General features: G+C 49.9%; 3 protein-coding genes across 4 annotated transcripts; 1 reads left to right on the top strand and 2 right to left on the bottom strand.

Annotated features, from left to right (window-relative positions):
* Positions 1 to 824: 824 nt before the first annotated feature.
* On the top strand, positions 825 to 8,073 carry KCTD17 (potassium channel tetramerization domain containing 17; the record flags this gene model as incomplete). 2 transcript variants are annotated; one of them, XM_082003503.1, is made up of 7 exons in its annotated part: positions 825 to 1,037; positions 1,637 to 1,745; positions 3,503 to 3,594; positions 4,545 to 4,640; positions 5,025 to 5,150; positions 6,352 to 6,415; positions 7,424 to 8,073. In XM_082003503.1, the coding sequence occupies 7 exons, from the start codon at positions 825 to 827 to the stop codon at positions 7,672 to 7,674; spliced, it is 951 nt and encodes a 316-aa protein (XP_081859629.1). The 2 variants fall into 2 exon arrangements, with proteins under 2 accessions (XP_081859629.1, XP_081859630.1); XM_082003504.1 differs by lacking the exons at positions 6,352 to 6,415; positions 7,424 to 8,073 and adding an exon at positions 5,878 to 5,967.
* Positions 8,074 to 9,524: 1,451 nt separating this feature from the next.
* TMPRSS6 (transmembrane serine protease 6) lies at positions 9,525 to 27,129 on the bottom strand (the record flags this gene model as incomplete). The annotated part of the gene is made up of 17 exons (XM_082014324.1): positions 9,525 to 9,683; positions 10,399 to 10,535; positions 11,825 to 12,096; positions 13,688 to 13,856; positions 14,637 to 14,753; positions 15,061 to 15,174; positions 17,142 to 17,240; positions 18,177 to 18,322; positions 19,388 to 19,497; positions 19,932 to 20,044; positions 20,620 to 20,756; positions 21,107 to 21,311; positions 22,275 to 22,316; positions 25,002 to 25,186; positions 26,392 to 26,459; positions 26,654 to 26,796; positions 26,973 to 27,129. The coding sequence occupies 17 exons, from the start codon at positions 27,127 to 27,129 to the stop codon at positions 9,525 to 9,527; spliced, it is 2,373 nt and encodes a 790-aa protein (XP_081870450.1).
* Positions 27,130 to 33,170: 6,041 nt separating this feature from the next.
* IL2RB (interleukin 2 receptor subunit beta) lies at positions 33,171 to 44,357 on the bottom strand (the record flags this gene model as incomplete). Its single annotated transcript, XM_082014202.1, has 9 exons — positions 33,171 to 33,998; positions 35,382 to 35,466; positions 37,252 to 37,348; positions 39,098 to 39,269; positions 39,685 to 39,833; positions 40,844 to 40,952; positions 42,130 to 42,235; positions 43,779 to 43,905; positions 44,231 to 44,357. The coding sequence occupies 9 exons, from the start codon at positions 44,355 to 44,357 to the stop codon at positions 33,171 to 33,173; spliced, it is 1,800 nt and encodes a 599-aa protein (XP_081870328.1).
* Between the last annotated feature and the right edge of the window lie 16,611 nt (positions 44,358 to 60,968).

Here is a 60,968-nt window from a genome sequence, read left to right as displayed (position 1 = left end):
TGTGTGTGCTGAGTCAGTAACTCTTCAGAGCTGGAAGAAAAATTATTCCTGTCCCCTGCCAGCACTTCACACAGATCCAGGATACAGTTCCCAGAAGTGTCCCTACGTATGTTAGCAGGAAGGCAACTGTCTGCACATTTTGCAGCACGAACAGCGTGGCAGCTGGTGCAGCGCTGCGCTGTGAGCCTGGGGTAATGGATCTCCTGAAGGGAAAGCTGTGGAGTACAGCGCTGACGGGCTTCATCTGCTGACTGCCAGGGAGGCAGGTTCTTCTTCTTCACGCTGAGGAAGCTTGCAGGCAAGAACTGGGACTGGAAGCAGGCAAACGACCAGCTGCAGGGCTGGGGTCATGCAGTACAGCGCAGCCCTCTTCATTACAGCATCTTCATTGCAGGGACAGCGGGCTAGGAAAACTGCAATTCCCAGCACCCTCTTGTGCATGTCCCTGCAAACTACAGTTCCCAGAACCCTTTAATGAACCAGAGGGGATTTCTATGGAAATAAATGCCGACGATTTTTGCATAACACCCTGCACCTCCGGAGTGCTGGGTGACCCCTGATTAGTGAAAACGGGAACGGGGTGGGGGAAAGCCGGGGAACATCAGGGCTGTGGAGCTGTGGTTTTGCCCACCCCTAATAGCCGCAGCAATATCCTCCAGCACGGAGCATCATTTCTCCCCTCGGGACTCCCAGGAAGGACCCTGGTCCCCGGGAAACAAAGCTGCTGCGGAAGGAGAGGCAGATAAACTACAGATCCCGGCATTCTCCGGCCAGGCAGCACCTGCGGCAGTCCCTGCACGGTGGGGGGTGGCGGATGGATGAGGATGAGGATGAGGATGGAGGGCGGGGAGGAGATGCAGGGCGCCGTGGGACTACGCTGCAGCTGGGACATCCCGCCACCCGCTGGCACCCAGGCCAAGTGGGTGAGGCTCAATGTGGGGGGCACCGTCTTCCTCACCACCAGGCAGACCCTGTGTCGGGAGCAGAAATCTTTCCTGTGTCGCTTGTGCCAGGGCGAGGAGCTGCAGTCGGACCGGGTAAGGCAGCAGGGTTGCCTCCCGCACCGTGCCCCACCGAGCATGGGGAGGGCTGGAGGGATGGAGCCAGACCCCAACGACTGCAGGATTAACTGAGTGAAAAATGCTCGTTCTTTCTCCCTCCTCTCCCGGGAAGGATTTACCCTTGCCAGGTCCCACCTTGCTGTGTTGTAGCCTGGCACTTGTCTTCCCCAGCTGGGGAAAAGAGAGGCCATCTCCCCTCCGCCCCTTCTCTCCCAATTCTCAGTCACCCCACATCCCCTGGGTCTGCCTCCCAGCCATGTCTGCCTGACTCAGCCCTGTCCCCTGTAAGGGGGTCTCTGCTCTCACACCAGGCCTGTATGCACAGTTGCAGAAGGAGACTGAGGCCTGTTCTTTTGGCTTTCTCAGCTGGGTTGGTCCATGCTGAGCATACCAATAGAGAAGTTAAAATCCAAGTTGGGCTGACTTGGCTAGGGACCCTCAGGGGCCCATGGTTTCCAAGGAGTCTTAGAAATAGTGGACATTTTCGTTTAGGTTTGTGTTTTCTTACAGTCTGGAGCATTTGATTACAAGTTTCCCCTGAGGTTTTTCTCCTTGTGGTCTATCTCTGTTTCTAGGATGAGACTGGTGCATACCTAATAGACAGGGATCCCACTTACTTTGGACCCATCCTGAATTTTCTCCGTCATGGGAAGCTGGTCCTGGATAAAGATATGGCTGAAGAAGGTGAGTCTTGGAGCTGAGAAACCTCCCACTTAACATTGCTGCTCTAGCCAGGACACAGTAGGACTTGTTGTTGACCTTATTGTCTCTCATTGTCCTTCTGGATGTTGATGTAAGGGGATTTGAGAAGGCTATCCCTGCAACTCTTGCAAAGCATACCGATGTTTCCTTTGCTAAAGGGGTTTGGAGGAGGTGAGGAATGCATCCTACAGCTGTTGTGGCTTCACGACTGTTTGTTCAGCAGAGATGTCACCAAGACAGGAGTAAGCAAGATCTCCGAGCCTCAGTAAACCATTTTTCACTTGTTCCTGATCCACTTTTAACCAGGCTTTGTGACTGAGTTTTCTGTTAATGACTGAGTGTTTCTAATTGGGAATGAAAACCCAGAAGACCAAACAAAACCAAGTTCATCCCTTCTACTGACTGTAGTAAAGACCATCATTAATTAGTGATATGCTATGTGTGCTACTAGTGCTCTGATGGGTTGTGGACTGCAGCAATTCCAGTGGAGCAAGCCAGGCAAACCAGTCCCTCATTTGAGGTTGACAGGGGGTCCAATACAATAACTCAGTAACATCACAGTGTTACCAGCCAGCAGTCCCCAATGCCTCATCATTTTTTGGATGCTGGAGTTTAACATGGAGCCAATTCCAAAGACAGGCTGTGCTGTCCTGCCCTTGCCAAGCGCAGTTTTCTGCATGTTCATTAGTCGTCTTGCCTCTTTCTCTTACAGATTTTTACCTAATGCAAGGAAAGTTTTCTTCAGAATCATCTTATGAGTCATATTTCCAAAAATATATCTAAGCAATGATACAGAATTGTAATAAACAGAATTCTGAGGTCTTTTCTACTTGAGGTCAGACAGAGTTCATCCACAGGTTTAAACATCAAATCTGAAGCATAAACAGGAGTCCCGTTCATAGATTAACATTGCCTCTTGTTCCTGCTGCAGACACTCAGGCTGGCCAAAACTAACCCATTAGATGATTCACGGCTGAATGAGGGACTCAGAAGAGGTCTGAGTGTGTCAGGTAGTGAAGGATCAATCTGCCCACCTGCATTGTCTGTGTGCTGCCTTGGGGACATCTGAGTGTTGGCTCCTAGCCACCTTTCCCTCACTGACCTTCTGGGAACCCTTTCCCTGAAGGCCTGTTAGCAAACAGGTGAGTCTCAGGAAGAAGTGATGGTTACAGACACCACAGAGAAAAAAACGAAACCACTTCTCTGTTTACCTGTTTTGAAGTGAAGCACAGGGGAAAGAGTCAAAGATCATCTGAAAGTCATATGGGGCTGCCATGTGGGTGCAACTCCAACTGTCCCAGGAGGAAAGCTGGGATTTTCTAGAGTCTTTTGGTGATAAGGTCAGAACAAGTTGTGGTTCTCTGCCTTAAGAGGGTCTGAACAAGGTAATAACTAGTGGTCACTGAGGGAGGCTGGAGCCTACATTTATTCTTCTTGGCCAGTTATCTGGGAAAGGTGTTATCAGTCCTTGGCAGAAGCCTTCCCTGGCAGTGCCTGTTTCTGTAGTAGTAGGCATCATAAAGAAATTGGGGTGAGCATTAGAAATGCAATGCAGAAAGCCAGGGTTCAATTCTCTGTAGTAAGAGTTTCAGGCAACACAAAGCTGTTAAAAAGTGAGGCTGCAGTGTCGTATCTCCCTATGGACTTTGGGAAGCTCAGAATTGATCTTTTGCAAGCCAAAAACCAAAGACAGGCTGTTAAGTTTCTGTCTTTGTGGTCCTTCTGTCTTTCTTTCTCAGGGGTCCTAGAAGAAGCTGAGTTCTATAACATTGGTCCTTTAATCCGAATGATCAAGGATCGACTGGAGGAGAAGGACTTCACAGTAACTCGGGTATGGAGAGAAATGGCAAGGAAAGATAGAGTGGGGTGGGTGAAGGAGGAAATGTGGAAAGGGAGAGGTGTGTCTACAGGGAGAGCAGACTTGGGAGAAGCAGCAAGGAATGGAAAGAATCAACTAATTAGAGTTTATGTGCTGATGTCTACATAGCAAAATCTTGCAGGGGACAGGCTACCACCATTTTAATTACAATAAACAAGTTATAGGCTTGTTTTGCATCCCCAGAAGTAATGCTGGATGTAGCCCCTGAAAGCAAATCAGCTTGTCTAGCTTTTGGAAGAAGGCAGCTGGTTGCTGTGTGCTATGGAATTATGTTTGTGAGGAGAGTGAAGGTGTCGTGGGGAGGAGGACTCTTGTGTGGGGAGTCCTGGGAGTGTAATCACAGCGAAGAGCATGGGGATACCTGTAGGGAAACCTGGAGGGAACAGGTGAAGACACGTCTGTGGAAGAGTTAAATGCAGATAATGAGGCACAAGGAATCAATCCTGTGGCAGAATAACACCGTGTCTTGGCCAATAACCTTTTAAAATCTGTCTTTTGGGAGTGCTGGCTGATATCTCACTTTTCATCATGTCTGCCTCAGGTTGTAAGCCTCCAGCAACACAGTCACTTTGCGCTCACAAAACCCCATTAGCATTTGTGACATTTGCATAAATGACTTTTTAATGACAAATGCAAACTCCCCATTGAAAGAGACCAGTATCTTCTGGGGACAATGCAGGAAGCACTCATCTCAGTCCCTCCTCTCCAGGAGAGGTACCATTGTCCTTGCTCCCCAAGACAGCGTAGTAGAAAGCTGGGTTGTGGTTTCCACTCCCCTTTAACCTGGAACATGAGGAAGAGGACAGGTCTGTCAAGGGGGACTACTACCACTTCATTCTGCAGGAGTGCAACAGCCTTTAGCATAGGACCATTGTCAACATCCTCTGCAATTTTGCTGTCAGGTGCCTCCTAAGCATGTCTACCGTGTGCTACAGTGCCAGGAAGAGGAGCTCACTCAGATGGTTTCCACTATGTCGGATGGATGGCGCTTTGAGCAGGTATGGAGAAGGTAGAGGAGGGTAGAAAGGAGTTGTCTTTTGGGGAAAAGATCATGGATACCATACAGTCCCCAGGCAAGGCACCTCCCTATCTGAGAATATTGGGTCAGTCATTGATGGTGCTATCACACGGGCTGTCTCCTGCCCCTACTCTAGAAGTTTAGAGGATACTGTGTGAGGTTAAGCTGTTTCACATCCTGGCTGATTCCTCTCCTGGTTCTCTGTGCTGCCTCCTCAGCTTAGTTATGAGGCCTGTAGAAAGGCCTCATACTGGGGGTATGGATTGGACTCCATGCTGTATGGTGGGCTTTCTGCCTTGCTCCCCAGGAGGAGTGGATGTCTGCAGTAACATGTGCTTGTGATTCTTGCTCTCCTCTTTTCTAGCTTGTGAACATTGGCTCATCCTACAACTACGGGAATGAGGATCAGACAGAGTTCCTGTGTGTGGTCTCCAAAGAGCTGTACAGCTCCCCCAACGGCCTGAGCTCTGAGCCCAGCCACAAAGCCAAGGTGAGACCGACTTTTTTATGGCCCTGCTCCCGTTGCCTGTGAGATCCTTCGCTCTTGTTTGTTCCCTCTTTCTTTCTTCTCTCCACTGTGACTGTGGGGTGCCTCAGTGGTGAAATACAGGGACTTGTCCTGGTGTTCAGCACCGTGGCATTACACCCATTTCCCAAAAGGAGGAGTGAGTGTGCTGAGAGTGGTGGTATCCGGCTGTGTGTGGGAAATGGCTTTAGCAAGTGACTCTGGCACTTCTCATGCTACTCTAATATCCCCCTCATGCCTCCTCATGACCATGCTGTGTGGGTCACTCTGCCTCCGGGGTGTGATTTCCTTGAAGGTTTTGCAGCGTTTTCTTTCCTTTTGCTGAGTCCCAGCCTCAAAGGTGGGAGGTCACCTGCTCCCCTTTTGAGGGAAGGGCAGAAACGTGTGGCAGTGCATGACACCCTGTAGGCACCGAAGATGCAGGAAGGAGCACTAGCGACTGATGGCAGTTGTTGGGCAGTGGGACCACAGCACTTTTAAGTGGGTTAGGTAGCCGTGATATGATGCTCCAGAGGAAGACAAGTTGCTTTGCTCCCTGACCTACAGCCGTCTTGACCACGGGGAAAGGTCCCTTTTTATTCCAGTGTCATGACCATTGCTTTATTCCCTTGTGTGTCAGAAAGAACTGCCATGGCTCATCTTGCAAGAATCTCCACTCTTTCTTCCCTTTGTCCTGCATGCTGGGCCACAGAGCACAGAGGAGGACCTGGAGGAGGAAGAGCAGGAGGTGGAGGAGGAGGCAGAAGCAGAAGCAGAGGAGAAAGGTGCAGCAAATCCTTGAGGAAAATTATAAAAATAACCCCCCCAAGCATAGACCCGTCCACCTTCCTGGTGAGAGCTCACAGCTAGCAGCAGGGAAGGACTAGGGCAGGTGTGGGCTGTGGGGACAGTCCTCTCCAGGAGCGGGAGTCAGCTCTGGAGATAAAGCTGACAGGGGAGAGCTGTTACCTTGGCTGCTGCTTTGTATTTTAAACTGTTTGGTTTATTTATGGTTATACTTTTATTTGCAGACTGCCCATCTATTCGGGATTGCACTAAACTCTTTTTTCCTCCGGACCCTCCCTCCTGCTCCCCTCTATGTCCATCCCAGCACTGTCACCTACCTCCCACCCTGCCCCTCTCCCCAGCCTCCAGCATCCTCCCCTCCGCTCACTTTGCCCCCCAGGGCTCAGAGTGGTTCCTGCCCGGGGCCCTGTCTCTCTCTGCTCCTCACTTCTCCTCCTCTGCAGGTACGTTACCTGTCTGCACCCTCAGCTCCCGCCAGCCTGAGCTCTGCATGAGTGACTCGCTTCCCTCCTGTGGGTATGGCCCTGGTTTGTAGACCTTGGGGAGGGGGAGGCGGGAGGGGAGGTTGACTCATCCCTAAGGTGGCTTTTCTCATCCTGTGTGTGCCTTTACCTGCCAAGCAGCCCCTACGGCTCCAGACCAGAGGCTCTGGCAGCAGAAAGGAGAGCGCAGCTGGGAGAAAAGAAGAGGGGTGGAAATGAATGCCAAGCAGGCAGGGGTGGCACAGGGAAGGGGGGGAAGTCCGCCACGCGTCCGCCTGACACGCATGCCAGGTCTCTTCTCCAGACTGCCGTCCGCAGCTCCTTTGCCTGCCAGCCCGAGAGCAGTTTGCAGAAGGCAGCCTGTTATTTTCCCCTCCCCGGCTCTCGCTTCCCTGGGCTTTTCCCCCGCCGCCTCTGCCAGGGTGGTAGTGCAGTGGGAGAGTGTGGCGAAGGCAGAGCGGAGGTGGCTGGTCCCCGCTCCAGATGTTCTCACAGCTGTGTGCGAAATGAGCCTCTGTGCTCTGCCTCCTGCTCAGGGAGGGTGCCTGGCCAGCATGCGTGGGGCTGGGTACAGAGAGCTCCAGAAGGAGGATTCCTCTCTCGTGCTGGAAAACTGTGGGGCTCTTGTTAAACTGGAGGTGCTCAGTGCCGCTCTCTGTCCTGGTGGAGGGCACTTGTTAGCTGGCTGACATTTCTCTCTCCCTCTGTTCAAAAGCCTCCTTGTCCATGGCTGTGGGACCTGAGTGTTATACTCCTAAAAGTCAGTGTATGTTAATCATGCAGAATTTTCCTTCTTTTTTCTCTGTTCTCCCACCCCTCGCTCCTCATGACTTTTCTTTTTCTTCTGTTCTCATTTCCTCTGTCATTTCTCTTTTCCGGTTTCTCACTCTCCCCTCCACCCTCAATTGCTTTTTTTTCCCCCCCTGCCATTGATCTATTGATTTTGTTTCTCTCTTCTCTCTCCTCTAGCTGTTACAAGCCAGAGGTCTGAGGATGTGATACCGACACTCTACTCCAGCCTTTTCATTTCTTGTTTATATATTTTTTTGTACTGCAGTGTACGGCAGCCCCTCGCCCCCCAGCGACACCCCCCAGCCCCCTTCACTCTTAACATGCAGCCTTTTTTTTTTTTTTTTTTTTTTACAAACTCACCTCGGAGCCCTGAGCCTCCAGCCCCCGAGGAGGGCAGATGCTCCATGGAGCCCCTGGGCTGCTGTTAGGGGCTGGAGCCCACAGCCCCCTCCCATGCCTAGCAGGCTGGCTTTCCTTAATGTCACAGTGGCCCCTGCTGGGGACATCAGCGATCAGCCGCTGCAGCCTGCGGTCCCTTCCTGAGCACCCTCGGATGCGACTGGGGCCCCAGGGGTGGCAGCTGCAGGAGGACCGGTCCTCGCCGTTTCGCTGTTGCAGGCAGCTGGTCTGGGCTTGTGGCCAGAGGGCAAATGCAGAGCCACTGTCCTTTTCTGGGCCACCTGCACGGCTCGTGGAGTGTCCCTGTGCTGGGTATCACGCTCCTTGGTGTCTGCCTCCCTGTCCCCTGAAGTAGCCCTGTGTCGGCAGGGTGAGGAGGAGACAGGCGTGCTGCCCGGGTACCGGGAACTCGCTGGCACCTGATGTCGTGTCAGCTAGCACCAGGAGATCCCTGCCTCGGGGTGCGGGGTGTTTGCTTCACTGCTGTGTCTGAGGACACCAGGTTGTAAGTCCTGAATAAAATTCACAGTCTGTTCCTCCTTGCCGCCTTTCATTTCGAGTGGCAGAAATTTGGTGCTGGTAGAAGGGGGTGGGAGCTGGAGAAGGGGAGTTTGGATTCATCACCTGGAGCCACCAGATGCTGCTTGTGCTATGCCTGTCTTCTGGGGGCTGGAGGTACTTCCCACGGCATCAGTGCTGCATCCCCACTGCAGGTGGCTGGGCTACAGAGCAGGTTTGCTTATTGGTATCTGCATCCCTAAATCATGACAATAAGCGAGGAGCACCTATCTAGCTAGCGTATTGACCCCACTGCACCTGGGGGACAGCAGGGGTGTGGAAACTTTTGCCAGTGCCAGGATTGGAATTTAGTCAAAAAAAAATGTAAATGCCAAGATAATTTTTAACAGAGTAAGGCAAAGTAGAGCCAAAAAAGCCCTCAAATTAATTTTATTTCTAATTCCAGAATGTAGCCCATTGTATATACACACATACACATATATATGTATACCTTTAGTAAAAAAACCAAACCCATAGCAGTCACTGTTTAAGCAGTGCCCTGAAGCCTTCTCCTTCACCTCCTGGATTATCTGAGTTAGGAGATGGAAGCAGTTAAGACACCCTCATATTAAAGGTATTTAGAAGGGCTGAGGGAAAAGGATGGGAGACTGCTCCAATATTTTTACTGAGGGGCTGGGGCCATTCCCTGAGGAAAGTGCAGCAGTGGAGGCTGGGAGCTGCTCCAGTGGGGAGGCAGGACATGTGCTCGGGGGTGTGATGCTGGACTCGTGCCTGGGAGTCAGTGAGACGCGAAGGGTTGCCTGCCTGAGCCGAACCCCACACTGAACAGCACACGCCAGCTAAGAAAAGAAGCAATTAGGGAGATGGAAGAGGAGGAGTGATGGGAGGGGAAGGGAGAAGAAGGATGAGCAGCAGGAAGGAAGAGGGAGGCAGATTGATTTCACAGTTACTGGAATCTCTAACTACATCAGTCACATTTTCTTTCAGCAAATGTTCCAGCATAAGATTGTGGCTGAATCACATGGTTCATGGAAAGTTCAACTCCCCTTATTCCTCTTCTCAAAAACCATCAACTTGGGACCATTGCTGTGTGTCGTGTGTGTCCCCCCGCCCCCAACTTTTTTGGATGGATGGCCTAAAAACACCTTGGGATGCTCCCTGGGAAGCACTGAGTGGGGAGAGGGTTTGCTGGCTTTTCTCTACGATCCCCACGGCAGGCTGTTTTTACCTTGCTCAAAAGAGCATCCTGGGTCTGACAGCATCCCACACAGAAACTCTTTCTCTGAGAGGCAAGTGAGCAAGATCAGGAATGAGTGCCATATGAGTGTAGGTCTGATGGGAAGAGAGAGATGCACTTTTCTCAGCTCATAGTTTGGTTCATCCAGCCCAGCACTTGAGTGATCCTGGTGTATACTCCATAGTGATTCGGACGTGCGCATCCCATTCCCCAGCTGACCAAACCAGCCAGAAACCACCTGCCACTGGGTTCCTTGCAGGCCAGCGGACCTCCAGAATCACCCTAGAGAGAGGGAAAGAAAAATGAGGTGATAGTCATTCTCCAGCTTCTCCTGCTGGCTGATTATACTGGCTTTGAGTCCCACTCTATGCAGATTCCTGTATCCCCTCAACGCATGCTGGGGACATCTGTAACATTCCTTGCACCTTAGTCAGATGTCAAAAACAGTCTCCAGTGCAAACATCCAACCCATTGTTGCATTCCTTCATCATGCAAATTCCTCCCCCTTAGCCAGGTCCCAAGAAGCTGACAGCTCTATTGTTTCCTTCTGCTCTGTGTGGCATTTCCAAATATGTGGAGAGCAAGGAAACTGGTGGAATTTAACTGGATACCCAGAGGGATGGGAGACAGAGGAATTCCTTGAGATTGATAGTAATGAAGGAACAGACAGGTTACTGTGTGTGACAGATGCTGAAGAGGCTTGAGGGGGTAGGAGACTGATGTAATGTGACTCGAAAATGGGAGGTAAAGTGTGGAGAATGGGCTGAAATGAGAAAAGGAAAAGTTTAAGTGTTTTCGGATCCTGTCTAAAAGCAAAGATGCTGGGAAGATGGGGTCCAGAGAGCTGTTGTTGGCCACTTAGATTAGAGGAAGTGTTGGCGGAGTAAGGCATTTTATGGTCTTTTCACCCTCATTTCAGGCTATGGAGTGCATTTGGGAGTCTTGGGACACACTCCACCTCCAGTAGTCAACCCTGATCCCACAACTCCTCTGTCACCTGGCAGGCATCTTTCTTGCCCTTGTGGTACCCAGCACACAGCATCCTGGGAGAAATCATGTAGTGATAGGCCTCGCTGCAAATGTCCTGCTGGATGAGCTGCACGTCCACCTTCTGAAGAACACTGCTGATGTGCCCTGAGGGGTAGAGCACCAAAAGTAAAGTAGTGGAGGTCAGGAATGGTGGAGCTTCCCACTGTTTACTGTGATCCCCCAGCCCATGCCCATCTCACTGCACGCTGAAAGCTGTCGTCTGAATTTCTATTCTGCTCTTCATGGGCATCACAGTCTCTGACTTTCAGCAGAACACTTCACCTGCATGGAAGGAGTAACATTCCCCCTCAGTCCCTTTCCCTACAGGGATATGTTGTGGGCACTTCACCTTTTGGGATGAGGGGGATTCTGGTTTGGGGAAACCTCTGGGATGTCAGAGTTTTGGGTTTGCTTCTCATTGAAATGGATGTTAAGCTATTCCAGCTAAGTATGCAAACCAGGAGTGTCCAGTCCTGGATAGACCCCTGAGTGTTTCCATTTAGGAAGCAGCTGGAGCAAGTGTGTGAGTGAATGAGTGAGTGAGTGAGTGAGTGAGTGAGTGAGTGAAGGCATTAAGCTGACCTGGGTAAGCACATCTGTATTCCTGTGTCATGCGCTACTAAACAACAGCTTGGACCTGTTTTGCTGGCCCTATGGGGAGAGAGAGAACATGAAGGTTCTCTCATGCAGCTAAACTCTTCCTCGCAAAACAGAATGGACTCATCCATACCACCCCATGGCAACAGGTCTTGGCCCGTGCTGTCCCACAGCAGTGTGTGGGTGCTATATGTGGTCAGAATTGTCAAAAGGAACCAGGGCACATACTAACAATTACACAGTGTGATCCTCAAGGGACACTGCACTGCTCCCATTGAATTTGCTAGTACAGGTGTTGCTGGGGTGACCCAGATCCTAGGGTCTTTGACATGGGGAAAATGTTGCTGCAGGGCCTGCAAACAGGAAACCCAGTCCCAGCCTGATGAAGAGCAGGTTTTTTATCTCAACTCTCTCTGGTCAGGCATCGTCCCTGGGGAACGACCCAACAGGATCCCACATGTCTATGTAAGCATGGGGTTGGGCTTTAGGACTGGGGCTGCTCCATGCTGTGACCATGGCTGAATAGCCACTAGACAGACCCCTAATTACTGAGGGGCTATTCTAGTCTTTGGATAAAGAAATACATGCTGTCCCCATACAGGTTACCAGACTCTCATGCCTGCCTCTCTGAATGAGGTTTCAAGGCACTCAACAGGTAACTTTGGCCAACCTGTGACACAAAATCAAAGGGCGTGAAGGAGGCATAGAGCTCTGGGGTCAACAGAAGCCTGTTCTGCCTACCCCACATCTGAACATATGTTTCTGCCTTGGCTCTGCTACAAAGACCTTGCACCTACCGCCTTCCTTGAGGGCTCCCCAGCCAGTGATCCAGCAATGAAGGCCAGGCTCAAAGAGGTGAGAAGGAGCAGGCAAGCAGATGGGCTGGATCAAGGGCGAGATGATCACAGGATGGTCCAGCTGGAGCAGGGCCACATCATAATCATGGCTGTCTTCCTCGTAGTAAGGGTGGAGGAAGAGACGGATCACCTTGAACGACACCTCTGTGTGGCTGGTGGCATTTTGAAAATATTTGCCCAAGTAAACGGTCCAGATGGAGGGAGAGGCCAGTCTGTAAGATGCAACAGAGATAACTCATCACATGAACAGAGAAGGATGGGCAGAGCCTGGATCCTTCTGTTGCAGTCTTTTGAGGAGTCTCTGATATGGATGATCATCTCCCTCAGAGGGACCTCTTTTTTATTTGGCTACTGATTTCAAGAAACTGGGTGGGACATCTTTTTGATGCCTTGACATGCCTGTACAGTGGAACCAACTTTGGGCATACACACAGAATCTGAGAACAGGACAGCTAAGAGTGAACAGCCAAGGGAGACTCTGTCTCCAGCAGGAGGGTGAGGAGCAGAGGGGAACTCACCCTGGACCAGAGCAGGAGGAAGCAGAAAGAGGACTGATTTTAGACTCAGAGTCCTGTCCACCTTTTGCCTTACACATGCCATTTTCTCCCACAGTGCCCCTCTGGGTGCAAAAAACTCCCTGATTTGGTTTGACCATCTCTCTTGCTCCAAACTCTCCTTCAGGACTCACCTCCAGCCTACTGCCCACACAGGCTGCTGCCCATAGCACGGTACACCCCAGGCTGCTGCTGTTCTTCAGCTCCTCTTTTTTCCATTACTTCTTATCTCTCACACCACTTAAATTCTCTTCCTGACAGGCACACACATATGCCATCTAACAGGGCTGTGCTAGCTCCATCCATCCTGCACTGGGACACTCCAAAATGGCCAAATTCAGCCTGCATGGACCACTTGAAAGGCCTGCTCCCAGTGCTGGTGAGCTTCCTTGCTGGGTTGTAGGAGTCAGATAGGAGCATGGCAGAAGCAGGGTGAGGTGAGAAGTGCAACTGCAAAACAGCCCCAGTCCTACCAAGGCTGGCATCACCATACTGAGGATGACCAGCAGCTCCTCCTCCCCATGCTCACATAGCACCAGGAGGGAAGAGCGGCTGGGGAAGTCCATCAGTAGTAGCTGGGGAGGTGGGGGATGCTTGCCAGCTCACTGGTAGGGGAAAAAAGGAGTTTGGAAGAAATGGAGATTGGGCCTGAGGGTGCACACTCCTTCTCCCACCCAGCCCTGTTGCCCAGCACAGCTGTGGACCTTCCCTCTCCTCACTTCTTCCCAGTTTGAAAGAATGAGTGACCTGCCCTGATCTATATGTTACTGCCACTGCTGTGGTACATACACCGGGTGGAAGGAACCGGGGGAGAGACCGTGCTTCCTCCCAAAAGGGCAGGCCCTGCAGGTGGGGGGCACGGGACCCAAACAGTGTCCTCCGCAGGTAATGCTACCCTGGTCCCATCCCAGCACATGCTGACACCTCCACGGTTCTGAAAGCATGGAGACAAGCCAGAGCCAAAGCAAAGGTGGAGCTGTGAAGTGTCTTCCACCACCATTGCCCTCCCAAAGCTTCTCTGTGAATCCCAGCACTGCCCCTTTTTCCCTGCATGCACACCCAAAAGCTAGTGCGTGTATCCGTACCCCTTTCTCCGGCTTCAAGCCACAGAGGAGGATGGCACAGGTGCCCGATGAGGGGCACATCTGCCCCATGATATTTTCACAAGCTGGGTGATCCTCCCATCATGCATGACATGGAAAGCAATGCAGATTCTTCTCCTGCCCAGCACCCTTCCCTCTCCATTTACCTCTCATCCTGGAAGCAGTGCGCAGCTGAGACCACCCAGCGGTCAGCAACAAGTGTTCCCCCACAAATGTGGCGTCCTCGAACTTGCAGGCTGGCCTGCCATGGCCATTCCCCTTCCACAGAATTCGCACCACCCACGATCCTGCTGAGAGGGGCTTGCAGCCCACAGTCTGAGGAGGAGGAGACACAGCAGGTACTTCAGGGAAGGAAGGGAACATGATAGACTGTGCTTGCCTTTCCTTTCCTTCTTAATTGACTGAAGAGTTTGACCTCTAATCCCTTGCCTTGCCCAGCCAGCAGATGCTTTACGTAGTGTCCAGGACTGGTCTAGCGAGCGCTCCGTCCCAGCGGGTGCCCCCGCTGATGCCTGCACAGCCTTACCCCACCTCCAGCTGCAGCCTGGGGAAGCCTTTTGGGGCACCATGCTCTCTGTGCTGCTTGCTGTCCTGTCGGGGAACCCTCGCAGTCATTCCCTTCCGCTGCCCACCGAGGCTCCAGAAAAAACAAGCAGGGAAATCAAAACACAAGCTCTCTCCCCGACAGTGACCATGCAGTCATGGGCGATTTCCCCAGCTGGAGCCTTCTAGGCTGGCATTACTTCACATGAGCCAGCACAGTGGTCCAACAGGCAACCTGTGGGTAGAACCTGGCCTGCGAGACACGTCTATCTATCTGGCCTGATGCCTCTGCCTGGAGGAGAAGGGGAGCAGCTATCCAAAGAGCAAACGCCTGCTCACCTCTCAGCACGGAGAGCTGGCTCGTTGCTGCTGCCACTGCCACTGCTGGATGGAGCAGTAGCCCTGCTGCCGTGGGGCTGGGCTAGGGAGAAGGTGGTGGAACAAGGGAGGGTGGGTGCTTATGCAGGGCTGGTGGTGGGAAAAAGAGGGCAACTTGCAGCTACGTGGCATCCTGAACCTGCCTAGCTGACGTGCGACTGAGCATTTCCTCACCACAGCGCTTCTCGTCAGACAGGTCCTTGCAGTCCGCAGTGGTGTCGCACAGGGGGTTGGGTTTCTTCACACAGGTCCCATCTTCACAGCGGTAGGTGAAAGGACCACAGGGGACCCCTGCAAAGAGGAAGCGGAGCCGAGGCTGAGGGAGGGCAGCAAGTTTAGATGCAGTCTGAAGTCCTTTTTTGGGGCTGATGAGGCGGGGGAGGCAACAGAGAGCTTGGGGGAACTTCATAAATGGTGGCAGGGAATTTCCTGAGCAAGCTTGGTCAGCTACAAACAAAGCAAACATTGTGAGCAGGTCAGGCATGTTAACTCCCAGCTGGTGCCCTTACCTCACAAGAGGGAAGTACACTACTGACAGCCAGCCTTGGCTCAAGCATAGGGGAAGGTGTTTGCCAGCCCAGCACCATCCCCTCCCTACCTTCACTGCACTGCTCCTCATCGCTCCCGTTGACGCAGTCCAGCTGCTGATTGCAGACTCTGCTGAACTCGATGCAAGTGCTGTCCTCGTGGCACTGGAACTTTGCAGGACACACTGTGTGGGAGGAAAGCACTCGGGAATTAGGCATGCAAGACAAGGTGTCAGGTGTGAGGTCAGGGGCCTAAGTGCACCTGTAGGCTCTGCAACCCCTCCTCCCACCTCTTAAGGTGTGCTTAAGACCAGCTCTGGTATAGTGCAGCTGTGTAGTCTTTGACTGATCTACATTGTAGGTATGCCTGCATGCTGTCTTACACTTTGAGGATGCTGATCTAACTTTCCTTCACTTCTTGGCTTGGCCTCAGACCTGCATCATCACTGTGGACTTGCCTTGAGGTCACTGGACTCTTGTTTGGCCCAAGAGTTACTGTCACCAGGCAGGGTCTGCTCGCCTTGTTCAGGTTCTGTAGGACTGCCTCCTGTCTGGTGAGGTCACTGTTCCTCTTGTCTTGCTGTCACCCTCAGCTCTTGGGTCACCTTCCCCTACAGGCAGCTGCTCCCCTTGTTCTCTGATAAATGAGTCCTGAACAACAATGGATTCCTCAATGTCCATGAGCTCTGATAGCTGCTCAGAATGGAGACGGGCCTAAGGTGCCTACCTATCACAGAGTTTGACTTCTGATTATACATTCTCATAACAGGAACTTGTCCCATGTTTGTCTGTGCAACACCAAACATAATGGGCCAGTACCTCCTGGGCATTTTCTTCCTGCAATGACTGTAATTTCTTCAGTAATTAGCATGAGGCTCCCAGATGGCTAAAGGTGAAGGTCTGAGGCAATGTGAACATTGATTTTAAAGACAGGGACTCTTCCATACAGACATGGAGTGAATAAACAGAGATGCAACAGTGGCAAGAGTGTGAGAAAGGAAGGAAATCACATTTTTTAAATTTTTTTTTTTTAAATATAAAGGGATGGTTGAAAACACTGAGAAACAAACACTTTTTTTGTTCAGCCTTGGTCTGTGTTAACCTGTGGAACTGAATGACACAAGATATCCCTGAGGCCAAGAAGCTAACAGGATTCAAGAAAGGATTAGATACTCATAAGGATGCACATGTATCCGTGTTTGCATGAGGGAAGCAAACAAGCCCTGATGTCAGACAGCTGGATGATGGCGCACAGTCAACAAGACTGCAGACAATAAAAAACCCAACCTTGGCGATCCTGTGAGAGGTCTCACATTTCCAGTACTGAATTAAAACTTCCTTGAGAAAGATTTCTCCTTCCTTTTACTTTATACCTTTCTCTGAATCCTTCCAGCGGTTCAGGAATCTTTCTGTCTGTGAAAAAACACCCGTAGGGAACAACTAATGAAAAATTAGTGGTGTCAGCAATGTGATGAGCCCCTCCCTCACACCAGGGATGGGAAAATAGATGAATTAGGTGTCATGCCTGAGCCTGAATGCTGTTCTTATGAGAATGGGGCTTTGCAGGAGTCCTGGGATGCCAGGGATGGCGTCTGTGTCAGCACTGGCTGCTGTTGGCATGAAGAACTGATGGCTGATGGAGGACTTAGATGTTCCCAAACTGGGGCGCAATATATGAGGGTCTGTACAGATCAAGTATCACCAATGTCCTGGGGGCAAAGGGGAGAGAGCAGGGCAGCTCTGAGAGCAGGGCATGCCTGAGTGGTCTGGCAGCAGAGGGGGCTGTAGGCCAGAGCTGAGGTTGATTGTCGGGGTTGGGTGGGGGGAAAGCAGGATGAGGTGGGGGACAGCCTGTGCAGGGGTCTTCTTTCAGGCTGCCTGGAGCTCTTGGTTCATGGCTACTAGGGGGTTCTCCCAGGAAGACTGTGCTGTGTCCAGGAGCAAGAAACGTTCCTGCTCCTTCCCGAGCAGGCTGAAGCCATATGGCAGTGGGATGAAGCTTTTAAGGATGCAGTGGGTTTAAGCTCCCGGAGGGAAGGTACAAGGCTGTACCTAGGCCAGCTGAATCCTCCCCATCTCTCCCTACCTTTGGAGAAGCAAGGACCTGTGTCCTGCTGAGACCAGGGACTAGCAGGGAGAAGAAATCACTCACCACAATTTCTCTCATCCAGCCCATTGGGGCAATCTTTGATCCCGTCACAGGCTGGGACGCACAAGCCGTTCACTGAACACAGGAACTCCCCAGGACAGGCTGTGAAACCACCAGAGAGTAGTTAGTCCCCAGTGACTGGAAACCTCCTTGAAGTAGAGCACTGTGGCTTGAAAGTGGAGTGTGTGGAGCTGCACACCTTCCTGACCGCATGTGTGCTGCAGCAGCGTGCCAGCAGCACTCGCTCCCCAAAATCTGGCACATCACCTGCTCTGAAGAAGGGCAAATGGAGCCAGGCTATGCACCAGGGGAAGAGGGCTCTCCCCTCGCTTCCCATTGTACCAAAGGGCAAGAGCCAGGACAACCACCCGCCTGGCATGCTACACCTCTGGTTTAGCACTGTTTCATGACTCCTGAACACTGCACGAAAGCTGAAATAGGTCCTCTGGAGTTGTTACTAAAACCTGGTTGGGGCCTTGAAGGGGTTTGGTGTTAGACACATGTTGGCAGGTGCACGTATTCAGGGACTGGTATGTGTTACAGGCACCCTTTACGAGAGAGATGGAGAAACCTTGGAAAGACAGACATGTGTATGTGTATTTGTGTGCAGTTTTATTCGTCTCTCACTTGCACGGCCTTGAAGGTGAGCAGGAAACAACGCTCTCTAAGAGCTCTTATAATCAAAATAAAAGGCGCTTCAAGCCAGAGATGGTGTCTCACTGAACTTCCAAGGCCAGTCCATGATGTGGGCATGGGGATGAGACTGTAGACAACTCTCTGACCTTGGGTTTTGGTGCATGGATGCTCTGGCAACATGAGGCAGGGCCACATGTGAGGAAGCAGCTTTGCACATAAATGCCTCTACTTTTGGGGAGATCAGTGGTGTGTGCATCACTTATTTGTGAGCCTGTGCCTGAAGGGCAGATGGTACATAGGGCTCATGGGATGTGTCTTGTGTTTCTCCTAACACAAGCCAAGTGCACAGGGGCTGCTGGCAGCCACCACCCCACTAAGGAGCAGGGAGGAGCTTGAACTTACAGTCAGATTGGTTGTACAGGCTGTAAGACGCCTGTACGCCAGGGCCAGTTAAGGAGATCTGTGAGGTGAAGGTGATGGTGATGTCAGCAGAGGACGTGACTGGGATCCGCTCAGCGTAGGCTTGCAGGGTCCGCAGGCCACAGAACCTGAGGAGCAGACACAGACGGATGTCCCAGGAAGGGAGGGAGGAGAAGACAACAAAGTGGGGCAAGGCGGCTTTGTGGGGCTGGGGTTGGAAGGGGGCCACACAAACTGGGTGTGAGTGGGCAGCCAGGAAGGCAAAATGCCTTCAATATGGCATGAGAGCCAGAGTCCAGAGTGACCCTAAATATCTTTGGACATTTCCTACTTTCTGGGCAAGCGCTGAAGTCAGGCTACACAAAGCAATTCGGTTCTTACATTTATCTTCCTGAAGAAGCCATGTTGTAGAAACTGTGGCACTGACAGTTTAAGAGAAGAAGGCAGGGAGAGAAAAAGTGGAAATCCTAAGCCGGGGGAACATAGATTCTGAATCAGACCCTTCAGAGGAAAAGAAGTTACCCCACAGGAGCAGTGGACAGGAAGTTAAATGAGATGGGCTGAGGGAAGCTTTGGAGTGGAAGGGCCAATTTTGCAGTAGGTGGGAGGAAGAGCACAAGCCATAGGTCCATCCATGTTGGAGCTTGCTTTGAGGAAATGGGAGCACAGCAGCTCTCAGTTCTTCCTTTGCACCTGGGCAGTGGTGGGCAGCAGCCCCAGCTATGTGCGGATGCTAATTTTGAGAAGCCCTGCAGGCGGAAGTGGCTGTAGTCAAAGCAGGAGGATATGGAGCTAGGTGGAAGATCTGTATGGAGGCGGTTGCAAGGCAATGGCACACACAGATAATATTGCAGAGGTGGTGACAGGCAGATTTGCAAACACAGGAGATGTGGGAGGACACGAAGGTTACACACACAGGAGAAAACTAGGAAGCCTGATGCAAACACCGAGACAGAGAAGGCAGGCTGGTAGCTGGAAGCAAGTCTGTAAGACGCATGCTCACTTGGGGAGCCTGTGAACAAGAGAGGCTGAAAAAGAAGTAGAAAAGCAAGAGGCACCAGCACAAACAGTGGCCACTGAGTGTGGTGATAGACTCTCCTTCCTAAGACCTGGTGGCCTGAAGTGAGCAGGGAACCTGCAGAGGTTTGATCCCAGGTGGAAAGTGAGACAGAAACCAGGACCCCAGCACACACCTTCGGTTCTGAATTATCCACTGGCCTTGGGTACAGGGCAGGTCGTGCTTCTGTCTGCTGAGTGCATAGGCATCGAACCACAGGGTGACCCCATAGTCGAGGGATGGGACCTGCAGGCAAGGAGGTCCAGAGCAGAGTGTAGATGGCTCCTATGAGTGCTGCAGCCCACTCCATATGACAGAAAAGAGCTGTCAATTCACACATTGCATGCCAGAAGGAAGCACCCTTTAAACTGGGGCCATACCACAGCCCAGGGTGGCTCTGCTCCTATCTCAGAGCATGGTAATTCCTAGCAATTTCTAGCAATCTGGTTCTGCCTTGAAGAACTCCTCTGGAGACCAGATTTCAGATTCTCTGAGCCAGCATGCAATATTAGACTCCTTCTGCTTCAGAAAACACGTATTATGTGGGGGCTAGGCAGGCTGCCCCCTCTGCTCACTTCTCACGATGACCTGAGAGCACTGGCTGTACCCTTCGCTAATGTGGGCAGTGCTGCACGGGTTTCAGGGACGGAGTGGACGCTCTTGTGGGAGCTGGCTCTTACCGTCATGTGCCAGGTGCAGTGCGTATTGGGCGAGTAGTAACTGGGGTAGTGTGGGGTGCCGATCTTCCCCTGCAGCTCCAGACCCTCACGCAGAGTTATATTCACTTCGCAGGCTGTAAATACAAACATTCAAGGCCCTGCTACCTGTCAGCTCAACCTCAGCCTGGGGATGCCAGGTACTCACCCCATTGTAGGAGGAGAGAAAAGGGGCTCTAAGGCCTGATGCTAAAGGTGACCAGGGTGTTCCACTATCTCTCTTCAAGGGGCCATTTCTACCTGGCAAGACTTTTAGCCTCCTCCTCTTATCCAGGGAAGGGTAATGGTAATGTATATTTCTGCTTTAGATTCTTATATTGAATTGACATTTATCTGCAAGTGCGTCTGGATGTGATGTCCAGGCCACATCTGGTCTGTCCATGCATGAGAGCTTGGCCTTCTCTTAAAGTATCACAGTCACTCAGGCTCTGCTTGCCATAGCCTGGGGTGTAAAGACTCAAGCCAAATGCTAATGTATGAGTCCAGGTGAGGGAGCCACATCTAACCTGCTTTTTACTGTCCACCTCTACCCTTGCAATCTAGTGAATTCTGCCCCTAATGGGGATGGAGCCCCCCTAGGAGCGCGTGATGTTGTAGGAGATAACCTCTCTCCTTCCTGTATCTGTGGCTGCCCTCCTCCAGCCTTCCTCACCTTTGAGGGGCACTGCCTGCGCTGAGAGGATGAAGGGGTCGTAGTAGCTGTACATGGCTTTCTTCCACACAACGGACATGACAGGGCCAGATGAAAGGACTTCCACAACGGGCTCCTGCCGGCTGCAGCCGTAGATCCTCAGGGGAAAGAGATAAAAGGATGGGAGTGAAGTAGGCAATAAACAAATGAAAGAGAAGAACGAGAATGAAAGACAACGGAGGTCTGTGTTACCCACAGCACGCGCCTGCTGTGAGGCACTAACTGAATTAAATAAGGGGCCAGCAAAGAGAGAGCTGCTGTAAGCCCTCAGGCTGCCAGACTGGCTGTGTGATAGCTCACATCAGTGACTTCAGCTGATCAGCAAGAGGCAGGTGCTGCATCAAAGAGAACTTCCTCTGATGCAGTCTAGCACCTTCCCCTGCTGCGGTGTGTCACGCCATCCTGCCTGGCTTCCCCGCCGCGCTCGCCCTGCTCAGGAGCTACCTACGAGGTGATCAGGTGTTTCTCCAGGGGCCCTGCTGCGTCATACATGGCCAGGCGGTCCCTGCAGTCCGGGAGAGTCCACTCCAGGCGTAGCTTGATCATGTAGCCCTTGAGGCCATGGAGGTGCCAAAGACAACTGGAGGCCAGGTAGTCAGGGCCCTCCAGCCTTAGGACATCATCCTCCTGGACATAGCTGTACCTGTAGCAACCTGAATCCAGGGGAAGGACAGAGGGATTTAAACCTCAGGGTGATATAAATGGAGGCAAACGGGGGCTTAGGAATGGTTGTAAGGGAAATTAAGGTAGGGGATTGTCACTTGGGATATCAGTGTAAGCCCCATTTCAGGCTAAGGCTGACTCATCCCAGCGATCTCAGTTTACTTTCACCTATGTCATGGTGGCACCGGTCCCCTCGTACCATTGCCCCAGTTTCTCTCTATAAGAACTGTCCCCTCTTGCTTGGTTAAGCTAATACTACCTCAGGCTTCAAATATCAGCACAGCGCAGTTACCTTCCACTGGCTTTATTTTCTTTTTCGCCTCTTTCTCCTCACCCCCATATTCTTCCCAGCTTTATATCCCCCTCATCTGATTTCCAGGTTTCAGCAGGCTTCCAGACCAGGAATTTTGAGTAAAACTCAGCTTAAAAGTCAGGTGAGTTTCTAATAGCATATCTAATGCAAGCTGCCAGCCACAGCACTTACAACACTGCCTGAAATACTAAAAGCATCTTCAGCATTGCTAAGACAACAGACGACTCAATGACTGACAGCACATCCAGTGCAAAGCCACGCAGGGAAACCCCCACCCCACTCAGCAGAATTTCATGGGGCCTGGAATTAGCACCGTTGTACCGTTACACCAAGTTATTTGACAGGACTCACCAGGAGAGGGACAAGGCTACAGGTGGCTGCACTGCGCCTGGGAGCTGGTGCCTCTGCACAGTGGTGTGCTATGGGGACAGAGGTGTCAGGACGCTCAGAGCAGTCCAGCACGTAGCTGCGTCATGTAGTTTGGATCTGGCCAAGCAGCGGCACCGGTGCTCCCTTGCTACTGTTCCCATCTCCCCTTTCCCAGGATTTACAACTCCAGGAAGCCAACAAGATTTCTGGCCCCTGTAAAAATCTCTCCCATAAAGTGACAAACTCAAAAGGAAAGGAAAAAATAGCCTACCCAGAGTGGATTTCAGGACTACTATGTCTTTCACACTGGATTCTGTTAGAAAGGAAATATATAAAGGAAGGTAAACAAAAAGATAAAACTGTAGTATCTGAACACTAGCATGGCAGGTGGTGACTCCCCTCCTTCCTATGTAAATGGTTTGCTCACAATTTCGGCATGGGGCATCCTCCAGGTACTTCTCTCTCTGCTCTCAGGGACATGCTTCAGTCGTGCCTTCCCCACCCCATTTCTCTGGGAAATCTCTCTGGCCTCTGCCTGAAATCCAGCAGCCCCAGTTCACGCTTTCCAGCCCACCACAGGCTTCTCTGCCTTTTTTCCTTGCCTTTCATGTGCTATTCCAGGACCTCTTCCCCTTCCCAGGAGGGCTGAGCATTGCTTCAAGCAGCCATCCCCCACCTCTGCCAGCCACACCACAGGGCACAAGCCCACTTCCCAGAGCCTTCACCATCTGCTCACCCCTCCCCTGTTTTCCCGGTTTAAACAACCCTCACTGAAAAGTATGGGAGTTACTGAGGGTGGGGAAGGAGGTGTCTTTTGATGACCACTGGTTCATGAGCTACTCAACATCCTTATAAAGTCCACATCTGGAGAAGGGAGACGAAGAGAAAGCCACCAGCAAGGACTGTAAATCTGTGCAAAACAGAGTCACAGGGTGGACAACACTTTCAGGCGAGCTGGGCTTTGCTCCAGCCTCCCAGCTGAACTGGAAGTGGCCAGAGATCAGGTGCTACTGGGAATAATTGCCAAAATAAAAGGCACCGTGAGGTCAGCTGGGTGTGAGAATTGCTGTTGTGGGGTTGCCTAGGTCAGGGCTCTGGTCTTTTGTAGCTCCTAAGCAGAGTTTGCAATTCTGCGGGGAGAGCTGAGCAGTTTTGTCATGGCAAAAACAGATGTGGAAAAGATGATCCTGCAGGCATAAGGCAGGCTCCTAGAGAAGCTCATGTGCTGTAGGGAAGGATGTATGCTGAGCTGATATTAAGCAGTCTTTCACCTGAAAGTAATAAAACTGAGTTCCTGTAAGGAGAAGGAAGTCCTGAAACTCTTTGGGGGAAAGGGGAGCCTAGTGTCCTGGTGTGAGGGTAGCTGTTAGTAAAAATAAAACGTTGGAGAGGTTCCTGAGCTAGTCAGTCGTTTGCAGCTCTGTGTCTTAAGGCAGGCCAGCAAATGAGTCGGTCAGAAAGCAATGAAGTGCTAAAGACTTGCTATTAGCTAGCTATTTTTTCACTCCAATTTTGCAGAGCGAGTGAAGCCAGAGGTTAATTTTCTGGCTTGAGGTCACCCTGGCCCAGTATAAGAGGTTTCTGGCTTTTGCCTTAGTTGCTGGACTGTGCTTTTGACTGGACAGGGAGGTGGAAAGGGCTAGGGAAAGCAGAAGGAGCTGGAGAAACTACAACCGGTGTGTTAATTCCAAAATAGAAAGAAGCATGGTGTGCTGACGTGAATAAAACAGTGAAACAGATGCAAAGGGAATAAGAGGGAACTGGGAACAGCTAAAAGAATGGCACCATCATTTTTATTTGTTTATGAATTACATTATGAAGTGAGTAATTAAGGGGAAAAAGCTAGATGGACTGACTTGGAAGCAGTTAGCATATTTTCTTATATCTTTCTTAAGACAGTTAATTTAAATTGGCTGACCATAAGGTCTGGTATTCTGGAAACAAATCATAAGTAGAAGTGACTAATGGTAACTGTGGGAGGTGTCTTCATGAGATGCTAAAGTAGCTTTAGAATAAGATCTTAACATGATGGTCTGGATGAGGGAGTGAAAATCATTTTGATGAAATCAAATTTTCTTTGAGGACACACAAAAAAATGACCCCCGCCCAAAACAACTGAAATATAGAGGGAAAAGTTGAAGAAAGTATGGGTGGCATATATTAAAATAAGATTCACCTTAAATGCAAGATAACATGAAGAAAAAAACTTGGAGATGTAACATTTCATGGGGAGAAGAAACTTGGAAATGAGAGTCCCCAGGGGAGAGAAGAAACATCATTTGAGGTTTGGGGCTCTGTAAGAGGGATCAGATCAGGCTGAGAAGTTAAGTCTTGTTATAAAGACCAAATACAAATTCCATTTGACTTGGATGCATTGAATATGGACACATCCCTGGTCCTTTATCTAACCCCTATTTAAGACCAGTTCTCTAGGGTGGCTTTTTAAACAGGCTGTGATCTTCACTGTGGGAAACAATAAATAATCCTTAAAATCATGTCAAGAACTGAAATGGCAACAATGCTTTGTCTCAGAGGAAGACCAGTGGTGACTCAGGTATGTTGCCTTAGTTCTTCTCTCAATCAAGTAGCCTGGAATAATCTCCCAAAGGAAAGTAGGAAACCTAATTGTTTGCTATTTTTGAGCTGATCAAAGTCATGACCTGTATAAAAACTTATTCCACAGAAGCCAAAGCTGATGGAAGAAGGAGAAAAAAACCAAACAACTTACCTAGCTGGTCATGGTCAGCTGTATCTCCAATAATTTTTTAATCCTTCAAATGAAGGATGTTTTTTAAAATCAAACTTCAGTTCTTCTCTATTAGGAAGAAATATATGTAATTGTATCTCCTGGTCCTCATTTTTTTCCCTATCCTCTTCAGGTTTCCCCTATCCCCTTCAGTAGTGACTTCTGGTCTTGTCTCCTAACCTCCCTTCAGCACCTTCCTAATCTTGAGGCATTTCTGACTGCTCAGGCCACAGCTGAGCAGCTGGTACTTACCCAGCAGAACCAGTGAGTCTGGGTTGACCCTATATTCCGTCTGGTAGGACAGGCTGCCCGAGATGTTGAAGCTGGTGGAGAGCTCTTGGTGGAGCATTGTGTTTACCCTTTCAACAGTCACCTCCTTCTGCTGACTCTCAGGGATTTGGAGGGCAAACCAGAAGAAGAAGGTCAGAGCCCCCTCCCTAACAGAGAAATAGCATGTTAAATACCCTCTCTGTTCCTCTCCAGAATCACTGGAGAGGCAAACCCCAGAGATTAACCCCCCACTGTTTTTCCACAAATCAGACATATCTGTGTGAACTTTCCAGCTCACTGCTGTGACCCAGAGGAACCACTCAGAGTAGGGCAAGAGAGCTGCTATGTCCATGGTGCTAGTTAGTGCTCAGTCCTTTTGGGGGAAGAAGAGCATACATGGTCAAATTAATGTGATAATTAATCAAGACTGGTCTAATGAGTAGTCTCATTTCAGGTAGAAATGACCTTTGGTTACTACTGAGCAGAGGTTGAAAAGAAACACTTCAACTTCATTGTCTCACCTCCCAGTGGTGACAAGTGGATGATTTATGACCCAGTACCTTACCACAAGCCATTAATGCTGGGCAGGCTCAAGCTGCAGGAGACTGTGACTGGGAAAGCTCTGTTCAACCAGCTGGCAGAGAAAATTGGCTGAGGGAGGGGGAAGAGATGTTGAAACAAACTTTTGTTCAGTAAAAGGCTAGAGGTAAAATTGCAAGTGAAACTTTTCTTTCCCCAGTTGAAAATGGAGTTACATCAAAATTGGAATTTTCCTTAGCTGAAGGACAAATTTAGGGGTGTAATTTTCCATGGAAAAAACCAGAAGCAAATGTATATGTCAGTTTGCAAGTTATTCCTGCTTTCTTGATCTACTGTGATGACCTGCAAAGCTGTAGTCCCACATCTGTCCCATTCCACTGTTTCCCTACTCCCAGGTGGACCATGCCTCTTGGCTGGAATACCTTTTCCATGATGCATTCTGGCCTCTCCCTTCTAGTGCCTAGAATCAGGCCATAAAATTATTTTCTTGAATTAGAAAAATTCATTTCCAGCTGCTTTGTTTCTCCTGAGAATGCCAAGCCCACACTTTTTTTTTTCAGTTCTTCCCAGTGATTTTTTTTCTCTCTTGAACTTTTCCCTCTGAAAATTTTCTCAGTTTTGGCTTTTCATCATGACCTCGGATGAACATGAATGTCAAAATATTCCCAGCTCTGTAATGCTTGAACGATTCTGGATCTGGACTGCCCAACCTCGCCTAGAGCTTGGTGGGGACCGCAGCAGTTTGTCATGGCCAGATTTCAGTGAAACCAGAGTACAATTGACTAGAAGCTTTCACACATGAACAAGCAAAAATGCTGTGGGTGCTACTCACCCAAAGGCATACACTGTGCTTGAGTTGTAATATCGACCCAGCTCTGTGGCACGAATGAGTTCCTTCAGCTGCAACGAGAATGTCGTCTAATAACTATTGTGCAATGTTACGGTGGCAAAGGACCTATGGCAAACCCTATGTTTCATCCTCCTTGCTGTACAGACTCACCAGGTCTGTCACTTGGATGGGGGAACCTAGCCCCTTCCTCTTTCTACTCACTGAGCTACCTCAGGGCTAGCTCTGGTCATGAAATTGCCCTCACCATCTTCTGGAGCTTAGCTGACTCCAACCAGAAGGCTCTGGACTCCACCTGCCCAAGGTCCGGGGAGTACTGGCGATTGATGACCTGGAGGCTGCCAGAGTAAAACTGCAGGACGGCTGGTTCCAGGTGCCACGGTCTGTAGTCTGCCAACAGAAGACACTACTGGATAACCTTGCTGATATGTAGGAGGGGGGGGGGTTCCCCCTATGTATGAGTCTGTAAAGATCACCCAGAGTCACTAACATGCTTTGGGCTGGGCAATGCCTTGACTAGACCCCATCCACCTCCTCTGTGGGGACAAAACATGCTGAATTTTTACCTAGGAAATACCAGGTTGCTGCAGCAGCTCCAGCCAGCAAAAGAAAGGCTATCCCAAGGGGCACGTAGCGGAGGCAGTCACGAGAGATAGTCTCCGATTCATCCTTTGAGAGGGAGTTGGCATCTTCCTCCTGTTCCTCGGCCTCCATGAGGGGCATCTAGTGACACAGCACACCATGGTCAGGCTGGGTTTTCTGCATCCCTTTACATCTGTCTCTGGAGGTGCTCTTCCACCTCTGTGCTCCTCTCCCAGAATCTATACCTCCAAGCTAACCATCAAAGACTTTGCTCAGTGCAAATGTGAGTAAAACCCCTAATTCCGTGGGAGACAGGCTTCCAGGACACTGTCCTGTCTATGACGCATGGGTATTTCCTCAATTTTCAAAGGCATTCCCTGGGTTTTGCTTCTGCCAAAACCACAAATGAGTTACAATAATGAATTTCTCTGCAGACAAAAGTGTTGTCCTTCTAGGCTGGGAATGGTTTTAAAACTGGTATTTTACTGACCTAGAAATTAATGCAAAAGAAAATCTATGACCTCAAATGCACACAGAAGCTGCACAAAACAGCCACAGCCTGGGAGCCTGAAGATGCATTTTGCCTGCTGTGCCATTTTGCTCTCGGTCCCTAGAAGTAACCAAACCTTGCCGTTCCCACCAGACCAGGTGTCCCAGGGCTAAGCCCACACTGGCGCTGACTCACTAGCTGAGCTAGTGAGGAGGGAGCACCTGACCAACGTTCGGGTCTCCGCCACCCTCTGCTTGTGCCAGGGGACACCTTCTGGCTTCCTTTGCCCCTTGTCTCCCCCGGGCTGCTTCTTTTGCTTCCTCCTGACCACTCCTCTCCTGTCAGCCCCAGACTCTGAGGGTAAGAAATGCCACTGCCCAAGAGAGCCACGTTAATCTTGGTTATCTCACCCACCTTCCTTCTCCTTTCCTCTGCCATCACCCAGTGGACGGCTGCCCCCAAAGGCTTTCTGTGTTTCTGTGGCTGGAGAGGAAAGGGATGTGAACGCATCGCCGTGGGCGGGCACAGAGTTCTTGGGGAATGCCTGTGCCCTGTCTAAGTGCCTGCGGGTTATCTCCATGCACCGTGGCGCGTGTGAGCGTGGGGCGCGAGTGCATGGGAGGGAATTGCTGCAGGTGTGGGAGGACATGGTTGGCCTCATGCACGTTTTAGCCCGCGTGGATGCCATGGAGCGCTCATATGATAGGGGGAAGTGGGCTTCTCAGTCTCCTTGCTTTCCCCCAGTTACTGAACCCCAAGCCCTCCAGGCTGCCTCGCAACATGAAAATATGCTTGCAGAACATAAGCACCAGGTAACTCACTCTGGAACATTAAGCCCATCTTGGTGAACACCAGCACTTGGACAATCATCTGCACACCTGCTTGCTCCAATGCACCCTTCCAGAGAGGCACGCGGTACAAACAGGCCCAGCACAGCCTGCCCTCCCTTGCTTCTTGTGGGTCACCTTTCCGTGCAACCTCTGGGGAGGATCTCCTCCCCAGTGAACCAGGTTGGGTGGTCCAGGAGAGCAAGGGCACTTCTCCGCTGTCACAGCATCCCATCAGAAACAGCAGGCACAAGCAAAGAACTACAGACAGAGGGGTGGGGGGAAGAGAGCAGGAAGCAGCAGCAGAAGAGCCTCTTTGTTAGAAGATTTGATGGTAGGCACTGGGGTTTCCCCCAGAACTGCAGACCTACCTTTGAAGCCTGCTGCTGCCTGTGAGGCCTGGCCCACACCCCCTATGCAAAGCCAGCTCACGCATGGAGTGGGGGAGAGAGGAGGACATCTATTTACCCAAGCTCAAGGTCTCTTCATTGATCAATAAGCTGATGCCATGTCCCTTCAGTTCGGCCTTTGTCCTGCACCGTCCTGCCGCAATGGGTCAGCGCACCCTGTGCAATGGCTTCTTTCTTTTCTGAAATGGAGGTTTCAGAGGCTTGCAGGGGGAGAAGATCTGCAGGCTGAGCAGGGGGATCCTGGAAGAAGTCAGGGTAGGAAGCACCTCCAGCTGTGCAGAGAAGAACAACCCAGGAGGCTGGTGCAGATATCTTATGTTGTCCTCCTCGGGGGACAGGGAGTTGCTGAGCAACTGTTGTATTTCTTAGCTACCCTCCTTGGTCCCATTGGAGGGAGAGGCAAAACACAGGGTGTGTGCTCCCCAGCACAGGGATGGAGCAGACACTGGCTGGCAGGTGTAGATCGCTTGAAGGAGAGAAGATGGCAGTAGGTAGCGGGTCCGGTTACCACAATGGTCATGCAGGTGAAAGCAAAGCACGGTGTCTCTCAGTCCTGACCTGCAAGGCTCCCTCTGGTCTTCTCGCTCTTCTCACTGCCCTGTCCCCCGACACTGAGCTCCTCACACTGTTGCACCACCTCTCACTCGTCCCTGCAGCATCGACTTTTCTTCTAGCCCCAGGTCCTCCTCACCTACCTTGCCTGCGCCACCTTCTGCTTACAGCCCCGCAGCTCTGTATGTGCCCCTTTGTTTTTCACAAAAAGCAACCACACTTTAGCTAGAGCAGAGTAAATAGGGTTATTCTGTCAATAAATGGGTGGAGGGGATGGGGACAGGGATGACTCTTGACCTGGGGCTGAGCTTCAGCTAGTGGCATTGACCTGGGGCTGAGCTCATTTGGGCCAGGACACATTTGGACTCATTTTGGCAGCTGGGCAAGAAATATCTGTTTTCAGCTCTGCTACTGGTTCAGGTTTACTCTGGGACTGCATGAGGACCAAAAGCCGTTGCTGTACTTGCCTCATGGTGGATTCTAGCAGATAAATGTTAAATGTGGATGAAAAGCTGCAGTGTTTGTCTGGGAATGTGTCAGTGTGGTTATCCCGACTAACTCATTGCTGTACATATGGGAAACTGAGGCATGCAGTGACAATAAGAAATGCTTTCAGAACTGCTAGAGAGATTTAAGAAATCAGATTTACCTTTAAAAGTTACTTTGAGCCAAAATTTCCCCAGATAACTGGGGACTAGCTGTATCTTTAGGTGTATATGTGTCCATATATGGCTTTCCCAAGCTTACACTATGAGGGCTTACCGCAGTGGGTCAGAATCCAACTGAGGGCATTTCCCAATACCAGAGACCTTACTTTTTTGTATCCAACTTTCCTGGAAAGAAGCATCCTCCTTCTCTGGCGTTTTCTACAGAACAAAAAATGTAGAATCTCAATCTGATCTATCTAAGCAAGCATACCACATCTATCACCGCAGGCTTTTGAATCAACCAAGGACCCAAAACCTTGATCAGATCTGACTTCAGAGGAATTCCTTTACTGTATGTACCCTTTACTTTCCGATTCTCCACAGTAAAAAAAAGGAAGGGATGTGGGAGGGGGCTGAGGGTGATGTTGCCTATTTACGAACAAGGTATCTTGGAAAGAGGGAGATGAGAGATATGACAGTTATCTTTGCTGTCTCCGGGCTTAAGATAAAGAGAAGACTCGTGTCTGTGACTGTTAGCTCAATATTTTCCACACAGTGCTGGCGTTCAGCTTTGGTTTGCCTCTGGTACTGACGGACACCATCGTAGCACCTTTCTGGGCTTTTGCGAACCTCGTGCTGTGCGTTCACATCAGGTTGGGAGGGGACCGCTCCCCGTGTGACATTTCCAAAGAGCTCCTGTGGACCCCGCAGAGGAAGGGCCCTGTATCACTGAAAGTGTTCTGCCTTTGGTGTTCACAACATGGGTTACTCACATACGAGACCACATGATCTTGTCTTCCTGGAAGAAAGGTCCGGTTATCGTCAGATCGGATGTCAAGCACTTCCTGCCGCAGCGCGTCACACATTCACACCCAGCGTGGCTGCGAATGCAGTGCTAACAACTTGCCAGGTCGAAAGCTGTCAGCATTTTCAAAAGCAGGGGGAAAAGTACCGAACCAGCAGGATGGTCCTCAGGGACTTGCAGCAGGATCACCTCCAACTCTGCTTTCTGTTTTAGGTGGCTGAGTCCCTTGGGGAAGGGAGTAGGAAGGAGGGCTATAGGTACATTGTTCTGAGCAAAGCTTTGCCTGTTTAGAAAAGCTGTTAATCCTTTTCCCCCATCCCAAATGACAGAAAAACACTGTAGATTCCTTAATATTTCTTTTATTTACAAAGAGGGAAATTTTTTCTTTTGTACTTATCTTAACAGCAAGAATAATTGGAAGGCTTATGAAGATCTAAATTGGGACAAGATAACCATCAGTACAACAAAGATCCTTGGCCCACGTAAGATAGAAAATTGCTCATCAGGGGCAACGGATTCAGTGTCTCTTTCTGAAGTCCATATGGAGAGATTCTCAAAGTACAGCAAACAGCTGGGCAAGCCTTCTGCTTCCTTATCTGGGAAACTGTGGGGGTCTTCTTCACCTGCTGTCTCCTGGAGACAAGTCCACTTCCTGATGCAGGTGGTGAAGAAGCTGATGAGAGGAGAGGTATAGCTCCCCCAGCCCTCTCAGCTGCAGGCAGCCTCAACTCCTTTGAGTTGCTCCCTTGAGGTGAAATCCAAGGCAGTGGGTGACCCTGTATCTGGGACTTACAATGACATTCAGGCTGCATAATGCAAGATCAGGTAACGGTGTGGGACCAGGACAAAGGGGAAGCTCGACTCTTGTACAGACAAAGGTAGGGAAGAATCAGTTCTGGGTTTTACAGCTGTGACAGAAGTACCAAGAAGTTCGATATCCTTGACCTTTTTGATATAAAAACTCTTAGAAGAAAGATCTTTAACACAGGGCTGGTATTTTCCCACTGCTGAATAGTCCAGAAATACGGCAAGAAAGAGGACAGACAGTCCAGATGTTGAATGCAGGGATGGTTGTAACCAGAACAGCTTGTCTTCCTTTGCCTTGCTACTTTTCTTCCGTGGTGTGATCAGCAAATGCAGAGGGCAAAAAGAAAAAAAAAAAAAAGTATTTTTTGCTATGCCCATTCTTTGCAAGTGGACTGAGGGGTTTTTTTTCAGCAAAGGTGCTGATTTGTGGGTTAGTTTTCTGGGCTTATTCACCACATCTTTGCTGCTAATTAGGCAATGGTTTCCCTTGAGCAATGGAAGGAATGGGCAGCACCACTGTGCTGTTTTCCACTAATACAGGATGTGGGATGAACTATTCTGCAATCAGCTTATCGTAGTCAAATAACTGTATTTTGCCAGCAGGGCAGACAGGCTTTCGATTTCATGAAAAATATTGCAGCAAGAATGGGAAATTGTGTGCGTTCCTTTTACTGCCATCATCAGACCTGGGGGAAAGGGGGGGGGGATTTCCCCAGTATTTTTAACCCAATAATGGGGATTTCTTTTTACACTGCACTGCTTAGACAGCTGACACAGTTGTGGCTCTGAGCTGACCTTAAAGACTTAAGTCTAAAGCTGAACTAAGTAGCTCAGAATGTAATATCTGATTAAAACTTGAAGTGGGGATATCACAGAAAAAAATTACACCCTTGGTCAATCAAGAGAAGATGTCTTCATCCATTTCATCATTGGGCCCAGCACTGACTGGCAGTGCTACTGTCCCTTGTACAAAATCTCATCTCCACCTCTTCAGGCATTTCTCCCTCCCATTAGAGGTTTTTAGGCTGGGACAAAGCAAATGGACCATGTGCCTACCCAGCGTCAAAGCTGAGTGCTATTTTACACCAAGATGCAGAGCGTGGAAGTGCTGGCACAGCCTCCTACTGGGAGCTGGGAAGGAAAAAACAAACTGGTGAAGTTTGGGATGGCACTTGAGAAGTGTGGGAAGGGGTTTCTATGCCATTGAATCCAGTAATAGCAGAGAAACAGGTTCAGTTATGAAGGTGAGTCCTTGTTGGCTTATATGCCTAAGAATTAGGCTTCTACATCTCCATTAGCTGTGTATCCACCGAACAGCTTTAATGTGCCTTCATCATTCTCCGTTCTTTACTGTCCACTAGCCCAGTTATCAATGCAAAATGCCCTCTGATTTCCAGCTGTCTGTTTCACTAATGCTTTACCTTGGGAACTAGTGCTACCCATGGTAGCCATCCATGAATTTATACCTTGTCCGTCCTATCCCTTTTCTGTTTTTGCGGCCCTCTAGAGTAACTGTGTTCTCCACCTTCATTAAAGAACTAATGGGTTTGATGTTGAAGTCATCTTCCTGAATAGAAAAACTGTCCATCTAGCTTTCCCTGCAAGGAAGGTCTTTCCCACCTGTGGGTTTTCTCCAGGCAGATCCTAGACAGGGCAATGGCTGTACTGGCCTTGGAGGTCCCTCAGAGAAAGGTAGGCACCAGTGTTTGGGACCTGGTGGGAGAAGGCTGTTCTGCATGGTTCCTCCCCCTGGCTTTGCCTGAGAGGTGGAGGCTGAGAGAAAGAAGAGGTAGGATGTGTTGCTGCTGTACAGAGGTCAGTTGAAGAGCCTGCCTTCCCACTTCCCTCTGTTACATCAATAGTATCGCTGTCATGCAGGTCTGGTGGGTCAGGAAAGTCAGTGTCCAGCTGGCACAGGGGCTCAGCAGGTTGTAAAGCTGCTTTGTCCACCACCTTCTCATCCTGTTTCTGAACTGGTGTTAGTGAGGTGCCTTCACCTGACCAGAGAGCCCCAGAACTAGCCATGATCCGCTGGGCTTCACCTTCTGTCTCTTCCATGAAGGAGCTGTTCTGGAAGCCCCAGGTTGCCTTGATACAGTGAAGGAAGTTGTGGGACAGCACAGGCATGTCCTGTGCCAGTGTGCAGAGGTCTGAGGAGGTGAGAGCATGATAAGACTCACCATCCTCGTGGCCATTGCCCTCTTGGGTGAAAGGCTCATAGGTGAAGTAGACCTGACAGGGCTCGATCTCAAAGGAGTTGGGAAGGTGGAAGAAGAAGTAGCCTTGGTTGGTGAAGCAGCTGGATACAGAGTGACCACTGGTTTCTAAGGGAGGATCAGGAGTCAGGGTTCCCTTGGAAAGTAGAAACTGGGAGTCCTGGTCATTCTTCTGCATCACCTCGAGTATGGAGATCTCTGGGGTTGTGCTGTTGACACAGTAGGAAGATGTGGAGAATGGGGAGGAGAGCCATTTCTAATTGGGAAGAAACACAGGACAGAGACTGTTATGCCCGAAGTACAACACTCAGTGAGGAATCAAATGTTTCTTCTCCTAAGCGCCCACAGCAATCCAATGACCTTTTCTCTGTCCAAGCAAGAGTTGCCAGAGGTGGTGGGGAGGGAAATTCATATTCACAATGTCTCATTTGCAGGATTTTCAGAGAAAGTATATCTTTCTGTCACTTTGAAATCAAGAGCAGATCTTGCAAGCCTATGTTTTGAGATTTCTGGAGGGGGGAACAGAAGATGGAGGATTAAAGTGAAAGAAAGAAAAAAAAATTACAAGACCATAAGATGAAGTGAAGGTAGAAACATGAAAAGTAGTATTAAGATGCATTTCATGCAATCTATTCCTAAGTGCTGAACCAGTTTCTGCTACATCTACATGGCCCTACGCAGATTTCTTGTCTAAAGTACTTTTCCAGTCCCCTCATGCCTAGATTTCCATACTCACTATGAGTGACATCCTGCAGTGCATCCTCATCCTTAAAAATAAATTGGTTTCAATGATATCCAACTTTATTGCCTTTATAGCCAGTAAAGCAAATTTTTCTAACTCTTTTTGCATTGGGAAAGTGTCTTCAGCGCCTGCTGCACACCTCTGCCCCCCTACTCTGCACTCTTCCCCTGTAGTTTAAGCTTTCTAAGGCTTTTTACACTTAGGCTTTTCCAAAGTTTTGCTGCCCTCCAGACTCTCTGCAGTTTGTTTCCATCCTTCTTAAAGCAAGATGCCTCTTGGGATCACCTCCCACATCTTGCATCTGACACTCCCTTTAATACTGCACAGAGTGGTAATTGCCTCCTTGCAGCTGCCCGTACTCACGGAGAGATTAGGGGAAGGGAGAAAGTGGGGGTGGAGAAAGAAGGGAAAGAAACAACAAGAATGCAGAAAACAGCTACGTGCCATCCAGCATGATGGTAATTCACATTAGGAGCTGAGGAAAGGCTCACAGCCAGGAGGAGGGGATCACAGCGGGAAATCTGGGGAAGAGCTGAGCATCCTAGGGCAGGCAGGGAGGGACCGAAGTGGGGTGGAAGGGGATCTGAGGGGCCAGGCTCCCTCCCGCAGTTCCCTTGTTTTCTCTCAGACTCCCCGTTAGGGGAGCAGGGTGCTGAGGTTTGTGTGGTTTGCTGTTTCTCGGTTCTGTAATTAGAGACGTCTCAGCCGAGTCTCAGGTTTTAGAAGGTCAGAAAATAAAACTCGAGCGGAGAACCAGCAGCTGGTGCTACAGCCACATGTGTCATGTGTGCACATGTAGGTCTGACAACTGGCTGGCTGTCCCGGGCGTGTGCAGCTGGACCCTCCTTTCCCTCATTTCTCCCCCATAACCACATGGCTCCATCCCCAGTCCCATACCTGAATGTCACCTCCGTGAACCGAAACCAGTAGGGGAAAGAACTTTTTGGGGTCTGGCATGTGAATCTTCAGGATCTTCTTAAACCTTGAGAAAAGAGGATGAGAAGGAGGAATGAAGCAGGGCCTGATCCTGACCAATCTGGCACTGTGGTGGGGGTAGAAGAGAGCATCGCAGCTCCTGGGTACTACCCTGGCATGGGGGAGAGGTAAAATAAGAACAAGCCTGAGGGCTCTCCTTGCTCTTGAGTGGCCTGAAACGCAGTAGCTGACAGATGAGAGGTATAGACATGAAGCAGTTAAACCTGGCACTGGAAGATACACTTCCCTCAGCCTTTTCCCTGGGGAAGCACAACCAGGTTTCACTGGTTTCTTCCTTGCCTTGGCTGGTCACCGTAACCTCTCCACCTGCCTCCCCAAGTCCCTGTCCTGATGACAAGCTCGGCAGGTCTCCCTTGTTTCCAAGCTCCAGCTGCTGTGAGCTGCCCCCTCTTTGCTTTGTTGCCACGACAACGACTCAGAGGACGGCATGGCCTGAGCGGGACCATCACTGGCAAAGCTGTGCCACAACTCTCTGCCCTGTTAGCAGGGTGCTCCATGGTGTAGCTAGGACATACTGGCCATGCAAGCCATGTGAGCATGCCTTGCATCAGTCCAGAGGCTTCTACTTTACTGGAACCAGCGTGTTGTCATCCTGAGGCAGCATGAAGTGATCTAATCTGCTCCTCAGTCCTTCAGAGAGGTTGGCTGATCCTGTCAGCTCTTTGCTGAAGCTTTGCTGTGGGATGCTCTGAGGAAAGAGCCTCCTGACCTCTGGAGGCAATCAGTGTACTCCCTGAAGCATAAGAATTTGCTAGTTCTTGCATATAAACTACCTTACATCACTGCAGATGCTATTTTTATTCATGCATGTCTAATCCTTCCTTGGATCTTACCTCAGCATTATCCTTCATCCAATTCCCCCAGGTTAATTATACTCTGTGGAGAAAGGAGGCCTTTTTATCTCTCTCTATGCCACATAGTTAGCACTTCCTCACCTTTGTATTATGACTCAAGGTAAAACACAGCAACCAGTGACTTTCTCAGTATCCATCTTCCTTCAACATGCTTCTCCTTCTTTCCTCACAGAGAAGCCATCCAGCCTCTGCTGCCTCATCCCTGAGAATATTTCTCCCTGCTCCCTGCCATGAACATCAGCACCCTGCTTCTTTGGCCCTGTCCTGTGATGAAAAACCTGTGGCCATTTCTAACCTTGCCATGCTGGCAGGTCATTCTCTGTATTACTGCATGGGGTAACCTTGTGAGACACTTTCAGTCCTGAATAAAAGAAGTGTCTGGGTAGAAATGCTGGCAAAGAGATCTTTAAAGCATTGTGTAGATGTTTACCAGCATGTGATGAGACACTTCAGGACTGCACAGGCCAGGGAGAGTTTTGTACTCACTCAGGAGTTCTGCTTACAGACCAAATGTCATCACCTCCTGCTGGAGTGTTTAAATGAGAAGGTACCTAGGCTTGCTTGGTCCTCCCCTCTGCTCAACCCACTGGCCTGCTTTTTAAGAGGCAATTTTGGTGCACCCCTGACAGGGAACACCCTGGGCAATGGAAGTGCTGAGGCAGCTGTTTTTAATTCAGCCAGGGCATGGCACCAGGTCACAGGAGTGTGGCACAATATGATGATGGTGGTGAAACCACATCATCTTGGGTAGTGACATATCTCCCCAGACAAATGTCAGCCTTAAAAGGTTGGGCTATAAACCGTATTTTTAAGTCACTCTCTATCCTGAGTAACACCAAGTGAAAAATAACCTGGGTTTTGAGAAGACACACAAGATACAGGAGAAGAACAGAGAGGAAAATTTGATTCTCATTTACCATTTCAGGGTCCGTAAGTTAATGAGGAAGGCAGTCCCAATGATCACGAAGATGCAAGTGCTCACTATAAGAGCTGGCAGGACTGGCCGGGATGTTTCTGCAAGATGAGAGAGAAAAGGGAGTTGCTGTGAAAAGTTAGCCAAGATTCTGGAGGTAGGAGCTGTTCTGTGGCTGTTCAAGGTGATCAAAGTGGGTCTTTATTATAATTTTATATAATATTAAAGTATTATATAAAATTATAACATACAGGTCAGATAAATGAGTTCTGGTGTGTTGTGTAGGATGCCTTTGAGCTGATATGCATTTCAGAGTCTCCTTGGCATTGCTTAATAGATAATTTGTGCTGAACAGCTTGAACTCCCTGTTCATAACAGCAGCACAGCTGGGGGTTGCCACAGATGAGGTGCCACAGTCTACTGGTTGATGTGCCCATCAACCTGTCTGTCTTATTGCAAAGGAAAGCAGGGAGTCCTAAAATCAGCTTAAGTGGGACTGGAGACTTGAAACAGCATTATGAGTCAGTGCGGGAGACAGAGTCATGGGGTTCATGAGTCTTTGAGAAGACAGGAGGACCAAGGATGAAGAAGGCTAGGGGTCAAGGGGCTGGCTTCTTTGCAGAGCTGTAGGAAAGCTTTAGGAGGTTAGGAAGTTTACAACTTTCCACCACTTTTTAGTACTTGGATTGTAGGGTTAGGAGAAAAAGACTGAGTTCCCAAATTGCCCGTGCTGCCAGCACTCAGGCTTATCTGGCACCATCTCAAACTTTTCTTAACCTGTCTCTTTCATATACATCTCTCCAGTGCACGTTTGCTTGGTCTTGCTATTCTGGTGCTTGTCTCCTCTGCCTGCCCCCTCACCACCCTCCACCTTAGAGTCCCTTGGTCTGGGCCTGCAGAGCATCTCTGGAGTAGTTTTGAGAGAGCAGAGAAACATCAAAGGAGGAGAAGACATTTTTAGGACATTCTTCCTTTGCCTGTCCTTGAGATGCTACTCAGATCACTTTGTCTCCTCTGCCTCTGGTACCCTGGTTATCTTTGGGTCTTGGTTGCTATGACAACTGGTTGCGGTTGTATCCTATTCATTGACATCACACACTGACAAAATTTGATCGCCACAGCAACAGAGTGCCCTTTCTAAACATAGCTCCTCTGTTTATACCAGCACCAGGTAGGTATGTCAGCACAACAGGAAGGGGCTGAGCAGGGGCAGAGTGGGGATGACATGAGAAGGAATCACCTCTATCTGCTTATTTTTTGGAAAAGAAATGACAGCGAGCACAGCCAATGACTCACTGAAGAGACTTGCTCAGGGCACTATCTTTCAAGGCTGGAGATGTCCTCTGTGCTGTGGTTCATGGCAATGACTGAGGCAAGTGTCATCAGACCTTTTTGGAAGGAACTTAACATGCGTGTAAGCCTCTTCCATTCTCTGTGAGACTTTGCTTCCGAGGCTCAGGTGTCCTTTTGTTCAGGAGCTGAGTGCTCAGTTTCACTGCATTTCATTATCAATGGCTCCAACAAACTGGGCCATTTTAGAAAGCTGGATTTATGTTCCTAGGTCACATTAGCACCTGGGAAAATGCCAGTCCTGGGCGCTGCTTCTGCAGGTCAGACATCTGGCCTTACTGCTCTGGGGAAGTAGTCCCTGATTTACATCTTGTGGCTTTTGCCTGGCTTCTGGAAGTCAGAGGGGCTCCAACCTTTCTATTGCTCTATGGTCAACATAATCCTCCCTGCCCATCTTCCTCCAGCTTCTCAGCCTGCTTTGGCCCTTCTTCCTTGTTTTGCTGTTTTCCCCGAGTCCCTATTTTCCCCTCCAAGTCAGACTGCCTGACTCTGATCCTTACGGTCAGCATGTGTCCTCCACAGTATCGTCTCGCTCCAGTCGCTCCACACGCCTTTGTAGGTACTTGAGGCACTTGGTCTTGCACGGACAGCTGCCTCATATTTCAAGTCAGGTGAGAGGCTCTCAAACACCACCCACATCTGGTCCTGCATGATGGTGAAGTTCCTGGCCTCCTGGGAGTAGGGCAAAATTAGAGCATCAACACCCTGGCTTACAGCCTCACGTACTCATCTCTTCCAAGGGCCTCAGAGAGGACCTGTCTCAGATCCCTACAGCTCATGCACTGCTTTTTCACCCTGGAGGAAAATTCTTCTTTGTCTTGCTTTTTTCATCCCTTTCAGGTCTGTCCTGGAGCTGTCTGGATTTCTTTGTGATAGCACTAAGTAAAATAGGATTTCCATCTGCCTCCATGTCATCACCAAACACTGGCAGCGCGTAACACAGATAAAAGTGTGGGGTGTCATCCACCCTCCAGCTTTGCCAAAATTGGTTTCACCCTGAGGGGAGGCCCAGGAGCAAGTCCTGGGTGACTTAAAGAAGATGAGGATGCATATTGTGACAGGTCCCAATGACCCACTCTGTACTCACCTCCCAGGACTGACTCGTGGTTCGGTACCGTACTTGGTATTCCCGCTCCCCATCCAAATAGTGAGAGGAAATATTCAGGCTCCATGTTAAGTTGTAAGTGTTTTCAGTCTTGGTAACCAGCTGAAGATTTCCCGGAGGCCTCAGCTTTACTGGAAAGACAGAAGGAGCAGGGCAGATACCTCCACACTGTCTGTCCCTAACAGGACTCCACCCCAAATGCCACCGCAGTAGGGTTGGTGTCTCGGCTGTGCTCACAGACTCCATCTAGCCATGGCCACGTGGGACAGTTAGTGAGTTCCCCCTCTCTGTTCCTCCTTCTTCCCTGCTGTCACTGATGGCCAAAGACCTGTTTTCTCTGGACTATGTTAAAGGCAGCTCCTCCCGTGAGCCTGTGAGAGTGGCCCCTGCAGCCAGTGCAATCAATCCCACATGGCCATGCCTCCTATCTTCTAGGGGTGATCCACAAGGCAATTGTACGGACAGGAATGGAGAATGGTTGGGGAGACAGCTGCTTCCCAGCTGCATTTTCAGAGAGCTACAGCCACAGGGGAAGGAGTCACAGAGACTGTCTAGACTGATCCTTCCCAATTCCTGACTCCAGCCATGCCTTCTTATGCCTCATCTTGCAGCAGCTCTATTAGACGTCTCCTTGAGGCAGGTAAACCCACACATGCAGCAAAAAAATGACCCAAGCAGATGTTTTTCTGCTGGATTAGTGAGTTGAATCCTGTCAGCAAAGATTGATGGATGCCAAAGCTGGCTTAAAGGAGGGTGGAAACACATATCTGGTAAGCGGGGCAGAGGAAGAGCAGAAAGACTTTCCCTGTTTCTTGCAGCATGCATTTTTCAGGAAGTCAGCTGAGCTGTCATTGCCTGTTTGAAGCCAGAACTCCTAGTGCAAAGCACTCTCATTTAACAGTGTCCCAGATACAGGACAGGAAATAGCTGGCATGATACTGCATGTTAGAGGTGCAAGTGTCAGGAGTCAACGTGGTTCATGTGCACTAGTTGTAGCAGGGGAGAAGGAAAAGACACAAGTCTAAAATCAGCTATGGGTGTTGCATGGTGGATGGGGTCCCCTATGGGATGGATGGGAAAGAGAAATTAGCTATCACTTTGTGGGGAAGCTTCAGAGGCTGCAAGACGTATAAGTACTCACTATTTGCAAGTGGACTGAAATCTGCTATTTCCACAGGTATAGACCTATTCCCTCCAATCTGGCAATGGACAGACATGGTAAGACGGTCTGCAGTGGTGAAACATTGAGTCTGCAAGGAAAATTTACCATTAGTGACACTGAAGCCTCATCAATAAGCATTCATATTTCTAGGAATTGCCTATGTATAAGAGGTTTAGGAATACTTGACAATAAATATGGATTATATTTGTGGTTGAAAGTCATAAGCTTCAGTGGTGAGTGAGGAACCAAAGATTTATACTTCATGTACTTAGATTTTTTTTGTTCATTGACAAGAAGGACACAAAATATTGTGATCTGCTAGTTTGCTAGGATTGCTGTATGTGCTGGCTAAGCGGGGAAGAAGTTACTTTCTGGAATTTAATGAGAAAAAATATTTTTACTAAAATATTTTGTGTTCATTGGTAAGATTGAAAGACATTAGTATTAAATATTATTCTTGAAATGGCAATGATACTGAAGGGCCATGTACATCATACAGTATTGAATAAGCAATAAGGAAATTAGATTGATTAGAAAGAAAAGGTTTTGAAGGTGTTTACCAATTCCACTATTTGTCTTTGCACATGGTATGCAAATGTAAGAATGCTTGTCTGTCGTTTGAACTTGTTGTGACTTTATCAATAAGGAACATTAGTTCATATTTGGGTGGGTTTTTTTCTGAAAACACAAAGGCTACAGTAATTATGGATATGACTGAAGGAAGTACATAATGAGTCTAAAAAAAGACTGATTTAAATAAAGAATAATAGATAGAGGATTTGCATCACCATTAGCTCCAGTGATGTGTTGTGGCTGCATCTTGCATGTGACACATCTAACCAGGCTTCACAGTAGTTAATGATCTGGAAAATGGTACTGACCTCTTCAAGGAAAATGAGGTCAAGAGGTGACCTCAGAGCTGGTGGTGATGTCCATCCCTCATTAGTGGAGGGGATTAGGGCCAAACCCGGGTAACCGAGACATGGGACACTCCATGTGATCTGTCTGTCCTGCACCTCTTATTCATGTGTCAGGACAGCATGGTCCAGCTCACAATGAAGCCAATCCTCCCAGCAGGGGAACCCACAAGGGCAATGCATTGTCAGCAACACACAACTTCAAGTACAACCCCAGAACTGGAGTCAAGGATTAGGTTTGGGCTTTTTATACTGCTCTTGGGTGTCACACTGTTTATACACCCAAAATTCACATACAAATCTCTTCCACCTTGTCATTAGCCAGGACATCCAAGATTAATTACTCACATTATTGTTTTTGCTGAAGGTCTTGATGCATCTTCTCAGTCCTGTCATGTGTTCTACCTTGAGTAATTCACAGTGCTCCTTGAATTTTTCACGTAAGGGAAATAACCTGGGTTTTAAGCAGGAGAACTCCAGTGAGCTGGGGAGGCTGTTTTGTATTTAGTCAAACTTCATGTAGCACTAAAGGCCTTTCAAAGCATTTTGCATCCTACCACATTTGCTGAACAGGTTAAAGCAAGGATGTAATCCCATTTTCCCTCCCCACTGCATCACTCAGACAAATTTTGTGTGCTGGCACATGGACAGTCAATGCATCCCAGTTATTTCAAGCCAAAGATAACAGTAGGTTTCCAGTTTCCAAGTCTTCACAAAACCCTCTTGCTACCTTCTCTGCTTCCTGTTGATATCAGAAGGCATACAGAGCCCAAACACACCTTCTGCCCACAACTGCGCCAGCGTGGCCCTGGGAGACGGGTGCCTGTTTCAGCCCCTCTAGGGTTTACAGGTCTCCTTCAAGCCACTGACAGTCCTGTAGGATCTCAGATACCAAGTGAGATGTATCTTCTGAACCAAGTCAGATCCCAGTCAGCCAGGACCGTACGTCAAACTTGGCAGCACTACACCGTGACCTCTATTCTGTTCTGACAAGTGTGGCTGGACAGCCTAAGCTGAGCTATAGCATAGGGGATGATGGCGGGGAGAGCATCCATGGGGTTGCAGCTGAGGGGGTATCAGACTGAGCTGGCTGCTCCAACTGTAAGGTCAGATCAAGCCTGCTGATGGCTGGGAGAAGTGGTGTCCTAGAGCCCTGGTCAAGCAATGGCACAGTTCCAAATCCAGCACAAATTCCATCCCCAGCCCTCGTGATTCAGTCCCATGGAGCAACAGAAATGTTTTGGCTCTCTCAGTCCATGAACCAGGCCCCAGAATATATTTGCCAATCTCGCCACATCGGAGGTGTCTCTATGACAGTCAGGAGCAACCCACCCACTGCCAGAATCACACTGAGCTTCTCCTTATGGCAGGCACCCAGGGAAGCCCTGGGGTAGGCTGGTAAGTCTCTTGGCTGGAGATATCATACTTGGAGACCACAGAGACTCAGCCAGCCCCCACTGCGGTACTAGTCACACATCTACCCCTCTGCTGGGAGATGTGTGGGAGAGGAAAAAATCATGAACCAAGACAGATGAAAGGGTCGGGGGAGATAAGGGGAAAAATATTTTCCTTCATTTATTGTCACTCAGGGTGCAACATCCCAGCTCATCCTGGAAATGGGTAAATGGCCCCTGTATGACTTTAATTCTACGTCTCTCTGCCCCCATCTCTATATATTCTTCTTTTCATTGAAAACGAAGTCCAGAGGGTGGCTATCAAGGAAAAGGGGTTTTTGGAAAATGAAGCACAGAAACAGCTATGGAGCTGGAAGATGAGCTAGACCATTTGATATCATCAGATCGCAAACACTGTTTGAGCAGTGGCCAGCATCTCAGCCCAGGTGGGGTCAGAGACGGAGTTCAAGGCAAAGCCCCTCGGCTGTGTGACTCCACTACACCTGGCCTGGGGAGCAGGAGCCTACATTTATGTTGTCGTAAGCTTTCCAGGACACTTTTCATTCAAAGCATTAGCTTTCCTCAGCTTCTCCAATCACCCACCTGTCACAAAAAGCTAACTTCGATAAAATCTCCAGCTGGCACGGTGCTTCAACCAGGTCCCTGCCTGGGTTCCAGTCGCAGAAGAGAGCCGCCCGCGAGTCATACCAACAAGTTAGGCTGGAGGTGCCTGTCAGCAGAGAAGGGATGGACAGCAGCGTGGCTGAATTAGCAATGATGGCATTAACCATCACCTTGGACAATTCTGCCCCATCCAAAACTACAGACTGACTCCTCTGCTGGATAACTGTCTGCAAGTAAGAAAGGCAGAGCCCCTCACTTTGTGTCATTGGAGGTTGATGTGCTCACAAGAGACCTTTAACTGCTGCAGCCTCCTCTGGCTGTACGTTACGAACACGAGCACTGCACAGCCACAGACCGTGGCACGCACACTCCTCCAGCTGACCCCCTCCCTGCCCGCCCCACTGGCACGGGTGAAGGGGACCACTTCTTACCTTGTGCCGAGTCTGATGCCCGTGAGAGAGGTGTGAGGCTGAACAGCCAGAGGTGACACAGAAACAGCAAAGAAGGCTTCATCTGTACTGGTGACACACTGAAAGAGGGAAGACACCCCCCCAACATAGCAATGCAAATTAGGAAGGTGTCATCTCACAGGAGGCATCCACTGTCCCAGGGCAGGGCTCAAAGCCAGTGCCAATATTCCAGGCTCAAAAACTCCTACCCCTTTCCACTGTGGAATCTGTGCTTTTCCCTCAGCACCTCATCGTTTTCCTGCCTTGGGTGCTTTGCTCAGCACTGAAACCATTCACAGTGCAACACAGATATTGTGTATACAGCAGCATGTATTGTTTCAGGCTGCTTGCTGACTCAGGTAGAGAATGCTGCTTTGGTTGCGCACGACTTGCTTTTTGAGGAGCTTCTTTTTTTGGTAAGCCCTAGGGCTGAAATAACTAGGTGCTTGCTGAGTAAGAGGGGTCTCTGGCTGCAACTGACAAACGTTAGTTGCGGAGCTCACGGCTTAGGAGGTAGATTTTGAATGGTTTGTTTGGGACAGGGGAGTAAATCAGGGAGAAGGAGTTTACCAGGTTCTGGAAAGTCAAGACTTTGGTAAAAGGCTTGGTAAAGCCTTGGCTTGTATTGAAGTTATACAGGGGCCATTTATCACAAAATATTACATAGTCACACACTAACCATGCACCATCCTTGCCAAGCAGACCTGGCACTGCCTTGGAAGGAGCCATACTTTTAGGTGTAGCAGAAAATTTGGGCTTAATTAACAGAAAATTGCAAATAATTAGGAAACTCTGCAGCACCCCTCATCCGCCCATGGCACCCAGGGAGACTCCTTGTCTTACAAAGCCTGTAAAGCCATGCTCCATGTTAGACAGACTGGGCTTACAGGCTTCTCATCCAAGCCTCCCCCGCTCCCCATCCACCTGGACACCCATACCTTGAGGTCTGCCTCTGCCCACAGGAGAAGGGACCACCTTCACCTCTCAGCAAGCTTGGAGCCCAGGCAGGGCTGAGCAAAGCAAGACAGTCCCGCTGGGCGCTGCTGGGACTGCCAGGGGAGTGGGAAGAGAGGGCTTATAAAGGGCTGGCATGAGGCATACTGTCAATTCCCGTTGTGATAAAAGATTAGGTTCAGAGGAAGAAAAACATGACGACAACGCATTAACAGACAAAGAGGAGAGAAAGAGAGAGCAAGAAAGCAGGCGGCGTGGTTGTGAGATGTGGGGTATGATTTGAGAGGACTGTGGAGAGACAGAGAGATAAATACTTGCTCAGCCCTCCCCAACGGCGAGATTCAGTTTGTCAGACCGAAACTCCTTCCAAGACGCTTTTCAGATCAGCCACCCCCATGCAGGAGAGAGCTGGCATCACCCCCGTTACCTTCCGGCTCCAGGCACCCAGCGGTCCAGACGAAGGGAGTCCCCAGGGACCAGGTCGTGGGGTTGGATGGAAGCAGGTGCTGGATGTCAAACTGTGAGGGGAATGGGGAGAGGGAAAAGGGAGAGGGATGGAGGGGGATATCCTAGCTCAGTCCATGTCCAGGTGTCAGCCAGCGCTGCTGGCACGCGAGGAGAGGTGCCTCTAGCCCAGCAGTTCTGCTGTGGAGCTGTTCCTCTCGTATGTGCTCGGTCTCTCTCTGTCTTCTCCCTCTCACCTTTGCACAGGAAGCTGCCGCTCGCTTGCCTTGTCAGACTGAGACGAGGCCCTGAAGTATCGAAAAGGCTAGCAAGGCCGAGAATAAAAAGCCCCAAACCACGTCCTACTTCCTGCTGGTAAGGCAATAGGTGCAGAAACAAGGGTGGAGGGATCAGGTGTTAGCTTGCAGTGCTGACATATACTGGGACCAGTTTGTAGCTATTGCTGGGAAGCAAGACACAGAGAAGGACCTGTCCTCTTGGGACACTGGCAAGAGTCCCATAGCTTCCTCTTTCAGACACCCAAACAGATCACTCATGTCGCTCTCAGGGTCTGCACACGTGCACAGATCACTTTGAAACTGGGGATAGGAGTCAATCTGCAGTAGAAACACCATGGACCACTTTGTTAAAAATAACTCGAGTCGTTGACCTAAGCAACTCAAGAATGAAACCAGCCTCCCCACCAGTGCCCCAGTTTCAGAGGATCCATCCTGGGTCAGAGCGGGCGTGGAATGAGGGCAGTGCTGAGTGTGAGCAAGATTGAGGCACAACCCTCACACTTGCAGATGGTGTGACACCACAAGAACACCCATCCTGTGGCCTCCCTACCCAGCCGAGCACCTCACTCACTCCACAGAAGGAAGAATCACCCCCTCCGACCTGAGCCTCGCAGCTAGTCCAGACAGGCAACATCACCCCGCAGTAGCTGCAGTGCCTGTTTGACATGGCTTGTCCGTTCAACGGGCCAGAAAGGGATGCCAAAACCACGTCCACCTTCTTCCAAAGCTTCATGTGCCCTCATCTTCGCAGACGGATCACCCCTCACAGGCCCTGCAGCACATGTTTAGTTTTAGAAGATCCTTTCACCACAGGCAGACATTTTCCTCGGCACACATTGCCCTCACCTTGCAAGCCAAGAGAGACGCACAAAAGCAAATCCACAGCCCGATGGTTGCCTGGTTCACGGATAGGCATGCACATGCATACCTGTCCCCACACACCTCTTTTTTTCTCTTACACAAATACAATTCTCTGAAGTGCAGCACATCACGTTTCCTGTCTGGCCTGGGCTGCATGAAGACGGCCACTGGTGTGGGGCCAGATGATGAGAATCTCCTTTGGTACACACAGTGGTCACCTCGCTCTGCGCTCCTCACCTTTCTCTCCTACAGCAGCTCAAGGCCCAAGCCCAGGTCCAGCATGCAGGTTTTGCTGACCAAAACTTGCCAAAGGCTAATCTCAAGTCTCCAGGCAGTTCCTTTTTGAGGACTGTATAAACCTGGAGGATGGGGCCTCCTTTAACAACAAAGGGATCTTGGTTTCAGGTAGTGGAAAAGGGTGTGGGAGGAGGATGACTTCTTAGTCACAGGCAGCCCAGCCCAGAGGCTGGATGTCAGAAGATATTAGACCTCAAAAAGAGAGAGTGTTGGAGCAAAACAGTGATTTGAAGGCATGGGCAGAGCCATCTTGAAGGAGGTTGCAATAGTGGATCCTCTTGGTCACTTCTGGAAGAGCACTGCAGTTCAGACTCCACTCAAGCATCAAGCACTCAGGCAGCTGTCTGGAGTGCAACACCTCTTTTCTCCACCACACACAACATGGACCAGCAGTTTGAGAGGTGTCGTTTGGATGCTCTTGCTAGTCATCTGAAGACTCCCATTAGGGCCACACTGTGAGGGCAACTGGGGAACCTGACCAGCCGCCCTCTTGAGGAGAAGCAGGGGAGAGGCTGGGCTGCGTGCTCTCCTGCTTTGGCAATCACTGGCTGTGGTAGTTGCACCTTGGAGGCTCCCACCAGGGTGGAGCTGTAATGGCATACATCACCAGGGCACAGCCCGCCATTCCCAGGAACTCTTAAAATGAATGCGGCTTACTCTACTGCTGTTTGCCAGACTGAAACTCCTTCCAAGATGCTTTTCAGATCAGCCACCCCCATGCAGGAGAGAGCTGGCATCACCCCCTTCTGCACTCTACTGCAGAAGTCCTCAGCTGAAGCAACTGAGTGCTCTGTGAGCAACTCCTTGGTATCACCAGCTTTGCAGCTGCAATGCAGTATTCATATTAACCATCATTTTTCCCGTTTGTCCTTCAGACTGAGGAATTTGTGCCTTCCTTCAGACCGGAGATCACTTTGGGAAGGTAAGAGCACAAAGCACCCATTTTTTATTGTTCAGATTTTCAAGGACAAAAAAACCCCCACTGATTCTTCTTTTTTTCCCCCCCTTTTTTCCTTTTTTTTAATGTGTAAGAAAGAGTCAGATGATGTTGGCTGTGCACTGTGATACCTGAAATAGTGGGAGAGGAAAACTTAACATGTAGTTAGTCCCTAGAGAACATGAGCAACTGCTACAGCTGAAAACAAGGATTTATCTGGTCAGCCAATTTACTGGAGACATTTTTTCTAGATCTGGGTCTTTATTACAGATTCTCAAGCAGATTTTTTGATATCTGGTAAGGACAGATGTCACATTGAAGATTTTCCCAATGACGATCCTAAAAGCAGCCAGCTCTCCTCTATCCAGCTACTTTTGCTTAACGGTAGTAAGGGATATGCCTCTTTGTCAAGTGTGACTGGAATTGATTGAGTTTTCCAAAATTGTGGAGGGAGGGGGAATGGTCTGATGGATCAGCTAACAGACAGCCAAACACCGATGTGTGGGGACAGAGACTGCCTCAGCATGTTTAATTTCCACTGGAAGCACACTTTAAAATGTACTAAAACAACAACTGCGTGGCATAAGAAAGGGCTTCCTACACAGGCATGATACCGTGATTGTACCCAGACCTCATCTGATACAGATAAATACACTTGCTGTCAGCACAGCTTTCAGACTTGATTGCCCAGGATGTCATGCTATTGAGACTTTGGCACTTTTTATCTCCTTTATACTGATGTTGTTAGGAATGGTGCCATTTGTAATGTGAGAAGCCAAACAAAACCATATTGTCAGCGATACATGTGAAGTGTTCTTGCGATTACCTTCCTGTCCCCATAATGGTGACTGACAGGCGAACTCGCTAGTCAGCGTTGTTGTTCAGTGTTAAAGCAGCAGGTAATAGCATGGTGTTGGAGGTTTAGTTAAAGGCATTGTTTGGGCCAGATTGGTGTTTCAAAGGCAATGCAAGTCTTTTAAATCCTCAAGACTGGTGCAGGTGCTTAAGCACAGGCTCATCTTTTTTCCCCCACTCTGCCTTCATTAGAGAAGAGCAGTGCTCCTGAAACTTCTAATTTTCAGTTGCATGTCCACTGAGAGTCTCCGCAGAATGGCAGAGGTGAACAGGAGAACAGAGAGAGTGAAAAAGTATGAAGGGCAAAAGTATTGCATGGTGTTGAATCATCCCACGATTCACGAACTCATTAGCTGCTGTTAGGCTAGGCACATCCCTTCCCTTTGCTGACTCTCAGCTGGGACTGGAGTCCCAGGATAACTGGGATGCCTTGCCCGTGGTTTACAAACCACCCAGCTCACCAGAGGCAAGCTCGGTGGAGGGCTCCGTAGATCCATCTTGGTGTCCTGTCCCCATGGCGCTCTGGAGCGGAGCAATGGGAAGGTTGCAGAGCCAGCAGGAGGTGGGGGGATGAGGGCAGCAATGCCCTGATGGCCACCAAAGTTTGCTTCCTGACAGGATACACTGTGAAGATCTCTTGACACTCTGTAGGTTATTTTTGGTACTTTCCAAATAATGTTGTTTTAACTATAACCTTTACATTGAATTTCCTGCCATTTGTATACGTGCACTTCTCAAAACTATGACATTGTTCAACATCTGCCGTTATTTTCCCCTTAAATCATGGTTCTACTCTGAAAAAAGTCTGTAAAAATGGCACTGCGGGGAACCACTGTTTAGTGTATCAGTGAGCTCTTTACTGACTTTGTTCACATTACCAGTCTAAAAGAGGCTTTGCTTTGTATCAAAATGGCAACCTGCGGCTGACGTTAAAGAGTTTTTTCTTCCTCCTGCTCCATCATCCCTAGGGATATTGCTGCTATAGGCTAAACACTGCCCTCAGGTTAATCTCCATCACTGTGTTTACGTGGAGAGGCATTTAAGCAATGGAGTTTAAGTTCTGGGACCAGGTATCACAATGGATTAACCATGCTGGGCAGCAAGTGTTAAGCCCACCTACCAAGCAGATTATATTCCTTCATTTCTTCCCTTCCAACTTCTGTCCCACAGACAGTGTCCTAGCAGATCTGCCTGATAAACGCAGAAGACATCAAATACACACATGAATACACAAAATGTTCAAAAGTAGGGATTCCCTAGCCCTGCAGGCTATGGAATAACACAGATAAAATTGGTAGGAAGCTGAGGCATTTGCATGCGCTCTCACCCGCGGCAAGTCTGGGGCCACAGGTGGGAGGGGATGGAGGAGATGTTCGCTTTCACTCCCTGATGGTGATGCTCACAGGCCCAGCAAAGTGGGGAAACAAGGGTGGGAGGGGAAGCATGCTACTTTCGAGTAGTTTCACTCTTAGCCTGCCTGGCTGTGAACACACAGCTATGAACTCATGAGCATGAGCGCGGGACAGTCACGAGATGCCTCCACTCAGGACCTGAGCCCTGGCTCCTCATTATGTTTGGGTTGAACTAGACACTGTCAGGACTTTGGTTTGAAGGGCTGGAGCCCACGCAGCAGACTCAAGGCTTAAGAGAACTCCTAGGTGTAGATGCCTGCCTCTCTGATGGGTCCACAAGGGCTGCTCAGACTCAGAGTCCCTCCCTAGAGGCACTCATGGAAGACCTGGGCTGTCACCCTGAGCCTGGCACTCTGTGTCCCTCAGCACCCTTGGGCTCAGCAACATGAAGGAAGGCCAGTACCTATGCCCTTGTCTGAACCTGTGGACATAGTGTGTGAGGCACAGCAGGAGTCTGAGCTACAGCAATGTGGCAAGTGATCTCTGTCAGCTGAATAGTGGTGTCTCGGTATGCAGATGGTCTCAGCCTGGCACACCTGCGTTGGAAAACTCACCAGCATGAACTGGAAGAAGGGTGGTGTACCCATGGGACTATCACCATATTTGGACAGCTCTCACATCCTCTCTGCATCTCAATTTCCACAGCAGAGAAAGGGGTGTAAAGGACATCTTCCCATCTTCTTCAAGAACTGAGATTTGCAGACCAGACACCAGGCCTGCATCGCGCACAGGTGTCCACTGCCCAGGTCTGTAGGGACATTATTGACTTCTAGTATTAAAACATACCTATGCAAGTCCCTGAGGTCTCCCCTGGCATTGAATGCTGAAGATGCACAGCCAGAATGCCTCCTGAACATGCTCACAGACCTGTATTGAAGAGGGAGTGCCTGTGCAATTTATACGATCTACAGGACTGCATTCAGCACCAGCCTTACACCAAATCTGTGCCTGAGCAAGATAATGAGCTGAACGCTGGCCCATTTGCTATTCAGCACCAGCGACTGCTCTCATCCTTGAGGGAAATTATTACCTTGTTACCTGGGTGGTCTTGCAAAGATAAAGCCCTGCTCTGTTTCGCAGCCTGCCAATGTGTTACGTCTCTCTCTATTTAAAGTTAGAGGGGCTTGTGTGCAAATGCTTGACAAGCCTAATATGAAGCAATGATGGCTTCCAGAGCTAATAAATTGAGAAGAATTCAGAGATTTATTGTACGTTCAAAATTGCTTGAAGGCAAGACATGATACTGAAAGGAGATTCTTGAGAATAAACCCTCAGGTACTTTGATTAGCGAGGCTTGCTCCCAATTTAATCACATTTCCCTTCCTTTTCTAGAAGAAAAAATCATTACAACAACCACCCCCATTCTGCTCAGAGCTCTCCTTGCTCCTTTTCCATTTTCTTCATCTCTGTGCCTGAGCAGCTTCTAGAAAGGTAATTAGATTGTTGATTTTCTTTTAAAATATGCTTGATGATGTCATGCTTATCCAAAGGCCAACCCCCTGCTCCCCCTTAAGCCCTTCTGGGGGTTACTGATTTGTGACTATGGCAATTATTACCTTTCATGTCATTAAAAAGCCTGAACAGAAATTACTTTTTTGGAGGCAGCTGCCTGCCTCCCCACAGCTCGGTGCTCAGGAATTGTGCTCCTGTCTCTCCTCTGGGCTCAGTCAGGAGAGCCATTTTTTCCCCTGCTCTGTGGTTTCCCAGATTCAGCCCCCACCATGTGCCCCTCATTGTCGCTGCTCGTGAACACTTTACTCTTTCTTCCCCACCTTAGGAGAGGGAAGATATATGATGAGAAAGGCAATGGCCACAACCAGTGTGCCTGGATGGAAGGAATGAAAGGGAAGAGTGAAGTCCAGGTACACAACCTGACCCAAGGACTTGAGGACACTTCACTCCTCCAAGTGATGTACTGCCTTGTGAAATAGGTCAGCCCAAAGGGCTCCTCATCCCTCTCGAGAGTCCTCCTCTGTCAGGGTTTCAGCTGTGGGCTTGCTCCTCTGAGCCCTTTCCTCCTAGTGGGCCCTCCTCTGAGGTGAGCTGCCTGTAGCAGAGGGCCTCGGCAGCTTGATGAGGCTTTTGGGTATGGCTGCACACAAATGGAGAGCCTGTTTTTCAGCTATGGGGGCTGGAGTAAGAAAGAAGTCTGCTTGTTACTGGAGACTACTAACCAGATCCTGGTGAACACTCCAAGACCACCACTTGGAGAAAAAAGCAGTAGTGTGGAAATTACTGTTTTCCCTACTGTGGTCTCTGAGGAGCTTGAAGGTGCTCCCTGAGAGATGCAACACGGAGCCTTTTACATGTAGGTTTCAGGTTCATTGCTGTAACACAAAGCCCAAGCCACATCTCACATCTGCCCCATTGACTGTGCCTGTATTTGGGAAACGGGATGTGGAAGTCTCAGGGGAAATGGGACCTGGTTGCTTGAGAGAAAAACAAGACCAGGGTGTCACTTTCCTCCCCTTCTGTTGCTGAGAGCGGCATGCACAGCCAGGAGAATGTGCTTTGAATATCACCGTTCCCTGTTCACAGAATTACAGAATCATTAAGGTTGGAAAGGACCTTCGAGATCATCAAGTCCAACTGTTAACCCAACACCACCAAGCCCCCTAAACCATGTCCTGAAGCACCACATCCACACGTTTTTTTAACACCTCCAGTGGTGGTGACTGCACCACCTCCCTGGGCAGCCTGTTCCAATGTTTGACCACTCTTTCAGTAAAGAAATTTTTCCCTAATATCCAATCTAAACCTCCCCTGGCGTAACTTAATGCCTTTTCCTCTCATCCTATCGCTATTTCCTTGGGAGAAGAGACCAACACCCACCTCGCCACAACCCCCTTTTAGGTAAATTTAGAGAGCGATAAGGTCTCCCCTCAGCCTCCTCTTCTCCGGACTGAACAATCCCAGTTCCCTCAGCCACTCCTCGTAAGACTTGTGCTCCAGACCCCTCACCAGCTTTGTTGCCCTTCTCCGGACACGCGATGCTACTACTACTGTTGCTCCGGTACCTCCCGCGTGAGAAGCCGGGAAGGGCACAGATTGTTGAAGCAGTTCATAATTTCATCCCCCCTCTCCCGGCATCTCAGAAGAGCAATTGCAGCCCTCGCAGCCAGCATGGGGCTAAGAGGCTGCTTTAGGCAGGGTGTCGTGCCCCACACGGTTGGGAGCAGACCATGGAGAAGGTCTGGGGGCCATGCCCTCTGCCTGCACCTGTGCACACATTCACGTACACAGACACACACAGGCACGCACACGCAGCTGCAGCCGAGTGGGGAAACACAGAGGGGATCAAGAACTTGGCTCCACTCGAATGCTTACCCTGGAAAGCGGCCAAGGACAACACGTGTCCGCGGGCACCAGGGTCTCTTCCCTAAGCTACGGTCTCCCCAGGTGAGACCTTAATTCTAAGGGGAAACTTGCACTGTTGCTTTTACGTTTCAAGGACAAAGGTGTCTACATTTCCCCAGTGCTGACCTTCCCTGTACCCCAAGAGAAAGGGTCCCCCCTTTCTCCCTCCTCTCCCTACCCCACCTTTTCAGGCAGCAGGTTCCCTCATCAGAGCTGCTCAGTGCCTGGAGGGAAGGTGGCTGCTGAAAAGGACTGCTTGGTTGTTTTTTTTCCCCTTCGGTCTTGGAATTGGTGCTGGCAGCCTGGTGTAGCATCTCTCCGTCCTTCCCCCCTCCCCTGCCTCAGCCCCCATGAGGGGGGAGGAAGAGCGTGGGCGGTGGAAGGAGTTGTGGTCCCCAGATGTGTGAATTGTTGCCGAGTAGAAATAGCACACCACGGACAAACAGCAGAGCAGCTCAGCTGAGAGCCATCGCTTTGGGCTTGCGTCACTGACCTTTTCCTCTCGCCCTCCTCAGTCCTCACCTGACCCTCCCACTGCTTCCCCTGCACTTTGCACTCAGAGAACTATCATCTGCTTCGCAGTGGTGAGGAGCGCTGGCACAGGAGCTTAAAGCGGGGGGGGCAGTCAAAAAAAAAAAAAAGCCCTGCAGGAAACAGCAGGCGATGCATTGATCCGCTCTCCATTTCCCCAGAACTCAGGTTGCCAACCCTGCAGGACAAGAGAGTCACAGGCTGAGCCAACACACCACCGTCCCTGCCTGGTCTAGCATGAAGGCATAGCTGTTCTGCTTCCACGGCTGGTGGGGTTGGGGATGAAGGAGGAGAAGCAAGCCTGTCTCCTAGGGTCAGGGGAGTGCTTCAGACTCTGGCATATCATGAACAAGTGGAATGTCAAAAAAACATTTCAAAGACTTGTGAGACCAAGCTTGAAACGTGGTACAACTGTAAAAGCCTTGCATAAGTCTTCTAAAGAGTCAAACAATGCCGCCAGCATCCCACATGGAGAGAAGTGGGAGTCGGGACAAAGCAAGGTCTTGGGAGGTGTTTTGGACTGTGTGTGAAATGGTAATTCTGTGGGCTCTTGGCCCAAAAGATCTGCTGAATTGCTGCCCGTGGCTGCAAGGGGCAGGGACTGGTTCCCTGGGAAGTCTTTTCTAGTGATCTGCCCCATTCCACTACTTCAGGGGAAGAACTGAGGGCACATGGGGAAATAAAAAGTGTCTGTAGGGTCAAATGGGAGAATGCCATGAGCCCAGAAAAGTATGTGTGGAGTAAGCAGAATACAGTGAGCCTCCAGCACCCCATGGGAGATGCTTTGCCCTAGTCTTGCACTAGGACATTGTTACGTCAAACACCAGGAGGGTGGTCAGGACTTCAGGGCAGGGGACCAGAACAGTGAAAATGATGCCTGCAGGATGGGTGTCAGTTAGACAGGAGACCGGTTGTCCTCTTTCCTTTTGCTGAGCATTTTCTTCCCCTGGCTACTTTGAAGTATTGCAACTGTCCTCAGTAGCAACCAGTGAGGCTTGGACACATCTCCCACCTCAGAGGTGCACTGCAGTTTGTGTTTTATGGGCTCCCTGGCAGTGGAGGAACCTCAGCAGCTTTGAGGTTGATGCAGGTCAGCCTCACTTCTCGAAGGCACAGATGCAAGTAGGTTAAAATTAATCAAGAAACAACCAAGCCTGCCACCTCCCACTCGCCCAGGGCTGGATTCCCACCCTTCCCAGGCAGATGGGGAATCCTCTACTTTTTAGCTTCTCCAACCCAAGAGCTCTCCATCCTGCTCCCTTCCATTTCAGTTGTTGCAAATAGAGACTGGGAAACGTGTGAGATTTTGCAATAATTCCCTGGTCATTTGTGAATTAAGCGACACAAACTCAAGAGGTGGGACTGGTCTGTGGGTTGAGAAACTGTCAGAAGCCTTTGATTGACACCTTCTGTCCTGGCACTCAGCGTGGCAGAACTGTGGGAGAGAGATCACAGAGGGCTTGTGGGAGAAGGGGGAGAGGCATGTCATGAGCTGAGGGAGCTGTGCTTGTACCGAAGAGGCCTGGAGCCTCAGCCCCCCTCTACCCTACCCCTACCACCCCCTGATAGCATCTTCAGAGCGAGCCAGGCTTGCAAAGGGCAACAGTTTCCGTTGGCAGGAAGGTGAGAGATGTCCATATCAGGCTGGTACCTGCCTGTGTACACACGTGTGGGTGTCACAGCAGAGTGCAGCGCCGAGCTGGCCTCTGAAGCCTGGCGTGGCTCAGCAAATGCCCATTTTCCCACTGCGGTCAGAAGAGGGCCATGCCATGCCAGGCGGTGGAACGACGGCCTTCAGAAATGCGGCTGTGCCCCATCATCCACGCAGGCAAGGGCAGGGTCCACATCCAGCCTTTGGGGCCCAGTGGCAGCTCCCAACCAGCAGTGGGAAAGGGAAGGTGAGAAAAAGGAGATCTGGGGCAGGTTCAACCCATTGCTGGCATCCGGCTGCGATGTGTGGGATGGAGGGAGGCGGGGTGGAGGGTGATGCAGCGCTGGGTGATGCTGGCTGGGGCGTTGCATCACCACCTCTCCCTCCCTGGACTCTGGAAGATAAACAAGACTGAGGCATGAGTGAAGCACGTTGTCTGGGTCATATGGGAGGGGAGGAGGGACAGCAGGCTGCAGCAGAGGGGAAACCTGCTATGGTACAGCACGGCAGCCCCCTGAGTGGTGTGCACATCCCTGTCGTGGGGCAGACCCTGCTCCGTGGCTGGCAGCTGGGGTGTGGCTTGGGGGGCTGCCAGAGACCTTTCTCATGGCTGCCCCACCTGTGACAAAGGGCCGGGGGAGATGCAGAGCCAGGTCCTGCTATGCTCTGTCCCTGCTCTCCCCGGTGCTTTGGGTGCGAGCACATTCACCTGTGCCCACCTGAGTGCCCCCAGTAGGGTCAAAGGTCTCCTTTTATATTCCTTTTCTTTCCCTGCTTCTCACAGGGAAAGATGTAGTTCTTCTAATTAAACTCAAAACATTCTTCTCCCTTCCTTCCCACAGCTATCACCGGGCAAGGAGTTATTTCAGGGCCTTCAGCTTCTCCTGAGCTGGCCCCGACATGTGCTTTCTTCCCCAGAGACAGCACTATGCCCTGCCCTTTACCTCCTCTCTCCCACTCCCCCCACCTTTCATACCTGCAAGACCACAAACCCACAGGAAGCCAGTTTAAAGGGCCAACACTTTGGCAGACACCTTGAACAAGCTTGAGATGCGGCCACAGAACCCTTTGCAGCAGAGGTTGGACCCGTCTTTCAGGGGCAAAGAGAGGCACAGCCCCAGGGGTAGTGCTGTAGCTGCCCACCCCAGGGCACGCTTCTTGCTGTGCCCAGGAGAGACGTACTGGCTGTCACCAACCCCAGGCTCACATACCACAGGGCAGCCCCATTGCATGGAAAAGGACCCAGCCCCAGGGTGAATGAAGTGAATGGAAGTCTACTGGCCTTCAGGGCATGGATGTACGCACTGGCAGGGCAGCAGGGCTCATCTGACCCTGTTTAGCCTTCGTTCCTTCAACAGCATTGCAGGGTTCACTTTGCCTGAGCTGAGCCTCACCTACAGCAACTCAGTTGAGCATCCATGGTATGATGGGTGGCACCAGCTGCAGACCCTGCCTGTCTACCATGCATCTTAGCCCCAAGGGATTTGGCTGAAGAGACTCCTTAGGTGGCACTTTCCTCTCCAAGTGGGCAGGCTGAAGAACTAAATCACAGAAAACTTTTCTAGAAGGTCTGGCTACCTATTTCCGCTCCTCCCCCCTCTCTCGCTCCTCACTTTTTCTAAGTGTGACAAAGTCACCTCCAATCTACCAGCATCTCATCTCAATGGGTCAGGAACATGCACAAGCGCAACCTTTGCACTTCCTGAGGACACGTTTCTATCTTCTTCCTCAGAAGCAGTAAATAAAAAACACGAAGAAGGCTGTGCTCTGGCCTGGCAGAGTATCGCGTTTACTCGGATACATACATAGCTCTAGCCCTGGGCCTGACACAGGACCAAAGGGGCCTGTAAGGATGCCTGTGATTATGTTTTCCACCCGTTGCCAAACAAAGCGTCTGGTACACGTCAAACCACAGGAGAAGCTATGTGAAGATGAAATAAACTCAGAAGGTCCTCTATGGGCATCTCCTCTTATTTTCATGTCCATTCCTGCACTTCAGCCCTCAGTTCAAATGCCAAAGATGCTAAACAAAGCCCCACTTACTGCTTCGACTTGCACTGAGACTTCCAAAAGGTATCTCCCTGTCCTTAGGACTCTACTCCTCCTAGATCTTCCACTCAAGCCTCCAAGTCTCCACTCCCCCCTCATGTCTCCCCATTTTCCCCACCTTTATTGGCAATCGCCACTTGTCTTTCCACCTTGACCTGAACCTCAAGCCCTTCTCATCACACATAGGTCTTCTGAAAATGTGTTACCAGCTTAACTCTGGAGCTGCCACTCACCCCCTTGTTAGCAAGCACAAGTGTCTAGTCAACAGTTTATTGCCCTTCTTACACTTGTACTTCCTGGCTTTCACCTTTTGGCAGAGAAAAGAGAAATACCACAGGGAAAAAAGAAAACACACATGCTTATTAAGTACTTGAGAGAAGGATGAGCTAAAAATTTCACAAGATAGAGAGTCTGATCTCCCTTGGGAGAACTCCAGCATTAGCCCACCCTCCCTCAATATAATTAATTAAGTACTTGAAGCCTAATCCTACAACCCATGGTATTGTCCTGTTTTTTTGGTAATTGCCAAAGAATCCTTCCTTGAATTCACTTGAAGTTTTCCCAGCAAAGAGGGGAGGGTTGTCATACTTAGAATTGTTCAAGCAGTAAATATCTTTAAGGTAATGGTTCTCCACAAAGGAAATGGAGGGAAGATTGCCAAGGATTGCCCATGGAAGTCTCTGAGCTGAGTTAGATTTTGTACCTGTCTCTTTCAGGTCAGTGTCTTTTCCATCACACTGTTCGGCAATAACCAGAGCTAAAAGGAGTATGTTGGGAGGAAAAAGCATATCTAAGTGCAAAACAACCAGGGAAAAAAGTTTAATACCATTGAAAAAAATATATATACAAAAGTTCTTGGAGTTTGTTTGGGTTTGTAACATAAAGCACCATTAATTCCACAGTACATAACAACTCAGCCTACTACAGCTTGCAGAAAGCACCCAATACTCCTGAAATCTGATTTAGCACCAAGGGATTGCCATCTTGTTTAGCACCAAGAAGCCTGTCAAACACGCCCTTTGGTCCCCCTGCCCTCCTCTCTCATGTGCATCAGGCACCATCCAGCTGCTCATGGGTAGCACATGAGACCTATCACTGGTATTCAGACACCAAATAGGAAAGGAGGAAGAAGGAAGTTTGTTTCTGGAGATATTCAGTGTTAGAGAGTCTTTCTTCTCTTCAGGGAGACACAGGGGCACTACACACTGTAAATAGACAATATCTGGTTTTGCAGCCTGTTGAGGAAGAAAGAAAGGGATTCGGTCCTGAGCATCACCTCCCGCATGCCTCTTCCTCTCTACTGCCTGAAGTCTTGTCTCTGAGCAATTCCACATGCTTGACCTGCTAAGGGAGGGGAAGAAACTCACAGTCTCCTTTAGTTCCCATGATCCCATCATCACATGTTTCCCTGGGAAAAAAAACAGCTTTGCCTCAGTGAAACCTTGTTTTTATACCCATTACCTCGGTGACAGTGGTGGGGGAGGATCCAGGGCAGAAAGTGCCTGAAACTCATTCCAGTCTGTACAGCTTCTTTAGCAAAGCAGGAAGGGCAAGAAAACAGGGAAAGAGAGAAAATGTCCTGCAATTCTCTCAAGTTCATTTTTAATACTTAGCCTGGGTCCCTGTGCCTTTGCCATCCCAGGACAAGTGGGGATTTGACATCCCAGGGTCCTACTACAGGACCTAGTCCTCTATAATGATGCATAACTCCTATGGGAGAGCTCTGGTAGTCCCAGGTGCTACAGGCATCTGCTACAGCCAGACCATGGCTAATCATGAGACTGCAGGAGCTAGGTAAGTCAGAAGACTTCACTACCAGTGACGGGCAGAGGAGAAATACAGGTTCTCCTGCTTGTCCTGCCCTGAGACTCACAAAAGAGTCAACTGTTGGCACTGCTGTTCATGGGAGCATCACAACATGTGGAAGTAGGTTTCCCAAAGTGCTGAGTCAGCCTCACCTGCTCCCCCCAGGCCTGTAGCAATCCCAGAGGGATGTGATTGAGAGCAGTGTGAGACCAGTACCAATGGTACTAGAAAATCCTACCTCTGGCATTCCTTTCCCACTGTGACATCTCCAACCTGACAAGAAGAGTGAGGGTTTGATTTAGCCACATGCTTTTCTCAGTTGCTCTGATGAGATTGCCCGAAAGGGCACAGAGCATGTGGCAGGGAAGCTTTTAACCCTGGGGCAAGATGCTGTAGTCTCATCTCTATCTCTTTTCCATCGCAGAGGCAAAGAGGTGCCAACCTGCCCAGGTTTGAAACTGATTTAACTGCAATTGCCCTTACAGCCTCCAGTTCAGGTCCTGAAACAGCGGTCTCTCAATACCAATGTGAGAGAACCACCTTCAGGAGGACAAAGTAATGGCATGCAGGAGCCAGGGCCTGACTCTCCCCTCACATCAGCAAGTCTTAGTGATGACTGCTGACAGCAATGGAAAGGCATGGGTGCACCTCTGCCAAAGAAGAGAGCAGATTCGGGTTCACTGTCTGGACTAGCTTCTCACAGCTGGGGAACCAAGACCAAGTAGCACCCCAGGGGAGGTTTGGGTGGGAGGTTTGGTAGGCTTGTCCCTCCCTCTCGTTCCGTACTTATGATCCCTAGTGGGTATAGAGTGGTGGGCCCTAGTGATTCAACAGCAGATGCCTCTGAAGGGTCTGGCTGAGTGTCTGGCCCTTCATCTCTTCAAAGAGCTAGAGCTGGCACAGAGGAGGACAATCCCACCGGGCCTAGATTTGACAGCCAGCCTGGACTCTGTGACACAGAAGAGTGTCTAAGGAAAGCCAGTTACATACTTCAGAAGTCCAACAGCCTCCTTTTTGGAAAGACAGTGCCATCTCCCACCGGTCCTACAGCTTCCTTGTGCTATAGGAGGTCATCAGACCCCAGTCTGCTCTCCAGACTACAGGTATGAGAGTTGACACCTCTGAAGGCTATGTTGCAGGCTGCAAATCTGGCCTCTCTAGTTGGGACAGAGAGGAGCCTGGATGCACCTGGGCAGCGGGGACTTTCTAGCCCTTTCTATGGGAGTCCTTTGTGTGTGAAGCCCCAAGGAGGGTCACATCCCCAGAG

This window comes from Phaethon aethereus (genome assembly GCF_964289735.1).
Source record: "Phaethon aethereus genome assembly, chromosome: 1".
NCBI lineage: Eukaryota > Metazoa > Chordata > Aves > Phaethontiformes > Phaethontidae > Phaethon > Phaethon aethereus.
The sequence above is the reverse complement of the archived record's forward strand: the minus strand, read 5'-3'. Positions and strand labels throughout refer to the sequence as shown.